The 72089-nt window shown below is 36.0% G+C and overlaps 1 long non-coding RNA gene and 1 other non-coding gene across 2 annotated transcripts; both read right to left on the bottom strand.

The window, feature by feature from the left end:
* Window positions 1-19282: 19282 nt before the first annotated feature.
* Window positions 19283-19390, bottom strand: LOC130958457 (small nucleolar RNA R71). The gene has a single exon (XR_009077577.1). It is a non-coding gene; the product is annotated as a small nucleolar RNA R71 (small nucleolar RNA).
* Window positions 19391-23994: 4604 nt separating this feature from the next.
* LOC130955216 (uncharacterized) lies at window positions 23995-24536 on the bottom strand. Its single transcript, XR_009076662.1, has 3 exons — window positions 24497-24536; window positions 24282-24309; window positions 23995-24059 (listed from the first exon to the last, which is right to left on the bottom strand). It is a non-coding gene; the product is annotated as an uncharacterized LOC130955216 (long non-coding RNA).
* Between the last annotated feature and the right edge of the window lie 47553 nt (window positions 24537-72089).

Genomic DNA, 72089 nt, shown 5'->3' on the forward strand with positions numbered 1-72089 from the left:
TATGTTTTTCTAACACATGAAAGAAGATATGACTTAACTAATAATGTTATTAAGTCTACGTCACTCATTCTGTTAACTATTAGTGTCAAATTTAACGGTAATACTATATTAAAACTATTTAAAACTTTTTGGGACAGAAATAGAACGTTTGAAACGTTAGAGACCAAACTAGGATTTGACCCAAATATTGAAAATCAAAATAGTACTTTATCCTATTTATATATTACTTAGGATTAGGATAAGAGGAATTAGAATGATGTTTAGATATTGTTCCTGCGTAATAAGTCTGGCGGTAGGTATAACTCGTTTTGTTAAGAGATTAAACTCTTCTTTGCCTGAAATGAAAAATGTCGATCTTAGATAATTTTTCAACCTATAAATAGGCATTGTAATAATAAGTGGTAGCCCCCTAAACTCAACTTATTGTATTTAAAAATTAATAGTTATATTAGAGAGAAGTGTCTAAATTAAATAAAAATAAAATAAAATAAGAATTATCTATAACAATACATAAAGCCAATACAAAAGGTTGACTATGACTTTAGTATCTAATTTTTTTGGACAATATTAATCTTAGGGTTAACTACCAAAAACGCCCCCGAATTATTCAAACGCTGACAAAAATGCACCCAAATTTTACTATCGACAAAAATACCTTTAAATAATTTAAAAATACAACAAAAATACCCAACAGTAAATATATATTTTTAAAAAATACCTTAGAGATTGAATTTTGACTCAATTTTTTGCAAGCATGATTAGAAAAATGAGATATTATTATTCTTAAAATTTGGTAATTTTTTGCTGAATATATATTTTTTTTGTGAGTTTTTAAAAGTATTATTGGTTATTAACAAAAAAATTACAAAAAAATTATATACTTAACAAAAAATCACCAAATTTTAAAGATAATAATATCTTATTATTCTAATCATGCTTCCAAAAAATCGCATCAAAATTCAATCTCTAATGTATTTTTTGAGAAATACATATTTAATGTTAGATAATCTTGCAAAAAAAACTAACATTAAATATGTATTTCTCAAAAAATACATTAGAAATTGAATTTTGATGCTATTTTTTGCAAGTATGATTAGAAAAATGAGATATTATTATTCTTAAAATTTGGTGATTTTTTGTTAAGTATATTTTTTTTGTGATTTTTTAAAAGTATTATTAGTTGTTAACAAAAAAATTATAAAAAAATAATATACTTAATGAAAAATCACCAAATTTTAAGAATAATAATATCTCAATTTTATAATTATTCTTGCAAAAAATTGCATCAAAATTCAATCTCTAAGGCATTTTTTGAAAATATATATTTACTGTTGGGTATTTTTGTTGTGTTTTTAAATTATTTAAAGGTATTTTTGTCGATAGTAAAATCCGGGTGTATTTTTGTCAGCGTTTAAATAATTCGGGGGCGTTTTTGGTGGTTATAACAAACCATTTCATAAAGCAAGCTATAAGGACAAAATAATCATAAAATTTGTTTTGAAAAATCCAATAATTTTCTACTAAAATAAAAATAGTTTTGTTACTCCTATAATTATAATAAGTTAATAACACATCTAAAAAAATGCAGACAGTTTGCAAATTGTTAATAAATAAATAAAATGGACAAAAATGAATATCAATATTTTCACATTCTTCATTATCTTCATGCTATATTGTTTAATTTTATGTTAGTTTGGTTTCTTCTTTTCTGTATTTTTCTTGCTATTTGTTCTTCTCCTTTTTTCAATACCTTCGCCTTCATCATCTTCCATAGCCTTTCAGTTGCAAATTTTGGACGATTTTACGGCAGTTATTACTTTCGCACGCATAACATCCACTTATATTTTTTTCTCTTTATTTTACTTATCTAATCTATATTGTCAGTAATTCTTCTATCGTTTTAATTTATTCTAAACTTTTTTACGTATAAAAATAACATTATGTCTCTTTTTTGTATCAATTTATTAATGTAAAAAGAAACAATTTTTTTATCTTATCAATTTGATGTAGAAAGAAAATAATTTTTTTTATTTGATATGTGTTTTTACTTTTTGATATGTCTTTACCTATTAACAGTTGAATGAAAAAAGTCCCATCAATATTGTATTAACTTATTTTTTCTTTTTAAATTGCTTTGTAATAATTTTTTTTTTATTTTCTAAAATATTGATTATGTAGAGTATTATATTTGATATTTGAGTACATAAATATTTACTTTGAAACTAAATTAAATTATTAATTTTGTCTACTACAATATTATTTGTTTTGAATATTAAGAAAGTTCGCTTAAAAACATTAATATGTTAGTTTTTTAAACTATCTAAACTATTAATTATGTAGAGCATTGAATTTGATATTTAATTATATAGAGTACTTGATTTGACATTTATTCATTTTCTAATATATATTATAAAAAAATTAATTAATTTAATATTATTCGTTTGTCACATGATTAACATATAAAAGATAAAAAAATCTACACCTACCAATGGTAGACTAAAAAATTCTCACGCATATTTTGTTAATTTCTTTTTTTTATTTGTAATCTATTTTATATTGGATAATATTATTTTTTATTGATTGAGGAGTGCTACACATACAAGTCATTTTGGCTTACAAGTCTTACAAGTTGGGCCAAATCTAACACGTGCGACATTGAACCATCTTCGCGTGTTTCATCTTTGTTTCCTTTTTCGAGTTTCTTATCAAATTTGTTCGATCTCCTTCGTGCGTTCTCTCTTTGCCTTCGATCTCCTTCTGTTTTTTTTTTCGATTTTCATGGTTTATGAAATTAAGCTTTGAAATTGTTTTGAAGATGATGGAACTTCAGAAATACATCCGAATGATTACAAAAATACACCCAAATGATTATAGAAATACATCTAAAAGATTACAGAAATACACCCAAACAGTTACAGAAATAAACCAAATGATTACAGAAATACACCCAAAGGATTACAGAAATACACCCAAAGGATTTAAAAAATACACCCAAAGAATTTAAGAAATACACCCAATATAGGAGGGAGACAGTATATTTCTTCTTGAAATCTTTTAATGTTTTGCTGGTTAAGGATGAGGCACATAACAGAGACAATCTAAAAAAAATCTAGAAGAACAGTAAAATAGTACCTTGAATAATGTTTCTTCATTTTTTCTGGTGAATTTGATGAAGCAGAAAGAGAAAACGAAAAGAGGAGAAGAAATTTCAATAAAAAAAGAAGGAGGAAGAGGTGGTGTTAATGACGACAATAACGAGAGAGAAAAATTACGAAAAAAAAGAAGAAGAGACACGGAGAAAGAAGAAGAAGAAGAAGAAGAAGAAGAAGAAGAAGAAGAAGAAGAAGAGGAAGAGGAAGAGGAAGAGGAAGAGGAAGAGAAAGCACGGAGAAAGAAGAAGAAGAAAAAGAGGCAAAAAAAACGTGAAAACGGCGTGAGTATAAATGACTTGTATGGAAAAGTGCTTGTATGTGGAGAATAATCCTTATTGATTATTAGTTCGACATATAACATAATAAATGTAGCAATATAAGAACTTTGTTAATTAACTTTTCAAATAATATGGCGAACTAAGATAAAAAATTTGTTAATTGATTTGTTAATTTATTTTTTATTTTTAATCTATTTTACATTAAATAATATTATTTTTTATTGATTATTAGATAGACATATAATATTTAAATGTGGTAAAATAAGAACTGTGTTATATATTTTTTATTGTTTCAACCTTAATGATTATTTTCTTCTCTTTATTTTTCTATCTCATGGACCACGTAACTTTAGATTTATTATTTTTCCTATATGTATATTCTATTTTTTAAACCATTTTATTTTATTAGATTTTCTAATTTATTTTATTATATTTTTTATTTTAAAAATTTTAGGATCTAAAGATCTCCCGTTTAAACGATTCCAATTATATAATCAAGAAGTAATTTAAGTGAATAGATTTGAATTTTGGTAATTTATTAAGTCTAATTATTATATAAGAAGTTAAAAATATTTTAAAATTAAAAATTTTTTACTAATAAAATTGTGTTTGTCAAAATCGTAGAGAGAGACAGAGAGAGAAAGAGAAAGTTGAAATTTTTTAACTAATTACAAAAATTTACCACCATCAAAGCTATTAAATTTGAGTATATTAAGTGAGGATTAATAAGAAGCAAACCAGAACCATAAATCTAAAAATTTTCTATCTCTCTTTATATAGTGTTTCACTTTAAGTAACTATCATGGTTCTGAAAACCGAACCGGACCGGCCGGTTCAACCGGAAAAACCGGGAACCGGTCACCTAATCAGTCCGGGTAAGGTAAGAAACCGGCTTGCAAAAAACCGGTGAAAAAACCGGTCGAACCGGCGGTTAACCGGTGAACCGGGAGAACCGTCCGGTTTTTTCACGGTTTATTGGTTTGAAAATTAAACTTCAAAACGGCGTCGTTTTGAAGAAAAAAAAAAAGAAAAGGGCTATCTTCATCACCCACGAACCCTAATCCTCCCTGAATCGCACAAGCCACAGCCTCTCACCCTCTTCAGCCTCTTCATCACCGTCTCACCCTCTCACCCTCTCACCCTCTTCAGCCACTCAGTTTCTCTCACCCTCTCACCCTCCGACAGGCCACAGCCACTCATCGCCGTCGCACCTCTCCTCCATCGCCGTCGCAGAGCTCCGGTCCTCCATCGTAGTCCCCCAGCTCGCCACCTCCACCGTCGCACCTCTCCTCCATCGCCGTCGCCCAGCTTCCCACCTCCACCGTCGTCGCCCAGCTCTCCACCTCCACTGTCGTCGCCGAGCTCTGCTCCATCACCGTCGCCCAGCTCCCCACCTCCACCGTCGTCGCCCAGCTCTCCACCTCGCCCAGCTCGCCGGTAATACTCTTCCTTCCACCTCCGTTCATGGTTCTGTTCTTGTTCCTGTTCTTCTCTATCACAGAAAACATGTTGCTCTCTATTCATGTTCGTTGGTGTATTCTGTTTATTCATGGTATTTGGTTGATCATGTTCTGATTCTGATTCTGTTCATGTTCCTGTGTATTCTGTTTACTCTGTTCATGTTCTGATTCTGTTCATGGTTTATTTCTGTATGCACAAAGTGGTGTACTCTGTTTATTCATGGTATTTGGTTGATCATGTTCTGATTCTGATTCTGTTCATGTTCCTGTGAATTCTGTTTACTCTGTTCATGTTCTGATTCTGTTCATGGTTTATTTCTGTATGCACAAAGTGGTGTACTCTGTTTATTCATGGTATTTGGTTGATCATGTTCTGATTCTGATTCTGTTCATGTTCCTGTGAATTCTGTTTACTCTGTTCATGTTCTGATTCTGTTCATGGTTTATTTCTGTATGCACAAAGTGGTGTACTCTGTTTATTCATGGTATTTGGTTGATCACCACCTTGGTGATTTGCTTATGTAGTAGGTGCTAGCCTGCTAGGTGGGTTTGAAAGAGTTTGTACTTGAAATTAGATCAGTGGTTTGGTTAATAGTGGAGGACATGGTCCTGGAATTAGAACTTACACTAATGCTGATTTCTCTCAAGGGCTTGATGAATCACAAGAAAGCCAGGAAATAAGAGACTCAGAAGCCATACTGCAGATGTTGAGGAAAACTATTTAGTTACCTCAGAGTGCTGAATTGCATTGGCACTAAAACAGGTACGAATGTCTAACTTTCTAATTGTAAAGAGTAAAACTTATCTCAGCTAATGCACATGCACCTGGTGCTTCGTTAACCATTACTGTCTAAATATTAATCAATGGCAGAAGGGAGCTTTATCAAACATAAATTGTGTCATAATTGTGCTTATAACTCAAACAAATCTACGTACGGTAATAAATCTACACTCGCCGATGATTCATAGTCCAAGTACTCTAGATTGGTAAGCCTAATCATATCCTTATGTTATTTGATCCTGTTAATGTATTAAGAGGTTAATCATATTGTCTCATCAGGTGGATTTTCTTGTCTTTGATCCTGTTAATGATAATTATGATTTTTGATGAGTTGCACCTTTGATTAGTTGAAAATTTGCTAGTAATTGTATCTTTTGAATGTAGAACACTATGGGTTTGTCATTATGTACGTTTTATTTTTTGTTTAGTTATAAACTTTGATATTTGAAGTTGTTTGTGAACCTCTAATCTTAAGTAATGGATAATTTATTATGTGAAATATTAAATTTTATTAAGTTATAAATTATTGAATTTTATTAAGTTTAATAATTTTATTTAATATTTAATTAAACCGGTTGAACCCCGGTTCAACCCCGGTCGAACCAGTGAACCATTGAACCAGTGACCTCACCGGTTTATTGACCGGTCCGGTTCTCGCAACCTTGGTAACTATTTGTTTTGGATAGTATTCAAATGACAAACAAAATAATAAAAAGATTCCCATTAGATTATGAAAATTAATCTCATCTTTATAATACAATGACATTATTTCAAAACATGTAAAATAAAATAATAAAGTACATTTTAATTAATGTGCACAATAAAATAAATGTGAAACTTATATAGTAGCAGTCAAATCAAATATAGATAGCAATGGTTGTCTTCTGTCCCAAGTTACTATATTAAATTGCAACTTACATTTATAATTATTAACTAAAAAACTTACAATTATGTATCATTTTAGTTGAAAATAATATATTTTGATATTATTCTTTTAGGGTTACTCACATCAAATTTTGATAATTGAAAAAAAATTAAACGCTTCATGTCTTACTTCTTTTAACAAAACTTCAACCACTCATAAAAGTTAACAGAATAGATGGTTATAAGAAAAAATGAGAAAGGAGAACAAGATAATATAATAATGACGATGAGACAATGACAGGTATGTGTAGAGGTGTACATGGGCCGGGCCACATCGGATTTGGCTTAACTCAGACCCGACTCGAAATATAGACCGGGCCTAATTTTTAGACCATAATCCGATTCTAGACCCGATGAAACCTATGCATCTTCGGGCCGGGTAAAAACTGGGTGAAAATCGGGTCTTTAGCGTGTAAAAATCACTTAATCTCCAACCATTATTTCACAATTCACATAGTAAAATTCACTTCAAAAAATATAACAAGAACCAACCCTTCTCTAAAATTAAAACATAACCATAATCAATACTAATTGTCTAATTAACACCAAATACTTAAATAAATACAAAAAATACAATATTATGCATTCGTCTAAAGTCTTATGCATTTTAAACATTAACTTATAATCTTATAATGGCTAATAATACAAAATATTAAGGTTTATAATATTTAAATTTCACATAAGAATAGTCATCATCTATCACTAATAACAGAAAATATTAATTGTGTTTGATGACCGGACCACCGGGTCGAGTTCGGGCGACCCGAGCTATGACTCGGACCCGACCCGAAATAATGACCGGGTCTATTTTTTAGACCCTTACCCAGCCATAGACCCGATGAAATCACATCAAATTAGCCCCTAAAGTGTTCGAGGCTGGGTCGGGCCATGTACACCCCGTATGTGTATGAAGAATAATAGTAAGAGAAAGAATAGTGTTTAATATAGTAAGATAATATAATAAAAATATAAATTAATAATTTTAAAAAAATAATGAAATTAAAAAATTTTAAAAACTAAATATAAAATTAAGAAAATATATTTTTATCAATTAAAATTATGCATGAAGATAGTGTGTTTTGAATATAAATTTTTATCTCAACTTCAAATTAAATACTATTAAAAATAAATAATTAAACTTAATAACAATGATAAATAGTTAAATTTGTAAATAATGTTTCTAAATATTATTATCATTATTTTCTGAACTATATTTTTTCTGATAATATATATACCTCTTTATTATGTGCTTTTATAATTTAATATTTAAAAAAATTATACTAATTTTAATTTTAATAAAATATGATATAAATAAGGTCACGTTAATATTAAAATAAAAAATACTTATCTAATAAATTTAAAAAGTGAATGATATATTAACAAAAAATAAAATTAATATCTTAAAAACAATAAAGAAAAGCAGCTGAATAGGCACGTTAGTGCCTATTGAGCTGCTAGTTATGAATAACGATAATCGGTGAGCCTCTAAACTTGACCTATTTATTTTTAAGAGAAACAGCTTGAGCTTTTATGAAAATCGAGTTATAACTCGGTAGGATATGAAAGAGATGCAATTTGTGTTATAATTAGGAGATATGAGAATAATGCTCACAAGATCAACTTGATAATCCTGAAAATAAAGTTAATCAAGCTTGTCATTGGGAAATGTATTGTTTATATCAGTGTATTTTTGGACAAGTTCATAGTTGATTGTTTATTGGATTGACTCCGACTTATATGTGTCGACTTGCCTTGAATGAGTCAGACTTATAAGTGTTTAGACTGACTCCAACTTATAGGTATCGGCTTGTTGGATTGATTCCAACTTATAGTTGTCAATTTGTTGTAAATGATTTTGACTTATAATTGCTGATTCGCTTGAAACAATACTGACTTATAGGTGTCAGCTTGTTTGGATTGATTCCAACTTATAACCGTCGGTTTGTTTTTGTAAGCCAACTTTAATATTGATTTGTCATAATATGTGTGGTGTGTAGGAAAAATAATAGCCGAACTGAAGGTGGGAATAATAATTAAAAATAAAGATTGATGAAATTAAAAATAATATATTATTTATTGAGGATTACCCTCTTAACATAGAAGGTATAGAATGAAAAGCCTCATTAAAATTCCTAATAGAGTTTCAATGTTATTGGCATAGTGAAATTCTTAGGCATTTGAAAGCTGATAATTTCTTTCAAAAAAGAATTGAATCTTTTTACTAACAACCTTGGGATGACTACCACCGTGGTGTTGACTTCTGAAATATGATCATCATCATTGTCACGATTATTTGGATTTTTCTGTTCTTCTTCATCATTTCGACCATTTTATTTCTAGTTTAATAACTCAGTCACCCGCTGAACTTCTGCTCTCAGTGACTCATTGATAGCCAATAATTCATCCTCAGTAGGAGGAGGAAGAGGTGGATTATTTTGCCATTCCGCCATTGATTATAACCTACAAAAGGGTAAAACATCACGTAGAGAAGATAATAGTAGGGTTAGATTTAAACTCGTGCCCCACGATGGAGACCAAATATTCCTGCATAGTAAGCCTAGCAGTAGATTTAACTCGTCTTGTTCAAGGATTAAGCTCTTTTTTGCCTGAAATGGAAGAGGTATCCGTTGGCTTCAAGAAAAATGGCGATAGAGTGCACTTGCAAAAATACTTCGACGCTCAAGTAAGTAAAAGTAAAAGATGAGTATAATGTTATTCAGAATTAATAGCGTACCTTCTTCTTTTGGGGTTTCTTCTTTTTATAGAGTTATTTTATTAAAGAACGATTATTTTGTGGACCTAGTATTGCAGAGTTGTTGGGGATGTTACCATGATTTTTTGATAACCACTGCTGAACGTTATTTGAGCTCATACTAAAAAATCCATGAAAAGAGAAAAACACATACTTTTGATTTAGTTCATTTTATTTACATAGTTCCAATTTATAAATAATGTAGGTTGTAATACCCTTACCACCAGAATGTTACTCTTCCGCCTGCACCACTCTAATAGCGAGGACATTACGACCACTTCTATATATATATATATATAAAGAGAATACAGAGAGAATGGTGTCCAAATTTTTGTATAACAATTTTAACCTTATTGAAAAATAGTGATTGACGTAACTGCATTTTAAAAACTGGAATAAAATGCAATTATTATTGACTTTCCTTCCTTCATATTGCGGTTACTTTTTTATTTTATGCACAACTCCTACTTATTGTCTCCTCTTCTTCGTTCCACTAAATATAGTACTCTCTTTTATCTTTCAGGTAATCCTATTAGCCTCATATTTACAAAGTATAATTATCAAAGTCAGATCTCTTATTGTAATTAATACATAGGTATTAATTGTGTCAATAATTACATAATTTTTTCTGTCTTTTTTTTATCTATTGGGTTATGTAAATTTTATTTTATTTTTCTAACCATGGATACAAAACCTTCTCAATATTGGAAGAGAAAGTCTATGCCTGTTATTTAAATCGTCATAAAACTTTAAAGTATATTCAATTTGAATGGTATCAACAATTTGAGAGAATGTATTTAAACTTAAATAACTATTCTTAATGAAGAGCATTGGGTATATATTTATTGAATTTTTTTAAGGAAAAAATTTTGTGTATTTATATATCATCTTTTTTTTTTGTGGTAGTCGACAGCAGTAGTACTAGTATCATCATTTTAAAGTTCATTTTATAGTTATGCTAATTCATAAAGTATCTTACAAAAATTATGTTTAACTAAATTTTTTATCTTATAATTATTTTATATTTTAGGATTTAAAATTTTGTGGTTTTATTTTTATTCAAATATTATTTTTGTATTTTATTTTAATTCTGTTAGTTTAAAAGTACTAATATCTATTTTAATTTTTTATTTTTAGAATAAATAAAAAGATGTGACTTTTTTATAAATTAGATTATTCAAAAACTACTCATTATAAAAAAAGTTAAGTTTAATTCTTGACATGTTAAATAAAAGATAGTTTAATTAGATAAACAAAATTTTAAAAAAAATAATATGAAAATATAAGAACACATATCAGATAAATTTTTTTTCTTCCTACATCAAATTGATAAAATAAAAATTTTTTTACATCCAATTGATAAAAGAAAAAAGATAGAACTATTTTTTACGTGAAAAATTAGGAATGAATTAAAAGGATAGAAGAATGATTGAAAATATAAATTAAATAAGTAAACTAAAGAGAAGAAAAAATGTAGGTGGATGAAGACAATGAAAGACGATAGAGGCGATGTAATTGAGCGTGTTGAAGAAAGGAGAAGGGCGATAATAAGAGAAACACATAAAAGTGTGCATGAAGAACAAAATTAGTAGATTTTCCAAAAAAAAACTTTAACAGAATAATTAGAGTGAAATCAAACTATTGGTGAGAGTACCAGGACAGTTTAAACAAAAGGATATAAATTAAAACTAACATAAAATTAAACAAAATATAAAGATGGCGAATAATATAAAGACATTGATAAAATAAAGGATATAAACTAAAACTAACATAGAATTAAACAAAACATGAAGGACGGTTTAAACAAAAGGATATAAACTAAAACTAACATAAAATTAAACAAAACATAAAGATGGAGAATAATATAAAGAAATTGATAAAATAAAGAATATAAACTAAAACTAACATAGAATTAAACAAAACATGAAGATGGTAAAAATATGAAGACATTGATGTTCGCTTAGTTACAGACACTCTGTATTTTTTTTATTGGGAGATGTGTTATCATAGTTATAGGAGTAATAAAACTATTTTTATTTTAGTGTGAAGTTGTTAGATTTTTCAAAATAAATTTTATGACTATTTTGTTTTTATAATTTGCTTTATGAAATGGTTTGTTAGAGGGTAAATATAGTCCAAAAAAATTAGAAACTAAAAAGTCATGATCAACTCTTTATATTGGCTTTATAGATTTTCACCTTTTGTTATATGGTACGAAGATTATATATAATATAATAAATGTTACATATTCTCATCTATAAGAACATGGAACTTAACATGACCCTTTTATGGAGTTTCTCTACCTTAATAAAAGAACTAATATCATCTACACTTAATGTTTATTTTTGTACTTAATAAAAAAAACTAATTTACACTTAATGTTTATTTAACTTTAATTTTTAATTTTCAAGATACATGAAAAGTTATAACATTTTATGCATTAGATAATTTAAAAGATACTTAAAAATTAGTTTTTTAATAACAAAATTAAATTTGTTCAAAATCGTAAGGAGAGTTAAAAAGAGAAAGAGAAAGTTGAATCTTTTTAACTTATTATAAAGAATCACCACCATCAAAGCTATTCAATTTGAGTATATTAAGTGAGGTTTAAGAAGCAAACCACAACGATAAATCTAAAAGTTTTCTGTCTCTCTTTATATAGTGTTTCACTTTAACTAACTATTTTTTATAGATAGTATTCAAATGACGAACAAAATAATAAGAAGATTCGTATTAGATTATGAAAATTAATCTCATCCTTATAATACGACGGAGTTATTTTATAACATGTAAAATGAAATAATAAAGTATAGTTTAATTGATGTGCACAATAAAATAAATATAAAGCTTATAAAATAGCAGTCAAATGTGGATAATAATGGTTGTCTTCTGTCCTAAGGTACTATATTAAACTGCAAATTAAATTTATAATTATTAGTTAAAAAATTTACAATTATGTACTATTTTTTATTATTTTGGTTGAAAATAATATATTTTGATATTGTATTTTGGGATTACTAACATCAAATTTTGATAATTTCGAAAAATTTTAAATGCTTTATGTCTTAATTCTTTTAGCAAAACTTCAACAACTCATAAAAGTTAACACAATAGATAGTTATAAATCAAAATGATAGACAAAAGTAAAAGTTGCGATGATGATACTTGATAATAATTAATAACGATCAGATGAAGAGGATGTGGAAGGAAAAGAAAAAAAATGAGAAAGGAGAACAAGGTAATATAATAGTAACGATGAGACAATGGCATGTATATGTATAAAGAATAATATATAGTAAGAAAAAGAATAGTGTTTGATATAGTGAGGCGATATAATACAAATATAAATTAATAATTTTGAAAGAATAATGCACTTAAAAATTGTTTAAAAAATTAAATATAAAATTTAAAAAATATTTTTTATCAATTGAAACTATGCATAAAGATAAAGAGTATTTTGAATATAAATTTTTATCTTTACTTTAAATTAATACTATTAAAAATAAAAAAAATAAACTTAATAACGTTTCTAAATAGTTAATTGTAAATAATGTTTCTAAATCTTTATTTTTATGTTGTTACACATAATAACAACATAATAAATTTGTTTAATATCTTATTTAATTTAAATTTATAAATTTTATACATTCTAAAAGTTAAATAATTTATAAAATTTTTATTTTTATTTTTAAATTTTTTTATTCTTAATGTTTAGATTATTTTATTAAAGAGTAAAGTATTGTTTTTGTCCCCAACATTTGGGGTAAGTCCCAAAGTTGTCCCTAATGTTTCAATCATCCTATTTAAGTCCCTAACGTTTCAAAATTGACTTAATGTTGTCCTGCTATTAGGGATTTGTTAACAGAATTGACGGCGGGACAAAATTGAGACAATTTTGAAACGTTAGGGACTTAAATAGGACGAAAACGTTGGGTCAAAAACGATATATAAAAATAAATTTTTATTTTATTTTATCTTTCAATAATATCAATTTTTTACTGTACATAGTATTTAATTATTTTTAAATTACATCTAAGTAAATTACACTTAACCATATTACTTTTATTTTAAATAAATTTATTTTTTTATAATTTTAAAGAATTTTGATACATTAGAGACAAAAGGTATAATTTATATTTTATTGTATATATATTATTTTTTCTTTTTCGCAAGTTTATATATTAGTCATTTTACAAATATTTCATGATAACTAAAAATCTTTAAGAGTAAAATTATAAAAAAAAAATTAATTTATTTAGAATGAAAGTAATATGTTTAAGTGTAATTTACTTAGATGTGATTAAAAAATAATTGAATACTATGTAAAGGAAAAAGTTGATATTATTGAAGGATAAAATTAAAATTTATTTCTATGTATCATTTTTGTCCCCAACGTTTTCGTCCTATTTAAGTCCCTAACGTTTTAAAATCGTCTCAATTTTATCCCGCCATCAATTCTGTTAATGGATCCCTAGCGGCAGGACAACATTGAGTCAAATTTAAAATATTAGGGACTTAAATAGGACGATTGAAACGTTAGGCATAACTTTGGGACTTACCCCAAACATTGGAGACAAAAATGATACTTTACTCTTTATTAAATTTATAATTTTAAAAATAAAATTATAAAAATTAATCCTTTTACAATAATAGAAAAGCGGCTTAACAGGCACGATAGTGCCTGTTGAGCTGCTAGTAAAGATAAAGAGGGAGCCTTTACCTAAAATCCTTAGAAACGTTTTTTTGGAAACTCGGAAACATTTTTCTTTTATACGTACATACATTCATACATATATTCACATCATTACAGCACTTGTATATATATAAAAATAGTATACACAAGTACTATACAAACATATCATAAAATCACAAACTCCTATCCCTCTTTACAAATGTAAATAACAATAACAAAGGCAAGAGAAAATATCTAAGATAATACAACAATAAAGCACAATCAAATGCGCAGTAATCTCTTCATAAGCTTCCTCGTACGTTTTCTGAAAAAGATAGGGCTATAGGGGGTGAGAACCTAACCACACGGTCTCACCAGAGGGATTTCAGAATTGTCATAGAAGGATATAGTATATATAAGGAAAATTCGTTTAGCAGTAGTGATCATTGCTCGTCTTATGAATTTTGTCGCTAATTTAATTATCTTTAATTCTTAATTCCATCCAAGACAAAAAATTATCAAAACTTTGATTTATGTCAACTTTAAGCCATAACCTCATCAATCTCATTTTTAAAAATCCTGTCTTCATACAACTTATCGAACAATAACAATTAATCATTCCAAATCCAATTTCACATATTATTTACAAGGATTCCAACCTCAATAAATATATCCATACATATCAATTTTCACCAAACTTACCAAGGCATATAACTTGCCCAATCACGGCCTCCAGCCAAAATTACACTACAACACTTCACCATAATCCAAACCAACAAATCACAATTACATGTAATCAAACAAACAATCAAATAATCAAACATAAAGAATAATTATGCAAGTAGTACAATTAGCAATTAACAGAATATCAATTAGGCAAACCAAGAAATTATGCAGACCCAAGCAATTTCAAACGAATGTAGTATGATGCAGGCCTATCCTACTAGGTATAAGCTCACTTGTCAGTTAAAGTGTTAGAACCTGACACATCCGGTAGCTAACCCAAATATTATCTCTCTTCTGTGCACTCCTAGGAGGCATACAATAAAGGGATGAGTGCCCTACCACCTCCTCCTAGAAGCATACACCAGGGAATAATAAATTGGGAAAAAGTGCCCTACCACCTTTCTCTGTGAGGCCGTGCCATACAGATTGAGGAATTAGTGCCTTACTACCTTACAGATAGAGAGAATGTAGGTGGGATGAGACCACCATCCCTACATCACACTGCAACCACGAACAAGCAGGATGGAACCTCTGACCTTGCCTGGTGTAGGGGCCTGATGAGCGGATAATTTGTACGCTTTTTGGCATTGTTTTTAGTATGTTTTTAGTGTGATCTAGTTAGTTTTTAGTATATTTTTATTAGTTTTTAATTAAAATTCACTTTTCTGGACTTTACTATGAGTTTGTGTGTTTTTCTGTGATTTCAGGTATTTTCTGGCTGAAATTGAGGGATCTGAGCAAAAATCTGATCCAGAGACTCAAAAGGACTGCAGATGCTGTTGGATTCTGACCTCCCTGCACTTGAAGTGGATTTTCTGGAGCTACAGAAGCCCAATTGGCGCGCTCTCAACGGCGTTGGAAAGTAGATATTCTAAGGCTTTCCAGCAATATATGATAGTCCATACTTTGCCCAAGATTTGATGGCCCAAACCGGCGTTCAAAGTCACCTCAAGAAATTCCAGCGTTAAACGCCGGAACTGGCACCTAAATGGGAGTTAAACGCCCAAACTGGCATAAAAGCTGGCGTTTAACTCCAAGAGGAGTCTCTACACGAAAATGCTTCATTGCTCAGCCCAAGCACACACCAAGTGGGCCCGGAAGTGGATTTTTATGTCATTTACTCATCTTTGTACACCTTAGGCTACTAGTTTTCTATAAGTAAGACCTTTTACTATTGTATTTGACATCTGGGTAGCTATCTTTGAGTTTTATGCTATCTTAGATCATTGGGAGGCTGGCCATTCGGCCATGCCTAGACCTTGTTCTTATGTATTTTCAACGGTGGAGTTTCTACACACCATAGATTAAGGTGTGGAGCTCTGCTGTACCTCGAGTATTAATGCAATTACTATTGTTCTTCTATTTGAATTCCGCTTGTTCTTTGTCCAAGATATCACTTGTTCTTCAACTTGATGAAGGTGATGATCCGTGACACTCATCATCATTCTCACTCATGAACAAGGTGACTGACAACCACTCTTGTTCTACAAGCATATGAGGCTTAGTGAATATCTCTTGGATTCCTGATACACGATGCATGGTTGATCGCCTGACAACCGAGTGCTCGCCTGACAAACGAGCCAGCCATTCCGTGAGATCAGAGTCTTCGTGGTATAGGCAAGAACTGATGGCGGCATTCAAGAGAATCCGAAAGGTCTAACCTTGTCTGTGGTATTCTGAGTAGGATTCAATGATTGAATGACTGTGACGTGCTTCAAACTCCTAGCAGGCGGGGCGTTAGTGACAGACGCAAAAGGATCGATGGATTTTATTCCGGCCTGACCGAGAACCGACAGCTGATTAGCCATATGCTGTGACAGAGCATGGGAACATTTTCACTGAGAGGATGGGAGGTAGCCACTGACAACGGTGAAACCCTACATGAGCTTGCCATGGAAAGGAGTAAGAAGGATTGGATGAAGACTGTAGGAAAGCAGAGAGACGGAAGGGAAGGCATCTTCATACGCTTATCTGAAGCTCTCACCAATGATATACATAAGTATCTCTATCTTTATCTTTATGCTTTATTCGTTTATCACTATACCCATTTGAGTCTGCCTGACTGAGATTTACAAGGTGACCATAGCTTGCTTCATAGCAACAATCTCCGTGGGATCGACCCTTACTCGCGTAAGGTTTATTACTTGGACGACCCAGTGCACTTGCTGGTTAGTTGTGCGAAGTTGTGTTTATGCCATGGTATTGAGCACTAAGTCTTTGGAGCCATTACCAGGGATTGTTTTGTGTAAAAGTAGTGATCACAATTTCGTGCACCAAGTTTTTGGCGCCGTTGCCGGGGATTGTTCGAGTTTTGAGCAAGCTTTTGGTCCGGTGACATCAGTGCCAAAATCCGGCAACAGCACCAAGTTTTTGGCGCCGTTGCCGGGGATTGTTTGTGTATGGACAACTGACGGTTTATCTTGTTGCTTAGATTAGGTATTTATTTTTTTCGAAATTCTTGAAGATGAATTCTAGAGTTTCATGATGATTTGTTGAAATCTGGCTGGCTGAGAAGCCATGTCTAATCTCATTGGACCGAGGTTTCAACTTATCATCACAGAAGCTTGTTGATTTTTTATCAATCTTGCTTTTGGAGCAGTGATCTGCTAAGGCTTGGCTGGCCTTTGGCCATGTCTAGTGTTTTGGACCGAAGCTTTCTTTGAAAGCTTGGCTGGCTGTAAAGCCATGTCTAATTCCTAGACCGGAGTCTTAGACTAGCATTGCACTGATTCCTGGAATTCTCATTAAGAATTTTGATATCTTTTTCCACTTAATTTTCGAAAATCACAAAAAAAAAAAATTCACAAAATCATAAAAACCAAAAATATTTGATGTTTCTTGCTTGAGTCTAGTGTCTTATCTTAAGTTTGGTGTCAATTGCATACATTCATTCATGTGTCTTAACGATCTTCAAGTAATTCTTGATGATTTCTTACTCTGATCTTTGAATTCTTTTGACTTGAGTGTTTATGTGTCTCATATAGTGTCAGTAGTATACAAACTGCTAAGTTTAGTGTCTTGCATGCATTGTTATTTGATTCTTGTTGCATTTTGATTATTAAAAATCCAAAAATATTTTTAATTTGTGTCTTTTCAAGTCAATAATACAAAGAATTGAAGATTCAGAACATACTGCAGAGGAATTATACAGAAAAAGCTGGGCGTACAAAACGCCCAGTGAAGAAGGACATACTGGCGTTTAAACGCTAGCCAGGGTACCTGGTTGGGCGTTTAACGCCCAAAAAGGGTGCATTTTGGGCGTTAAACGCCAGAATGGATACCATTCTGGGCGTTTAACGCCAGGATGGCACAAGGGGGAAGATTTTGTTTTTCAAATCAATTTTTTTTCAAGTTTTCAAAGTTTTTCAAAATCAAATCTTTTTCAATTCATATCTTTTCAATCAAATGTTTTCAAAATCAATTTCTTTCTTTTTTTCAAAGATACTTACTAACAATTAATGATTTGATTGAACATCTCAAATTTGTTGCCTTTTCTGTTGAGAAAGGTTTAATGTTTGAATCATATCTTTTCTTGTTAGGCAAGTCATTAATTTTTAAATTCAAATCTTTTTAAAATTGTTTTCAAAACATATCTTTTAAAATTGTTTTCAAATCAAATCTTTTCAATCATATCTTTTAATCACATCTTTTTCAAAATAAGTTTTCAATCAAATCTTTTTAACTTCTAATTTCAAAATCTTTTTCAAAAATCACTTGATTTCTTTTCCACTTTGAATTTTCGAAAATTATCAATCAATTTTTCAAAATGTTTTTGACATCTTTTTAATTAATTTTCGAAAATTCTCTTCCCTTCCTCCCACATCCTTTTATTTATGGAGTACTACTCCTTCTTAATGCACAATTCGAACTCTATCTAATCAAGTTCGAATTCTTCTACCTTCTTCTTCTATTTTTCTTTTCCTCTGACACCTCAAGGAATCTCTATAACTGTGACATAGAGGATTCCACATTTTCTTGTTCTCTTCTCTTTCATATGAGCAGGAGCAGAGACAAAGGCATTCTTGTTGAAGCTGACCCTGAACCTGAAAGGACCCTGAAGCGAAAGCTAAGAGAAGCTAAGGCACAACTCTCTGTAGAGGACCTAACCGAATTCTTCAAAGAAGAAGAACCCATGGCAGCCGAAAACAACAACAATGACAACAATGCAAGGAAGGTGCTGGGTGACTTTACTGCACCTACTCCCAATTTCTATGGGAGAAGCATCTCTATCCCTACCATTGGAGCAAACAACTTTGAGCTTAAGCCTCAGTTAGTTTCTCTAATGCAACAGAATTGCAAGTTCCATGGACTTCCAATGGAAGATCCTCATCAGTTTTTAGCTGAGTTCTTGCAAATCTGTGACACAGTCAAGACTAATGGGGTTGACCCTGAGGTCTACAGACTGATGCTATTCCCTTTTGCTGTAAGAGACAGAGCTAGAATATGGTTGGACTCACAACCTAAAGATAGCCTGGACTCTTGGGAAAAGCTAGTCAATGCCTTCTTGGCAAAGTTCTTTCCACCTCAAAAATGGAGTAAGCTTAGAGTGGAAGTCCAAACCTTCAGACAGAAGGATGGAGAATCCCTCTATGAAGCTTGGGAAAGATACAAACAATTAATCAGAAAATGTCCCTCAGACATGCTTTCTGAATGGAGCATCATAGGTATTTTCTATGATGGTCTCTCTGAACTATCCAAGATGTCTTTGGATAGCTCTGCTGGAGGATCTCTTCATCTGAAGAAGACGCCTACAGAGGCTCAGGAACTAATTGAGATGGTTGCAAATAACCAATTCATGTACACTTCTGAAAGAAATCCTGTGAACAATGGGACAAGTCAGAAGAAAGGAGTTCTTGAGATTGATGCTCTGAATGCCATTTTGGCTCAGAACAAGATATTAACTCAACAAGTTAATTTGATTTCTCAAAGTCTGTCTGGAATGCAAAATGCACCTGGCAGTACTAAGGATGCTTCATCTGAGGAAGAAGCTTATGATCCTGAGAACCCTTCAATGGAAGAGGTGAATTACCTAGGAGAACCCTATGGAAACACCTATAATTCTTCATGGAGAAATCACCCAAATTTCTCATGGAAGAATCAAGAGAAACCTCAACAAGGTTTCAACAACAACAATGGTGGAAGAAACAGGTTTAGCAATGGCAAGCCTTTTCCATCATCTTCTCAGCAACAGACAGAGAATTCTAAGCAGAACCCCTCTGACTTAGCAACCATGGTCTCTGATCTAATCAAAACCACTCAAAGTTTCATGACTGAAACAAGGTCCTCCATTAAGAATTTTGGAGGCACAAGTGGGACAGCTGAGCAAGAAAGTTACTGAACTCCCTCCTAGTACTCTCCCAAGTAATACAGAAGAAAATCCAAAAGGAGAGTGCAAAGCCATAACCATGGCCGAATTTGGAGAGGAGGGAGAGGAATTGAACGCCACTGAGGAAGGCCTCAATGGGCGTGCACTGACCTCCAATGAGTTCCCTAGTGAGGAACCATGGGAATCTGAGGCTCAAAATGAGACCATAGAGATTCCATTGGACTTACTTCTGCCCTTCATGAGCTCTGATGAGTATTCTTCCTCTGAAGAGGATGAGTATGTCACTGAAGAGCAAGTTGCTAAATACCTTGGAGCAATCATGAAGCTAAATGACAAGTTATTTGGAAATGAGACTTGGGAAGATGAACCTCCTTTGCTCACCAAAGAACTGGATGACTTGTCTAGGCAGAAATTACCTCAAAAGAGACAAGATCCTGGGAAGTTTTCAATACCTTGTACCATAGGCACCATGACCTTCAAGAAGGCTCTGTGTGACTTAGGGTCAAGTGTGAACCTCATGCCTCTCTCTGTAATGGAGAAGCTAGGGATCTTTGAGGTACAAGCTGCAAGAATCTCACTAGAGATGGCAGACAACTCAAGAAAACAAGCTCATGGACTTGTAGAGAATGTTTTGGTAAAAGTTGAAGACCATTACATCCCTACTGATTTCATAGTCCTAGAGACTGAGAAGTGCATGGATGAATCTATCATCCTTGGCAGACCCTTCCTAGCCACAACAAAGGCTGTGATTGATGTTGATGGAGGTGAACTAATCATTCAAGTGAATGAAGAATCCTTTGTGTTTAAGGCTCAAGGATATCCCTCTGTCACCATGGAGAGGAAGCATGAAGAGCTTCTCTCAAATCAGAGTCAAACAGAGCCCCCACAGTCAAACTCTAAGTTTGGTGTTGGGAGGCCACAACCAAACTCTAAGTTTGGTGTTGAACCCCCACATTCAAACTCTAAGTTTGGTGTTGGGAGGTTCCAACATTGCTCTGAGTATCTGTGAGGCTCCATAAGATCCCTCTGTCAAGCTACTGACATTAAAGAAGCGCTTGTTGGGAGGCAACCCAATGATTATATTTTATATATTTCTCTTTGTTATTTTATGTTTTTTGTAGGTTGATGATCATAAGAAGTCACAAAATTCATTGAAAAAGCAAAAACAGAATGAAAAACAGGTAGAAAAACAGCACACCCTGGAGGAAGAATTCACTGGCGTTTAAACGCCAGTGAGGCTAGCAGTTGGGCGTTTAACGCCCAGTCTGGCACCATTCTGGGCGTTTAACGCCAGAAAGGGGCACCAGACTGGCGTTAAACGCCAGAAAAGGGCAAGAACCTGGCGTTAAACGCCAGGAATGGGCACCAGCCCGGCGTTTAACGCCAGAAATGGCTCAAAACGTGATTTTGAGCAATATTTGGTGCAGGGATGACCTTTCCTTGACACCACAGGATCTGTGGACCCCACGGGATCCCCACCTACCCCACCACCACTCTCTCTCTTCTTCCCCCATTCACCAATCACCTCAATACCTCTTCCCCAAAAACCCCTCACCTATCAAATCCCATCTTTCTCTTCACCACTCACATCCTTCATAAAACCCCACCAACCTCACCCTTCAAATTCAAACCACTTTCCCTCCCAAACCCACCCATAATGGCCGAACCCCATCTCCCCTCTCCTATATAAACCCTTCTTCACCCCTTCATGTTCACACAACCTAAACACCACTTCTCCCCCTCTTTGGCCGAACACATAAGCCATCTCCTTCTTCCTCATTTCTTCTTCTTCTACTCTCTTCTTTCTTCTTTTGCTCGAGGACGAGCAAACCTTTTAAGTTTGGTGTGGTAAAAGCGTTGCTTTTTCGTTTTTCCATAACCATTTATGGCATCCAAGGCCGGAGAAACCTCTAGAAAGAGGAAAGGGAAGGCAAAAGCTTCCACTTCCGAGTTATGGGAGATGGATAGATTCATCTCAAGGGTACATTAAGACCACTTCTATGAAGTTGTGGCCTTGAAGAAGGTGATCCCCGAGGTCCCCTTTTCACTCAAAAAGGGTGAATATCCGGAGATCCGCCATGAGATCCGAAGAAGAGGTTGGGAAGTGCTTACCAACCCCATTCAACAAGTCGGAATCTTGATGGTTTAAGAGTTCTATGCCAATGCATGGATCACCAAGAACCATGATCAAAGTGTGAACCTGGATCCAAAGAATTATCTTACAATGGTTCGGGGGAAATACTTGGATTTTAGTCCGGAAAATGTAAGGTTAGCATTCAACTTGCCCATGATGCAAGGAGATGAACATCCTTACACTAGAAGGGTCAACTTTGATCAAAGGTTGGACCAAGTCCTCACAGTCATATGTGAAGAGGGCGCACAATGAAAGAGAGATTCAAGAGGCAAGCCGGTTCAATTGAGAAGGCATGACCTCAAGCCCATGGCTAGAGGATGGTTGGAGTTTATCCAACGCTCAATCATTCCCACTAGCAACCGGTCCGAAGTTACTCTAGACCGGGCCATCATGATTCATAGCATCATGATTGGAGAAGAAGTGAAAGTTCATGAGGTTATAGCCCAAGAACTCTATAAAGTGGCGGACAAGTCTTCCACCTTGGCAAGGCTAGCCTTTCCTCATCTCATTTGTCACCTCTGTTATTCAGTTAGAGTTGACATAGAAGGAGATATCCCCATTGATGAGGACAAGCCCATCACCAAGAAAAGGATGGAGCAAACAAGAGACCCCTCTCATCATGAGATCCCTGAGATACCTCAAGCGATGCACTTTCCTCCACAAAACTATTGGGAGTAACTGAACACCTCCCTAGGAGAATTGAGTTCCAACATGGGACAACTAAGGGTGGAGCACCAAGAGCATTCCATCCTCCTCCATAAAATTAGAGAAGATCAAAGAATCATGAGAGAGGAGCAACAAAGACAAGGAAGAGACATTGAGGAGCTCAAGCACTCCATAAGACCTTCAAGAGGAAGAACAAGCCGCCATCACTAAGGTGGACCCGTTCTTTAATCTCCTTGTTCTTTAATTTTCTGTTTTTCGAATTTTAGTGCTTTATATTATCCATGTTTGTGTCTTATGATCATTAGTGTCTTAGTGTCTATGCCTTAAAGTTATGAATGTCCTATGAATCCATCACCTTTTCTTAGAGATTGTTCTTAATTGAAAAAGAAAAGAATTGCATGAATTTTGAATTTTATAACAGTTTAATTATCTTGATGTGGTGGCAACACTTTTGTTCTCTGAATGTATGCTTGAACAGTGCATATGTCTTTTGAATTTGTGGTTCATGGATGTTGGCTCTTGAAAGAATGATGAAAAAGGAGACATGTTACTGAGGATCTGAAAAATCATAAAAATGATTCTTGAAGCAAGAAAAAGCAGTGAATACAAAAAAAAAAAGAGAGAAGAGGCGAAAAAAAAAACCGAAAAAAAGAAAGAAAAAAAAAAGAAAGAAAAAGAAAGAAATAAAGTTGTGATCCAAGGCAATAAGAGTTAAGGGTGTTCGCGGTGCGGTTTGGTTCGGTTTTTGAGAGAAAAACCATCCGATCCAATCATTTTATTAAACTGCGGTTCGGTTTGGTTCGGTTTTTTTATTTAAGCCATCCGAACCAAACCAAACCAATTAAAATCGGTTTGGTTTGGTTCGGTTTGTTCGGTTTTTTCAGTCAATTCAAAAAAAATATTACCATACCATTTCACAAAGTCATAACATTGAAATCGACAAATACAAATACACAATAGCTAACAAAGTCTTTGATCCAATGAAATTTAAGACAAAAGGAATTCAAATATAATAATTAAAGAAAATGGGACACAAATTGTAGGGACCTTGCTAAATTCTATGGTGACTTGGGAAAAGATGATGCAATAGACCTACTTCTTGCAATTGAAAGAAAGGGAAGATTTTGCTAAACGCTGCTTCTCGGCGGAGGTGGTTTTTACACTGACGGTGGTTGGGCTGTTGTCCATCTGAAAGAATGAAGTCTATCAGATATAAAACACTCAGCAAGAAAATCTCATACATGGCAAGGTACCAACTGCAAGCTACTAAAGCTATAAAGGAACAATAACTTGCATTTTTTACCCCATAATTCTGATTTTGTGAGCCAAGACAACTATCTTCCAAACAAAGAAATAAGATAGGAAATGAAAGGAATAAGAATTTAATTAGAATAGAAAGAAAGCACTCACCATGAATGAAAGAAGCCCTGTGAGTATGCTGCATTGGTAAATTAAAAAGTTCAATATAGACCATTAGAAAGCTGTATAGAAAAGTAACCAACATCTACAACTACTCTCAGATACAGGTTACTTGTGTAAAAGCATATAACCACAATCCAAAAGTTAAATGAATAGATTAGAAAACAAATCACATAATGAAATATCATAACTAAAATCAATCTGACCTTGAAACAGACCACATAGGATTCCAACTTTCAGGATGAACTGCAGGAGCAGGAGCAGCAAAACACAGAAATATTAAATAAAAATCAGTATCTCATAATATTGACTGACTTGTACTATACCAGATAAAAGAACTTACAATCACTGAACCAGCAATAAAACAACAACCAGCAACAGTGAAATCAATGATTAGTGAAATCAGAAGAAATTTCAAGCAAATTCAAGCAAGCTTATAAAACTAAACTAGAATAAACAAACCTCATCAAATCAGGAAGCTAATACTATTTAAAAGGTAAAAAAAATTAGCCAAACAAAACAAGGCATGTCACAGCATCACAAATTCACAATCCAAGAGAGACACAAACAAAGACAAACATAGCTAAAACCAGAATAAAAAAAAACATAATTATACAATTCACAGATTCACAAATTACACAGGACTTCCTGAAATTTTTAATTTTTTTGCCTCAAAAGTAACCCCAAGTTACATTTCATAAGATTAATACAATAGAAAGAAAGTACAATGAAAGATTAACTGAATTATTTGAACTAATGCCTCAGGTCAAATTATCAAATTACCAAAATCACAGGCATAAGTGCATAACCATCAAAGCTATGAAATTTTTTATTATACAATCTACACAAAATACAGTGATTAAATATGGCATAATCCCACGCATAATTAGCATCGACATATAATAAACAACCAATTGAACAATTATTTTATCAGAAAAAATTATTGAAAGCCGAATTACATTATTTCTTCAACGCAACACGAATCAAATCGTCAAAATTCTGTGTGATAAACCCTAGGATTTGATATTAGAAGAGAATGCTGAAAGGGAAAAAGAAAGAAAACTAGGAGGAACGTTACCTGGTTGAAAATTAGGGTTTATGAAGGGTGAATTGAATGAAATCAAATGTTGGCGACTCCTCTCAAGTTCTGGAAGAAACGAAGAATGCTGTTCGTAGAGGACGACGCAGCTCCTGGTGCGTGGAGGAGACGGCGGCTGCGGGGTGTGGAGGACGACGAGGAAGGGAGGGAGAGATCAGACAGAGCCCCGCCGAGGAGAGGGAAGCACGATGAGGAAGGTCAGAAGAGAAAGGACCACGCCGAGAACCGAGAAGAGGGAAGCATGACGACTGACGAGGAAGGGCCGCCGAGAGGGTGCCGTTTGGGGAGGACGACGGCTCTATGGAGGGTGGGAGGAGGAGTTTTTGGCGCTGTGGGGTGGTTGAGGACTCAAGGGGAGACGGAGAGTGGAGAGAGTTGGGGAGTGGGGACTAAGGTTGCTGAGTGTGGGAGACTGGGAGTGGCGGCTACTTGGGGAGTTGGGGTTGGGGGTTTGATTTTTAGGGTTTTTTTAAGTAACCGGTTTGGTTCGGTTCGGTTAGGGTTTTCATTATTAAAACCGAAAACCGAACCGAACCGCTAAAAAACAGCAAAATATCATTTTTTGGTTTTTTTTTTATTTTCGGTTTGTTCGGTTTTCAGTTTGTTTGGTTCGGTTAGTCGGTTTTGTTCGGTTTAGATCGGTTTTGAACACCCCTAATAAGAGTGTGCTTAAGAACCCTGGACACCTCTAATTGGGGACTTTAGCAAAGCTGAGTCACAATCTGAAAAGGTTCACCCAATTATGTGTCTGTGGCATGTATGTATCCGGTGGTAATACTGGAAGACAGAGTGCTTTGGGCCACAGCCAAGACTCAATAAGTAGCTGTGTTCAAGAATCATCATACTTAACTAGGAGAATCAATAACACTATCTGGATTCTGAGTTCCTAAAGAAGCCAATCATTCTGAATTCCAAAGGATAAAGTGAGATGCCAAAACTGTTTAGAGGCAAAAAGCTAAAAGCCCCGCTCATCTAATTAATACTGATCTTCATAGATGTTTTTGGAGTTCATTGCATATTCTCTTTTTTTTATCCTATTTGATCTTCAGTTGCTTGGGGACAAGCAACAATTTAAGTTTGGTGTTGTGATGAGCGGATAATTTGTACGCTTTTTGGCATTGTTTTTAGTATGTTTTTAGTGTGATCTAGTTAGTTTTTAGTATATTTTTATTAGTTTTTAATTAAAATTCACTTTTCTGGACTTTACTATGAGTTTGTGTGTTTTTCTGTGATTTCAGGTATTTTCTGGCTGAAATTGAGGGATCTGAGCAAAAATCTGATCCAGAGACTCAAAAGGACTGCAGATGCTGTTGGATTCTGACCTCCCTGCACTCAAAGTGGATTTTCTGGAGATACAGAAGCCCAATTGGTGCGCTCTCAACGGCGTTGGAAAGTAGACATCCTGGGCTTTCCAGCAATATATGATAATCCATACTTTGCCCAAGATTTGATGGCTCAAACCGGCGTTCAAACTCACCTCAAGAAATTCCAGCGTTAAACGCCGGAACTGGCACCTAAATGGGAGTTAAACGCCCAAACTGGCATAAAAGCTGGCGTTTAACTCCAAGAGGAGTCTCTACACGAAAATGCTTCATTGCTCAGCCCAAGCACACACCAAGTGGGCCCGGAAGTGGATTTTTATGTCATTTACTCATCTTTGTACACCTTAGGCTACTAGTTTTCTATAAGTAGGACCTTTTACTATTGTATTTGACATCTGGGTAGCTATCTTTGAGTTTTATGCTATCTTAGATCATTGGGAGGCTGGCCATTCGGCCATGCCTAGACCTTGTTCTTATGTATTTTCAACGGTGGAGTTTCTACACACCATAGATTAAGGTGTGGAGCTCTGCTGTACCTCGAGTATTAATGCAATTACTATTGTTCTTCTATTCAATTCCGCTTATTCTTTGTCCAAGATATCACTTGTTCTTCAACTTGATGAAGGTGATGATCCGTGACACTCATCATCATTCTCACTCATGAACAAGGTGACTGACAACCACTCTTGTTCTACAAGCATATGAGGCTTAGTGAATATCTCTTGGATTCCTGATACACGATGCATGGTTGATCGCCTGACAACCGAGTGCTCGCCTGACAAACGAGCCAGCCATTCCGTGAGATCAGAGTCTTCGTGGTATAGGCAAGAACTGATGGCGGCATTCAAGAGAATCCGGAAGGTCTAACCTTGTCTGTGGTATTCTGAGTAGGATTCAATGATTGAATGACTGTGACGTGCTTCAAACTCCTAGCAGGCGGGGCGTTAGTGACAGACGCAAAAGGATCGATGGATTTTATTCCGGCCTGACCGAGAACCGACAGCTGATTAGCCATATGCTGTGACAGAGCATGGGAACATTTTCACTGAGAGGATGGGAGGTAGCCACTGACAACGGTGAAACCCTACATGAGCTTGCCATGGAAAGGAGTAAGAAGGATTGGATGAAGACTGTAGGAAAGCAGAGAGACGGAAGGGAAGGCATCTTCATACGCTTATCTGAAGCTCTCACCAATGATATACATAAGTATCTCTATCTTTATCTTTATGCTTTATTCGTTTATCACTATACCCATTTGAGTCTGCTTGACTGAGATTTACAAGGTGACCATAGCTTGCTTCATAGCAACAATCTCCGTGGGATCGACCCTTACTCGCGTAAGGTTTATTACTTGGACGATCCAGTGCACTTGCTGGTTAGTTGTGCGAAGTTGTGTTTATGCCATGGTATTGAGCACCAAGTCTTTGGAGCCATTACCGGGGATTGTTTTGTGTAAAAGTAGTGATCACAATTTCGTGCACCAGGGCCAAGCAAATACGCAAGCAGGACGAAACCTACGACCTTGCCGCACAAGCAAAAAAAACTTCCGTCCTTGCCAAAGTAGTCATTCAAACCACAATATGTTTCATTGACTTTAGTCAATTTTACTATCTCGTGAGTGGGACCACGCCATCGTCCTCACCGTGGGCGGGATAAACCTCCGTCCCTCCAACATCAATCATAATCTCATTTCAACCATAATCACAATCAAACATAATCAAGATCATAATCAAAATCACAATTATATATAATCGAACCTCGTCATAATCATCATTCATTCTTTTCACCTTTATCACAAGGATAATTATCTTCAAACCGTGAGTGGGATAAAACCACCATCCTCACCACAGTTGAAAATTGAACCGAAGAGAATCTTCAATCTTCTATCCAATTCTCCGATGCGACAAGAGTGCGAATCTTCAACCTCAAACTTGTCCACCGCAACAAGAGAGGGAATCCTCAACCTCAACTTGTTTACCGTAACATTGAGCAATGTCTCATATCACTGTTAAAAATCAATTTCACATATATCCCTACCATAACATCAAAATATTTCTTTTAATGAAATTCTAAATGAGGAATTACTCAATTCAATCTGTTATATTCACTCCAGTAGAATCAAAGATTTAAAAATGGTTCTCAGGCTCCATACAGAGGTTACAGAAGTTTACAAACTCGTCAGAGAGGCTTAACAGTTCAAAACAACATTCAAACATTCACATTACTCAAAGCCTTTTCTTTAACCAAACTTATGAAATCTCCCCACGAGTCAAAATCTTAATTGAACATAATCATTATTCTTAAAAAAATATTTTAAATCCGCTAAAATGCCCCAAAAATATAATGCCTTCTATGATTATCCAAACTCAAATAAGTTAGTTCTTCAGTTCACTTCTATTACTTTAGATTTCTCCAAAACTTCACAAAAATAGTCCTTTAATCAAAATTAATCAAACAAAACTCTTTATCGTTTAATCAAGTACCCAAAACTAATTTTAACTTCATTTTTTTAGTTTAAAACTTTTCCAAAAAGACTCCAAAATTATTCATTTCACCAATCAAATTCAAATGCTTTGAATTCACTAAAAACTTCTCAAAACATAATTCTTAAATCCAAAATTTCCTAATAAGACTTCAAAACAAAGTCTCTAAATAGCACCGATTTTCATTATTATTATTATTATTCAATTTTCACTAAAGTTCTTATAAAAATTTCGGCAGCATCTCCCCTAAAACTCGGATTTTTTCCTTCAAGGGATCCTTCCAAACTAACATCTCTCAACCCTTTTTCAACATACCATTCAACATAATCAACTAAATTATGATTCCTATCAATTATCAACATAATAAAAAAACTAATCATAATCACAGCAACAGACATAATGACATCAAATCAAGAACCATTCATAGCCGCAAATCAATCCGTTCTCAATAATATCAAACAAAAGATTTTCAATAATCATCTCATCATAATTCAATTTATCATTCAACACTACCAACTCAACATAATCGATTAAAAATAAGATTTGCCAGCCTTTTCAATCAATCTGTAAATTAATCACAGTTTATAACCACAGACAATTCAACTTTACCAATTAATCGCAAAATACAGCCACATTAAATTTAAATATTTAATCACACACATTTACTCAGCACCACCCAATTTAAGCCATAAGGCTCACACAATCACAGAAATAAATTTTTCACATCAATATTGATTTATAACAATTCCTTGATATAAAGTATGTTTTAAGAAAAATCCTATCTCGGTGGAGGTGGTATGGTGGTGGCTCTATATGTGGTTCATATGGCTCATATGGTTGTTGGTAGGATAGATATGGATTAGGGTCATATGAAGGTGGTTGGTAAGAAGGGGCTTGTGAGTATGGTTGAGAGTTATGTTGAGGATATGGTTCATAGCCATATGGTGGTGGTTCTTGAAAGTCACAAGGTGATTCACCATAGCCATTGGATTGATATGCATCATAGAATGGCTCTTCTTCATAGTGCATTGGTGGGGGTTGTTGCCATGAGGATTGATCATATGCATATGGCTCCTCCCACCTTTGAGTGTCCCATCCTTGATACACATTTTCATTGAAGCTCTCATTTCTTACAACATAATTAGAACCAAACTCATAGCCAAAGTGAGAATTCATAATGGAAAAACAAAATAAAACTAACAAAAACTAGAAAATAAAGCAAAAGCAAGATATTCACACTATTCACATATATACAACAACCAATAACACAACACCATTGCAAGTCTCCGGCAACGGCGCCATTTTGATGATTGGATTTTTGACGGTTTAGAATTCACAAATGAATTCTCGTTGCAAGTATAGTTTCTAAACCAATCACTAATCCTTTCATACAAAAAGTTGTTTGTCACTAGTACAAACTCCTAAAATTTATAAACTGAAGTATTGGACCTCGGGTCGTTCTCCCTAGGAATTGTAATGAAGTGTCTTGTTATTGGTTGTGAGTTATATTTGGGGTTTTTAAGATTTTGGACAAGAAATATAAATGGCAAAGAAAATAAACTAACAACTAACAAAGCTCTTGGCAAGATATGAGAACTAGAAGTCCTATCCTAGTTATCCTCCTCAATTGTGATGACAAATTGTCCATTGCTCCCACTTAGTTAACCTCTAACCATGGAGGAAAGTCAAGTGGATGAATCAATTTGATTCCTCAAGTCCTAATCAACTCCTAAAGGAAAGACTAGCTTTAGAGGCATTCAAATCAATTTGCAACTTCTAATTATCAATCAACAAAGGGATTAGATAACTCAAGAGTCACTAATTACTCTACCTAGGCCAAGAGGAACAAAATCTACACTAAAATCTAACCAAGCATTTCATCAAACACTTAGAAGGCATGAGAGGAAAGCATAGTGAATTGATAACAAGAATAGAATCTAACAACAATTATTGAAATGAATTAATCAACAACAATCAAGGAAATCACAATTATCATGAATTACCTCAAATTGCATTATTGAAAGAAAACAAAGGAACAACAATCTATCCAAAACAAAGTGAAAATTACAATTATTAAAGCACATAACTAGAAAGAGGAAGAGGAGAAGATTAAGACTTGATAAAGGAGAAGTGAATTAAAGCATGAATTAAACCTAGATCTAAGAAGAGAGATTAACCTAAACCTAATCCTAATTCTAGAGAGAAGTGAGAGCTTCTCTCTCTAAAACTACTCTTAACTAAAACTAATTATGCTATGATAGATTCAATTGTCTTCCCCCCTTCAATCCTTGATCCTTTTATTTCTTTCTATCAGCAATTGGCGCCAAAATGGGTTCAGAAACCCTTCCAAATCGCCAGGCACGTGTTGCTTTAATGAAGTCATGTGCAGGTTGCGACGCGTGCGTGCACGGTACGCGTGCGCGTCCCTGGTCGATTCTGCGATGTGCACGCGAGCGCCTTGTGCGTGTGTGCGTGCATGGCTGATTTCACTTCTTTAACTTTTTATGCTTCTCTCCACTTGTATGCTTCCTTCCTTGCTCCCTTTGATCCATGCCTAGCCTATTTCAATCCTGGAATTACTAGTAAACACATCAAGGCATCTTATGGAATCAAAGAGGAGTTAGAATTTATCAAAATAAGGCTTAAAAAGCATGTTTTTACACTTAAGCACAAATACGGGAGAGATTACAAAACCATGCTAATTCATAGGCTAAATATGACGAAAAGTTGATAAAATGCTCTAAATTCAATACAAGATAAACCCTAAAAATGGGGTTTATCACTGATCACCAGGGTTAGTGCTCATCCAGTCTGATTGAAGGTGAAGCTCCTGCAGTCCATTCCCCTTGATGATCCTACTCAAAATGCCACAGACAAAGTCAAATCATCTAGATTAGAGAATGTTGCGCCTTTGGTTCTAGCCTTTACCACAAAGACCCTAATCTCCCCATACATCGGCTGAACTGGTGTCTCGAGAAGTCCCCAACGAAGTCGTGGATTAGCCATCTAATAGATGTATAATCAAGCTAGGTTCATTATTGTCCGATGAAAAACTCACTCTGAACCCATGTAGAATGAGATAACCTTATGCCGGTTCAATGCATTCATAAGGATGAAGAACGAAGTTACATCTTAGAATAGATAATCAAACATAGATTGAAGATTGAACAGTAATACTTTATTAATCCATAAAACTTAGCAGAGCTCCTCCCCTCAACCTAGGAGGTTTAGAGACTCATACTGATAGAAAATATAATAAAAACATGTAAAGTGTCAAAAGTCTCTGAAAAGTGTAAAAGTTCTCAAATAAATACTAGACTAATGACTAAGGATTACATAAGAAGGGTAAAATAGTCTTTTAGTGTAAAAATCTACTTCCGGAACCCACTTAGTGAGTGTTTGGGCTGAGAAAAAGAGTAAGCCACGTGCTAAGAGGGCTCTGGGGCGTTTAACACTGGCTAGGGGCAGCTTCTTGGGCATTGGATGCTGGTCACTCCTCCCTTGGGCGTTGGATGCCAGAATAGGGAAGATAGCTGGCGTTGAACGCTAGTTTTGGGCCTTCAATTCTGAAGCAAAGCATAAACTATTATACATTGCTAGAAAGCCTTGGATCTTAGATTTCCATAGCAGTTAAGAAAGATCCATTTGAACTTTTGTAGCTCCAGAAAAGCTCTTTCGAGTGCAAGGAGGTCAGATCTTGACAACATCTGCAGTGCTTTCTCTGCCTCTGAATCAGACTTTTGCTCCAGCTCCTCAATTTCAGCCAGAAAATATCTGAAATTGTATATAAACACACAAACTCAAAGTAGAATTCAAAAATATGAATTTTGCACTAAAACCTATAAAAACTTAATAAAACTTAAACAAAACATACTAAACACTATATGAAAATAATGGCAAAAAGCGTATAAAATATCCGCACATCATAACACCAAACTTAAACTGTTGCTTATCCCTAAGCAACCAAAAACAAAGTAGGATATAAAGAAGAGTAAGATACAATAAATCTCAGAGTTTCGAATGAAGCTCAGTTTCAATTAGATGAGCAGGACTCAGTAGCTTTTTGCTTCTGAATAGTTTTGCCATCTCACTATCCATTGAAACTCATAAGTGTTGGCATCCTTAGGAACTTAGAATCTAGATGATATTATTGACTGTCCTAGTTTAGTTCTTTTTTATTATTGAACATAGCTTTTTAGAGTCTTGGCCGTGACCCTAAGCACTTTGTTTTCCAATATTACCACCGGATACATAAATGCCATAGACACTTAACTGGGTGAACGCTTTCGGATTGTGATTCAGCTTTGCTAGAATCCCCAGATAGAGGTGTCCAGAGTTCTTAAGCACACTCTTTTTGCGTTGGATCACGACTTTAACTGCTCAGTCTCAAGCTTTTTCCTTGACACCTTTACACCACAAGCATATAGTTAGGGACACTGTTCATTTGGAGTGCTGAGGCCAAGATTTTGTTTCTTTTAGGCCTTCCTAACCATTGATGCTCAAAGCCTTGGATCCTTTTACCTTTGCCTTTTAGTTTAAAGGGTTATTGGCTTTTTGCTCTTGCCTTTTGGGTTAAAGAGCTATTGGCTTTTTATCCTTTTTTTTCGCAAGCATATATATATATATATATATATATATATATATATATATATATATAATATTCTTTTATTGCTTTTTTGCTGCTTTTTCTTGCTTCAAGAATCAATTTTTTTTGAATTTTTCAGATTATCAATAATACTTATCCTTTTTCATTATTCTTTCAAGAGCTAACATTCTTAATTTCAATTTCAAATATGCACTGTTCATTCATACATTCAGAAATCAAAAGCAATGCCACCATATCAAGATAATTGAATTATTCTTAAGATAAACTCAAAATTCAGGCAACTTAATTTTCTTTTTTTAAATGAAATTTTCTTTTAAGTAAGGTGAGAGATATATGGAATATTTTATAACTTTAAGACATAAATAGAAATGATCATGCAATAAGAACACGAGAACAGACAATAAAACATAACAGAAAATAGAAAAATAACATAAGAAAAGGAGATTAAGAAAATAAATCCACCTTAGTGATGGCGGCTACTCCTCCTCCTTGAGTATCCAATGTAGTGCTTGATCTCTTTAATATCATGCCCTTGTCTCTGTTGTTCTTCTCTCATAGCCCTTTGATCTTCTCTTATTTCATTGAAGATGGTAGAATTCTCTTGATGCTCCATTCTCAATTGCTCCATATTAGTGTTTGATTCTCCAAGAGAATTATGCAATTGGTCCCAATAGCCTTGAGGAGGAAATTGTATCCCTTGAGATATCTCAGGGATTTCCTGCTGAGGCAGTTGCACAGGCTCATGTACATGCTCTCTAGTTTGCTCCATCCTTTTCCAAGTGATGGGCTTGTCCTCCTCAACATAGATGTCTCCTTCTATGACAATTTCAGTTGAATTGCATCGGTGCATATGAGGTAAGGGAATACCAACCTTGCTTTGGTGGAAGGCTTTTCAGCTATCTTGTACAATTCTTGAGGTATCACCTCATGTACTTCCACCACACTCCCAATCATGATGCACTGGATCATGATGGCTCGGTCTATGATAACTTATGACCGATTACTAGTAGGGATGATAGAGCGTTGGATGAATTTCAACCATCCTCTAGCTAAGGGATTGAGGTCAAGCCTTCTTAGTTGAATGGGCTTGCCTTGGGAATCCCTTTTCCACTATGCTCCTTCCACACAGATGTCTAAGAGCACTTGATCCAGTCATTGATCAAAGTTGACTCTTCTAGTGTAAGGATGTGGGTCTCCTTGCATCAAAGGCAAGTTGAACGCCAACCTCACACTTTCCGGACTAAAGTCCAAGATTCTCCCTCGGACCATGGTGCTCTAATTCTTGGGATTAGGGTTCAGACTAATGTCATTATTTTTCGTGACCCATGCATTAGCGTAGAACTCTTGCACTATTAACATCCTAACCTCTTAGATGGGATTAGTTAGGACTTCCCAACCTCTTCTCTGGATCTCCAGATTTTTGGGTACTCATTCTTCTTAAGCCTAAAAGGGACCTCAAGGATCACCTTCTTCTCTGCTACTACTTCATAGAAGTAGTCTTGGTGGGCTTTGGTGATGAATCTCTCCATATTTCAAGATTCAGCGGTGGCGGCTACGGCCTTTCCTTTCTTCTTTCTAGAGGGTTCTCCAACCTTGGGTGCTAAAAGTGGTAATGGAAAGCAAAAAGAAATGCTTTTTCCACACCAAATTTAAAAGCTTTGCTCGTCCTCGAGCAAAAATAAATAAAAGAGAAGAATGGAGTAGAAGAAAAAGAAGAAAATAGATGGAGATGGAGGGAGAGAAGGAATTCGGCCAAGGGGGCTTTAGAGTGTATGAAGGGTTAATAAGAGGGGGTACTTATAGGAGTGGGCTAGGTTAGGGTTCGGTCATGGGTGGGGTAAATAGGAGAAAAATTTGATTTTGAAGTGGGTAGTGGTTGCTGAGAGTTATGATGGTTCTGAGGAAGTGATATGGATGTGATTGGGGTAGGGTTTATAGGGAAAAGTGTATGAAAGAGTGTGAAAAAGAAGAGGGAATAAGTGAGGTAGGTAAAGATGCTGTGGGACCCACTGGTCCTGGAAGGCTAGGGAATTCAGATTTCCTACCCTTCTTCATGGGTGTTGAACGCCCAACACTATGCTCTTGGATGGTGTTCAATGCCAACTATGCTGCCAATTGGGGCGTTGAACGCCCAGGTTATGCCCGTGGCTGGCGATCAATGCCAGCAAGTCTGTCAATTTGGGCGTTGAACGCCTAGCCAGTGCTCCCTGGCTGGCGTTCAACGCCAGCAAGACATTCTATCCATAGTGTTCTGTTTTTATTGCTAAATCTGTCTATCTCTGTTCCCACTACTGAACATGATCATGAACCTAAAACAAATTTAAGGAATTAAAAAGAAATAGAAATAACTAAATAGGGTTGGGTTGCCTACCAACAAGCGCTTCTTTAACGTCACTAGCTTGACGGTTAGCTCCTTACGGAGAATGATATGGGCTCAAAATTTCGCCCCTTACAGTGAACTTTCTTTCTGTCTTCTCATGAATGTGCTCCACATGCTCTAGAGACAGGATACGACTCACACAATATGGTATGACAGGCTTCTGGGTGAAGACAACTATCATGCCAGGTGAGAAGCCTTCAGTGGGAACTTTCTTAGTACATTTGCTCACAGTGCTTGTTGATGGCTGCCCAACACCAAACTTAGAATTGATGTTTGGGGGCTCAGTAAAGCTCTGCACTAAAAGAGATGGTTGGAACACTAAGGTAGCATTTGTTTGCAGAGACTAGAACTGAGACTAAGAGACAGAAACTCAGTATTATGTTTGTTGAGCTATAGACTGGTACTTAAATTTCTGTCTTCGTCTTCAAAATTTCAGTATTTCAATACCTCTAAAAAGTAGGGACACTAGACATAGAAAAATTTAAAGACGGGGACAGAAATTTTAATTATAATTTGTACCTAAATTACCCCCATCTAAATTTTATAATTTCAAAATTACCCTTAATGTAAATCCAGGGTTTCTTGATCAACCCTCGTGAGTCATCTTCTCATTCTTCTTCGAAACAGCCACTGCAGCCGCGTAAGCTTTCTTCTTCAAGAACAGCCACCGCGTCGTCGCTGGCCTCACCACCGCTAGGTAAGTGATTTGCTGCTTGCGAGTTCATCTTTGTATCCCCCATCTTCTCATCTCCTCTTTTTCTCCTTCACAGGAAAATCGAAAAACGAAGTTGCCGCCTCTCTCCGATTGCTGTCCACCTCAACCATCAACTCCTCCTCCGAACTGCTCTGACCCAGGTTAGTTTTATACAAATGTTTAATTTACTGATTCCTTTCATCTTTTTCTTCTTGCCCTAATCTTTATTTTGGATTTGTTCGTGACCTAGCATTGGAACTTTTCTCTTTTTGTGATAATCAATTTGATCTGTGGATTTAACCATTATTTTTGTAATGCTTAAATAAAATTTGTTTGTATTTGAAAGGTGTATTTGTACTCAAAACCTCTTTGCTTGATTTGTAATTATTTTTGTTAATGGTGTGAAGTAGTAGCATTGAAGTTAAAGAAGTTCTTTGCCTGGTGTGAATTTGTTCGTGATTTAACATAACCCATTTATTTCAGCTTTATAATTAATGAGTTTATGATGTTTACTTCATTTTAAGTGCCACTAATTGGATCATTACTCAATTCATTAGCCTAACTACATCTATTTGTTGATTTCATTCTGGATTATACTATTTTTCCCATTTTTTCATGTCTGCGACTACTATTGTTCCATGTCTGCACAGAGCTCTCATTAGCCTAACTCAATTGGACCTTATACTGTATGATTGAATATGTAGTACAAACTTGCAAGCAAACTTTAATTAATTACCTTGGTTTATTCTATTACACTGCACTTGTAAAAATTTTCATGGATAAAGCTGATTCGTTTCTAGACCTTATTAAGGTTTCTCATAGTTTGTGAATCATAGTCTGATAAAGCGATTATTGCTTTTTTATGTAAAAATGGTCTAACTAAATTCATGTATATATATTTTTATAAAACATAAGTTGTACTTGATAGAGTGCTTAATCAGGTTTAGAGAAGAGGGAAAATCAGTATAACTGAGTGTGATTCATATCCTAGACATAAGATTTGCAGTGTTTATTTTGAATGTGTAACTCTGGATACAGTCACCTAAAAATAGGAAAACGTTCTTTTACAACAAGCTTGTTTTTAAAGCAAGGGGGGAAAATGTATATTTAGTATTTCCTTAAAATCTTTTATGCGAGTGTTTACTACCAAGACATAAGGATAAAATGTTATTTGCTAATCTAGAAGTGTGTATAAGGTTGTAAATTGTAATTGTCCCCGAGTAAGAATATGTACTAGTTAATATATGCTTTACGCATGCAAGTGTGGACCCACTTATACTTGAGAACAGAATTTGCTATGAAGGTAGAGTAAGAAGAAGGATTTTGCATTTAGCAATGCAAGTTTGGTATTTTACCTTTTCACAATTAACATATAAACCAAGATTCCCAGTTCATGGGTAATATTTGCTATATGGCAATTGAAGTTTCTAATCATATAAACAGTAGGAGAATCATAGTCTCACAAAATTTGAATATATTCTTAAAAAATAAACTTGTTTTTCCATTATTTGGAAAAGAGTGTATATTAATCGTCTTTCATATATGTATGAATTTCACATTGAAATATTTAATCTATCTCTTTTTCTCTTAAAATAGTGGAAACAAATTTATCATTTTAAAGAGTAAGATTATTTTATGACATGATTAGGAATTTAAAATATATGAAAATGCTAGAAAATGAAATAGGATATAGTAGTTTGCGTAGAGGATCAAATGCTTTAAAGTTGGGAAAGGAATTAAACGAAGATACTAAAACCCCATTGCAAATAGAGTTAAAGAACCCAAATTGTTTATGTGCTTCATGTTCTTCTCAATTTAAACCCAAATTATTTATGTACTTCTCATCTCCTCTTTTTTCTCCTTTTTTTTTGCCTTTTGAAAGAGTTTAATGTGCTTAAAGTACCTAACAAAGTCACTTCTAGTATATGAAATGAGAGAGAAAAATCAATATTATCATTTTTGTTATGTTTCTATTTTATTTCCTATTTGGAGAAGTAAATAGAGTTACATGTCTTTTGATTCCAGTTTCTTATTATTGTTTTTGGTTCTAAGAAGATATAGCAGATTTTGTATAAAGAAGTGTCAGATTTATTTGTTTGTTTATGCATTTTTATTTCGCGAGTTATGTTCCGTGGATTTTGTTGGTTTTTCTGTCTTCACTTCGATTTGGTTATTTGTTCTGATGTATAGATGCGTATATGTTTTCATGCCATATTTCTTTAATTTCGTTTGTGATGTGCTTCTTATGAATTGGTTTTGGTCATGCTTGGTTATTTAGGTTTTGCATTCTTATACATCTTTTGATTCTGAATTCTAGGTTGCTCTATTTACCTAATTTATATCTGTTTGATGTGAGAATGTGTAAATTGTTTTGTGAAATCTATGATTGTTGTCGCTATAACCAGCGCACTCACTGTAATTTCTGAAATCGTATTGAAGAGAAATTTGTTAGTTTAGTATGGTAATATTAAATTCTGGCAGATGATTTGTTCTATTTCTTCATTCCTAATGTTTGTAACTTGAATGATATCTGGTTGCTGAAGCTGTATTTGTATCATATGTAGAGTTGAAAATCTAATGGACTTATGTACTCAAATTCTGATTAAGGAGGAAAAAATGCAGTTAATTCTTTTGAATTTTAGCTCCTATGCACTTTGCACCACTAAAATTTCAAAATCTGTGATTTTTGACACCTTGAGGTTGTCAAATAGTGCATAAAAAGCCTTTTTATTAATAAACTTCACAAGCCAAAGTTCAAAGGGGTTAATTGTATATTTGTTATATCACATTTTTCTATTGACGCATTAATAGTTGAAATGAAGATTATGGCAGCAGCCCTTTCGTTAATTCAAGCCTTTTGTAGAAATTATTAATTAGTTAAGGAGTATAATTTTTTAATTAATTAAAACATGCTCGGTTGATCTCATTCTTATCTTCCACTCCAAATCTAACACAAATCAAACAATTTTTATATACATACTCTCTGCAAACAAATGCTATATTATATCATACTCTCTTTATATACATACTCTGTTATGATAAACTTCAATATATATGATTAGATCTAGATCGTGTTAACTATCTTTTGGTTTCAGTTTCTTGATCCTATTTTTGGTCCTAAGATATAGTAGATTTTGCATCTAGTATTGTTAGATTTCTTTAAATGTTTATGTATTTTTTTATGTAATGATTTTGCTAGGAAGAAATGGAGTGGTCAGAAATTATTAAGTGATGCGTGTCTTTTTATGAAGAGATGAGATCTAACCATGAAGACTTGATGTTGTTCTTTGTGCTTACGCTATTTGTTTACTTTAGGGATATAACTAGTTGCCAATTATCGTTAGGAGGAAGAATGAATAGTAGAATTAGACGTGAGGCTTTAGAGCGTATCGTTGGTGAGGGTGATAGGAATTGTATCTGGGAGTTGAGAATGAACGCAAATGCCTTTGCTAATTTGTGTGAGTTGCTCCAAGTTCAAGGAGGACTAACCGAGGATGGTCATGTAAGCCTGCCGGAGCAGGTTACGACTTTCTTAATTATCTTAGCGCATCACAAAAAAAATCGTAGTCTGCAGGTGGTGGACGAAATTGTGAGCACTATGTTCTTCTATCTTTTGAGCTTTAGTATGAATATACCCTTAGGGCACTGTTTATTTTCTTTAATTGAATTCACAACTCCGTTCAACTAACCAGCAAGTGTACTGGGTCGTCCAAGTAATAACCTTACGTGAGTAAGGGTCGAATCCACAGAGATTGTTGGTATGAAGCAAGCTATGGTCACCTTGCAAATCTCAGTTAGGCAGATTAAAAAGATAATTGTGATTATTGGATTGTAAATAAAAAGGAATAATAAAAGGGATAGAAATACTTATGCAGATTCATTGGTGGGAATTTCAGATAAGCGGAATGGAGATGCTGTAGAGCTCTCGGACGCCTGCTCTCCCACTGCTTCTACTCAGTCCTTCTTACTCCTTTCCATGGCAAGCTTTGTTTAGGGGTTCACCATCAGCTGTGGCTACTTTCAATCCTCTCGGGGAAATATCCTATGCGGCTGTCACTCACACAGCTAACCAGTCTGGAGGCATCACCCATGGCTGATGGCTACATCCCATCCTCGCAGTGAAAGCTAATGCTCACGCACTCTGTCACAGTACGGCCAATCACCGGTTGGTTCCCTCCCCTACTGGAATAGAATCCCTCTTTTGCGTCTGTCACTAACGCCCAGCAGGTTACAGGTTTGAAGCACGTCACAGTCATTCATTACCGGAATCCTACTCGGAATACCACAGACAAGGTGAGACTTTCCGGATTCCCAGGATCCTACTCGGAACACCACAGACAAGGTTGGACTTTCCGGATCCTCATAAATGCCGCCATCTATCTAGCTTATACCACGAAGATTCTGTTGGGGAATCTAAGAGATACACATTCAAGCCTTGTTGCATGTAGAACGGAAGTGGTTGTCAATCACGCGCGTTCATCAGTGAGAATAGTGATGAGGGTTATCTAACTCATCACATTCATCATGTTCTTGGGTACGAATGAATATCTTGGAATAAGAATAAGATAGAGATTTGAATAAAAGAAAATAGAACTTCATTAATCTTTGAGGTACAGCAGAGCTCCACACCCTTAATCTATGGTGTGCAGAAACTCCACCGTTGAAAATACATAAGTGAAAGAGGTCCAGGCATGGCCGAATGGCCAGCCCCCTAAAACGTGATCACAGGATTCAAAATACAATCCAGGATGTCTAATACAATAGATAGATGTCCTATATACTACTAGCTACTAGGGTTTACATGAGTAAGTAATTGATGCAAAAATTCACTTCCGGGGCCCACTTGGTGTGTGCTTGGGCTGAGCTTGATCAATACACGAGCTAAGGCTTCTCTTGGAGTTGAATTTCGAGTTATGATGTGTTTTGGGCGTTCAACTCCGGATCATGACGTTTTTCTGGCGTTTAACTCCAGAAAGGAGCGTGTACTTGGCGTTCAACGCCAAGTTGCGTCGTCATTCTTCGAATAAAGTATGGACTATTATATATTGCTGGAAAGCCCTGGATGTCTACTTTCCAACGCCGTTGAGAGCGCGCCATTTGGAGGTCTGTAGCTCCAGAAAATCCATTTCGAGTGCAGGGAGGTCAGATTCCAACAGCATCAGCAGTCCTTTTGTCAGCCTTTTTCAGAGTTTTGCTCAAATCCCTCAATTTCAGTCAGAATTTACCTGAAATCACAGAAAAACACACAAACTCATAGTAAAGTCCAGAAATGTGAATTTAACATAAAAACTAAGGAAAACATCCCTAAAAGTAGCTCAAACTTACTAAAAACTATATAAAAACAATGCCAAAATGCGTATAAATTATCCGCTCATCACAACACCAAACTTAAATTGTTGCTTGTCCCCAAGCAACTGAAAATCAAATAGGATAAAAAGAAGAGAATATACTATAAGGTCCAAAATATCAATGAATATTAATTTAATTACATGAGCGGGACTTGTAGCTTTTTGCTTCTGAACAGTTTTGGCACCTCACTTTTTCCTTTGAAGTTCAGAGTGATTGGCATCTTTAGGAACTTAGAATTTCAGATATTGTTATTGACTTTCCTAGTTAAGCATGTTGATTCTTGAACACAGCTACTTATGAGTCTTGGCTGTGGCTCTAAGCATTTTGTCTTCCAGTATTACCACCGGATACACAAATGCCACAGACACATAACTGGGTGAACCTTTTCAGATTGTGACTCAGCTTTGCTAAAGTCCCCAGTTAGTGGTGTCCAGAGCTCTTAAGCACACTCTTTAGCTTTAGATCACGACTTTAACCATTCAGTCTCAAGTTTTTCACTTGGACCTTCATGACACAAGCACATGGTTAGGGACAGCTTGATTTAGCCGCTTAGGCCTGGATGTAATTTCCTTGGGCCCTCCTATCCATTGATGCTCAAAGCCTTGGATCCTTGCTTTAAAATTTTCGCTATTTTTTTTTTCACTGCTTTTTCTTGCTTCAAGAATCAATTTCATGATGTTTTTCAGATCATCAATAACATTTCTCTTTGTTCATCATTCTTTCAAGAGCCAACAATTTTAACACTCATAAACAACAAGATCCAAAGACATATGCACTGTTCAAGCATTCATTCAGAAAACAAAAGCATTGTCACCACATCAATATAATTAAACTAAATTCAATAATAATTTCGAAAATTATGTACTTCTTGTTCTTTTGAATTAAAACATTTTTCTTTTAAGAGAGGTGAAGGACTAATGGATTTTATTCATAGCTTTAAGGCATGGTTACATACTAATGATCATGAAGACACAAAACATAGATAAACACAATAATTAAAAACCGAAAACAGAAAGAAATAAAGGACAAGGAATGAATCCACCTTTAGTGGCGTCTTCTTCTTGAAGGACCAATGATGTTCTTCAATTCTTCTATGTCCCTTCCTTGTCTTTGTTGCTCCTCCCTCATTGCTCTTTGATCTTCTCTTATTTCTTGGAGAGTGAGGGCGTGTTCATGGTGTTCCACCCTTAGTTGTTCCACATTATGGCTCAAATCCTCTAAAGAGGTACTGAGTTGCTCCCAATAGTTGTTGGGAGGAAAGTGCATTCCATGAGGCATTTGTTGATGATGAACTTCCTCATGTTCTCCTTGGGGGCCGTGAGGAACTTCCCTTGTTTGCTCCATCCTTTTCTTGGTGATGGGCTTGTCTTCTTCAATGGAGACATCTCCATCTATGATAACTCCGGCTGAATAACATAGATGGCATATGAGGTGGGGGAAGGCTAGCCGTGCCATGTATGAAGGCTTGTCAGCTATTTTGTAGAGTTCATTGGATATGACTTCATGAACTTCTACTTCCTCTCCAATCATGATGCTATGAATCATGATGGCCCGATCCACAGTAACTTCAGATCGGTTGCTTGTAGGGATGATGGATCTTTGGATGAACTCCAACCATCCTCTAGCTACAGGCTTGAGGTCCAGTCTTCTTAGTTGGACCGGTTTGCCTTTGGAGTCTACTCTCCATTGGGCGCCTTCCACACAAATGTCCATTAGGACTTGGTCCAACCTTTGATTAAAGTTGACCCTTCTAGTGTAGGGGTGTTCATCACCTTGCATCATAGGTAAATGAAACGCCAACCTCACATTTTTCGGACTAAAATCCAAGTATTTCCCCCTAACCATTGTGAGATAATTCTTTGGATTCGGGTTCATACTTTGATCATGGTTTCTAGTGATCCATGCATTGGCATAGAACTCTTGAATCATTAAAATTCCAACTTGTTGTATAGGGTTGGCTATGACTTCCCAACCTCTTCTTTGAATTTCATGTCGGATTTCCGGATACTCATTCTTCTTGAGTTTGAAAGGGACCTCATGGATCACTTTCTTCTTTGCCACAACATCATAGAAGTGGTCTTGGTGGCTCTTGGAGATGAATCTCTCCTCCTCCCATGACTCGGAAGTGGAAGCTCTTGCCTTCCCTTTTCCTTTTCTTGAGGAAACTCCGGTCTTGGGTGCCATTGATGGTGAATGAAAAATAAAAAAGCTTAGGCTTTTTACCACACCAAACTTAAAATTTGCTCGTCCTCGAGCAAGAAAGAAAAGAATAGTAGAAGAAGAAGAAGAGAATATGTGAGTGAGGGGGAGAAGTAGTTTCGGCTATATGGGAGAAGAAGGTGTTTGTGTTGTGTGAAAATGATGAAGAATGGAAGGGTATTTATAGGGAGGGGGGAGGGTATAGGTTCGGCCAATTTGGGTGGGAATGGGTGGGAAATTGAATTTGAATGTAATGGAGGTAGGTGGGGTTTATGGGGAAGAGGGGTTGATGTGAATGGTGAATGGGGTAATTGGGAAGAGGAATTGAGGTGATAGGTGAAGGTTTTTGGGAAGTGTGACATTGAGAATGAGATTTGGATTAGGAGAGTGTGATTAGGATTAAAAGAAAAGGTAGGTGGGGATCCTGTGGGGTCCACAGATCCTGAGGTGAGGATCCTGTGGGGTCCACAGATCCTGAGGTGAAAACAAATACCATTCCTTCACCATATAGGCATGTAACATGCCTTCATGCATCATCCTGGCGTTCAAACGCCCATTGGTGCATGTTCTGGGCGTTAAACGCCCATGTAATGCATGTTTCTGGCGTTGAACGCCAGTTTCATGCTTGTTTCTGGCGTTCAGCGCCAGATTGTCCTCTCTGTGCACCATCCTGGCGTTTAACGCCAGGTTGTTGCTTGTTTTGGGCGTTCAGCACCAGAATGGAGCTCTGTTCTGGCGTTGAATGCCAGATAGATGCACCTTACTGGCGTTGAACGCCAGTCTGCGCTGCCTCCAGGGTGAAAAATTTTTTTCTTCTGTTTTTGACTCTGTTTTTAATTTTTTTGATTTTTTCGTGACTCCTCATGATCATGTACCTAATTAAACACAAAAATAACAACGAAACAAAATAAAATAAAATTAGATAAATAAAATTGGGTTGCCTCCCAACAAGCGCTTCTTTAATGTCAATAGCTTGACAGTGGCTCTCATGGAGCCACAAGGTGATCAGGTCAATTTAAGTGTGGTATTCCCAACACCAAACTTAGAGTTTGGATATGGGGTCTTGACACCAAACTTAGAGTTTGGTTGTGGCCTTACAACACCAAACTTAGAGTTTGACTGTGGAGGCTCTTCTTCTTGACTCTGAATTGAGAGAAGCTCTTCATGCTTACTCTCTTTTGTCACAGAGTGATGGCCATGTGCTTTAAACACAAGGTAGTCCCCATTCAATTGAAGGACTAACTCACCTCTGTTGACATCTATCACAGCTCCTGCTGTGGCTAGGAAAGGTCTTCCTAGGATGATGCATTCATCATCTTCCTTCCTAGTGTCTAGGATTATGAAATCAGTAGGGATGTAAAGGCCTTCAACCTTTACTAGCACGTCCTCTACTATTCCATAAGCTTGTCTCATTGACTTGTCTGCCAATTGTAATGAGAACAAGGCTGGTTGTACCTCAATGACCCCCAGCTTCTCCATTACAGAGAGTGGCATCAGATTTATCCCTGACCCAAGGTCACATAGAGCTTTTTCAAAGCTCATGGTGCCAATGGTGCAAGGTATTAAGAACTTGCCAGGATCTTGTCTCTTTTGAGGTAGAGTTCTCTGAATCCAAGTATCTAGTTCACTAATGAGCAAGGGAGGTTCTCTTTCCCAAGTCTCATTACCGAACAGCTTGGCATTCAGCTTCATGATAGCTCCTAAATATAGAGCAGCTTGCTCTCCAATCACATCTTCATCCTCTTCAGAGGAAGAATAGTCCTCAGAGCTCATGAATGGCAGAAGGAGGTTCAATGGAATCTCTATGATCTCTGTATGAGCCTCAGATTCCTTTTGATCCTTAACAGGAGACTCCTTCTTGGTTGAGGAACGTCCCAGGAGGTTTTTCTCACTAGGATTTTCGTCCTCCTCCTCCCTTGTGCATTCGGCCGCTTTGACTATGTCAATGGCCTTGCACTCTCCTTTTGGATTTTCTTCTGTATTGCTTGGGAGAGTACTGGGAGGAGTTTTAATGACTTTCTTACTCAGCTGGCCCACTTGTGCTTCCAGATTTCTAATGGAAGATCTGGTTTCATTCATAAAACTGAAAGTGGCCTTTGACAGATCAGAGACTATATTGGCTAAATTAGAATTGTTTTGTTCAGAGTTCTCTGTCTGTTGCTGAGAAGATGATGGATATGGCTTACTATTGTTCAGCCTATTGTGTCCACCATTGTTAAAACCTTGTTGAGGTTTTTGTTGATCCTTCCAGGAGAAATTTGGATGATTTCTCCATGATGAGTTATAGGTGTTTCCATAAGGTTCATCTAAGTAATTAACCTCTGCCATGGCAGGGTTTTCAGGATCATAAGCTTCTTCAGAAGCTGCCTCTCTAGTACTGTTGGATGCATGTTGCAATCCATTCAGATTTTGAGAGATCATGTTGACCTGTTGAGTCAACACTTTGTTCTGAGCCAATATGGCATTCAGAGCATCAATTTCAAGAACTCCTTTCTTTTGAGGTACCCCATTGTTCACGGAATTCCTCTCAGAAGTATACATGAACTGGTTGTTTGCAACCATGTCAATGAGTTCTTGAGCCTCTTCAGGCGTTTTCTTCAGGTGAATAGATCCACCTGCAGAATGATCCAATGACATTTTCGAAAATTCAGAGAGACCATAATAGAATATATCTAATATGGTCCATTCTGAAAACATGTCAGATGGACATCTTTTAGTCAGCTGCTTGTATCTTTCCCAAGCTTCATAGAGGGATTCACCATCTTTTTGTTTGAAGGTTTGAACATCCACTCTCAGCTTGCTCAGCTTTTGAGGAGGAAAGAACTTATCTAAGAATGCAGTGACAAGCTTATCCCATGAGTCCAGGCTATCCTTGGGTTGAGAATCCAACCACACTCTAGCTCTGTCTCTTACAGCAAAAGGGAAAAGCATGAGTCTGTAGACTTCAGGATCAACTCCATTCGTCTTTACAGTCTCACAGATCTGCAAGAACTCAGTTAAAAACTGATAAGGATCTTCAGATGGAAGTCCATAAAACTTGCAGTTTTGTTGCATTAAAGCAACTAGTTGAGGCTTAAGCTCAAAGTTATTGGCTCCAATGGCAGGAATGGAGATGCTTCTTCCATCAAACTTGGACATTGGTTTTGTGAAGTCACCAAGCATTCTCCTTGTATTATTATTATTATTTTCGGCCATCTCCTTCTCTTGTTCGAAAATTTCTGAAAGGTTGTTTCTGGATTGTTGTAATTTAGCTTCTCTTAATTTTCTCTTCAGAGTCCTTTCAGGTTCTGGATCAATTTCAACAAGAGTGCCTTTATCCTTGTTCCTGCTCATATGAAAGAGAAGAAAACAAGAAAAGAAGAAGGAATCCTCTATGTCACAGTATAGAGATTCCTTTATGTTAGTAGAAAAAGAAAGGGGTATAAAAAAGAAAAGGGAGATTCGGATTTGTGGATGAAGAGAGGTGAGGAGAAGTGTTAGTAATTAAATAATTAAATAGAAGAAGAAAAGAGAAGAGAGAATTCGAAAATAAGTTTGAAAAGGAATTAGTAATTTTCGAAAATTAGAGATAAAATGTAATTAAAATTAAACATGAAACAATTAATTAATTAAAAAGAATTTTTGAAAAAGAGAGAGATATTTTCGAAAATTAGAGAGGGAAAAGTAGTTAGGTGGTTTTGAAAAAGATAAGAAATAAACAAAAAGTTAGTTAGTTAGTTGAAAAAGATTTGAAATCAAAATTTTGAAAAAGATAAGAAGATAGTAAGTTAGATAAGATATTTTTGAAATCAAATTTTGAAAAGGATAAAATTTTTGAAAAAGATACAATAAAAGATAAAAAGATTTAATTCAAAAATTTTGAAATTATTTACTTCACTAACAAGAAACTACAAGATAAGATTCTAGAACTTTAAAGATTGAACCTTTCTTAACAAGAAAGTAACAAACTTCAAATTTTTGAACCAATCACATTAATTATTAGTGAATTTTCGAAAATTACATATAAAGATAAGAAAAAGATTTTGAAAATAATTTGAAAAAGATTTTTGAAATTTTTCGAAAAATAGAAAAAAAATGAAAAAGATATGATTTTTGAAAAAGATTTTGAAAAGATAAGATTTTTAAAATTGAAATTTTGACTTGACTTGTAAGAAACAACTAATTTTGAAAATTTTAGGCCAAGTCAACCCAAAATTTCGAAATTTTGGAGGGAAATAAGGAAAAGATATTTTTTTTATTTTTGAATTTTTAATTATGAGAGAGAAAAACAACAAAAATATTCAATGCATGAAATTTTTAGATCAAAACAATGAATGCATGCAAGAATGCTATGAATGTCAAGATGAACACCAAGAACACTTTGAAGATCATGATGAACATCAAGAACATATTTTTGAAAAATTTTTGATGCAAAGAAAATATGCAAGACACCAAACTTAGAAATCTTTAATGCATGGAAAATATGAATGCAAAAATGCACATGAAAAACAAGAAACAATACAAAACAAGAAATCATCAAGATCAAACAAGAGGACTTATCAAGAACAACTTGAAGATCATGAAGAACACTATGAATGCATGGATTTTCGAAAAAATGCAAGAAAAATTTTAAAAGCATGCAATTGACACCAAACTTAAAAATTGACTCAAGACTCAAACAAGAAACACAAAATATTTTTGATTTTTATGATTTTCTAATTTTTTTGGATTTTTATTAATTAATTTTTCGAAAAAAATAGTTTGGAAAACGAAAAATAAAAAGAAAAATTTTTGAAAAAGATTTTTGGAAAGAAAATTACCTAATCTGAGCAACAAGATGAACCGTCAGTTGTCCATACTCGAACAATCCCCGGCAACGGCGCCAAAAACTTGGTGGACGAAATTGTGAGCACTATGTTCTTCTATCTTTTGAGCTTTAGTATGAATATACCCTTAGGGCACTGTTTATTTTCTTTAATTGAATTCACAACTCCGTTCAACTAACCAGCAAGTGTACTGGGTCGTCCAAGTAATAACCTTACGTGAGTAAGGGTCGAATCCACAGAGATTGTTGGTATGAAGCAAGCTATGGTCACCTTGCAAATCTCAGTTAGGCAGATTAAAAAGGTAATTGTGATTATTGGATTGTAAATAAAAAGGAATAATAAAAGGGATAGAAATACTTATGCAGATTCATTGGTGGGAATTTCAGATAAGCGAAATGGAGATGCTGTAGAGCTCTCGGACGCCTGCTCTCCCACTGCTTCTACTCAGTCCTTCTTACTCCTTTCCATGGCAAGCTTTGTTTAGGGGTTCACCATCAGCTGTGGCTACTTTCAATCCTCTCGGGGAAATATCCTATGCGGCTGTCACTCGCACAGCTAACCAGTCTGGAGGCATCACCCATGGCTGATGGCTACATCCCATCCTCGCAGTGAAAGCTAATGCTCACGCACTCTATCACAGTACGGCCAATCACCGGTTGGTTCCCTCCCCTACTGGAATAGAATCCCTCTTTTGCGTCTGTCACTAACGCCCAGCAGGTTACAGGTTTGAAGCACGTCACAGTCATTCATTACCGGAATCCTACTCGGAATACCACAGACAAGGTGAGACTTTCCGGATTCCCAGGATCCTACTCGGAACACCACAGACAAGGTTGGACTTTCCGGATCCTCATAAATGCCGCCATCTATCTAGCTTATACCACGAAGATTCTGTTGGGGAATCTAAGAGATACACATTCAAGCCTTGTTGCATGTAGAACGGAAGTGGTTGTCAATCACGCGCGTTCATCAGTGAGAATAGTGATGAGGGTTATCTAACTCATCACATTCATCATGTTCTTGGGTACGAATGAATATCTTGGAATAAGAATAAGATAGAGATTTGAATAAAGAAAATAGAACTTCATTAATCTTTGAGGTACAGCAGAGCTCCACACCCTTAATCTATGGTGTGCAGAAACTCCACCGTTGAAAATACATAAGTGAAAGAGGTCCAGGCATGGCCGAATGGCCAGCCCCCTAAAACGTGATCACAGGATTCAAAATACAATCCAGGATGTCTAATACAATAGATAGATGTCCTATATATACTAGACTAGCTACTAGGGTTTACATGAGTAAGTAATTGATGCATAAATTCACTTCCGGGGCCCACTTGGTGTGTGCTTGGGCTGAGCTTGATCAATACACGAGCTAAGGCTTCTCTTGGAGTTGAATTTCGAGTTATGATGTGTTTTGGGCGTTCAACTCCGGATCATGACGTTTTTCTGGCGTTTAACTCCAGAAAGGAGCGTGTACTTGGCGTTCAACGCCAAGTTGCGTCGTCATTCTTCGAATAAAGTATGGACTATTATATATTGCTGGAAAGCCCTGGATGTCTACTTTCCAACGCCGTTGAGAGCGCGCCATTTGGAGGTCTGTAGCTCCAGAAAATCCATTTCGAGTGCAGGGAGGTCAGATTCCAACAGCATCAGCAGTCCTTTTGTCAGCCTTTTTCAGAGTTTTGCTCAAATCCCTCAATTTCAGTCAGAATTTACCTGAAATCACAGAAAAACACACAAACTCATAGTAAAGTCCAGAAATGTGAATTTAACATAAAAACTAAGGAAAACATCCCTAAAAGTAGCTCAAACTTACTAAAAACTATATAAAAACAATGCCAAAAAGCGTATAAATTATCCGCTCATTAGCAGGTTAGATTTTGTAGGTCCGGCGAGACAGTTAGTAAGTATTTTAATAAAATTTTGAAAGCTGTGATACGGATTCAAAGCATTTTGTTTTCCAAGGCAACACTAGTTGAAGAGAATTGTCTTGACCCCACATGGAGAAAGTTTAAGGTAGAGCTTATTCGATGTTGTGTATGTTTAGGTATTTTCTAAAGGATTCTATATCTGAGTATCATAACTTTCTATGGATGATAGGGTTGCTTGGGAGCATTAGATGGCACTTATATAGAGGTGACAATCCTCGAATCGAAGAAGGTAAGATACCGAACAAGAAAGGATAAAATCTACACCAATGTCTTAGGTGTGTGTAACCGGGAGATGGGTTTTGTCTATGTACTCAGTGGATGAGAGGGATCGGCGTCTGATTAACGGGTACTTCGAGATGCAATAACTCGTCATAATAGTCTTAAGATACCCCATGGTAATTATGCCATCTTTGGAGTTAAGCTCATACAATTACCTTGAGTTCACGATAGCCAACGTCTTACCTTATTTACATTACTTGTCTATAGGTAATTACTATTTAGTTGATGCTGGTTACACAAATGGTCTGGGGTTTCTCGCACCGTATAGAGGCACTCGATATCATGTAAGAGAGTGGGCCCAAGGAGCACGTGCACCGCGCAATTACCAAGAATATTTTAATAGGGTTCATTCTTCTGCAAGGAATATCATTGAGCAATGCTTTGGTTTGCTGAAAAAGAGGTGGTCCATCTTAAGAAGCACTAGCTTTTACCCTCTAAAGACACAATCTCAGATAGTTATTGCCTGTTGTTTGCTGCAAAATTTCATTCGAAAGAGTATGGAGATGGATCCAGAGGAGGAAGGTAGCATATTGGATCAATTTATGCCTGATGGAGATGAAGAACATGATGGAATGATTGATGTGGTTGAAAACACGAATGAGTAGACTCACTGGCGTAACAACATAGCAACTGAGATGTATGAAGAGTGGCGTACAAGTCGTATGGAGTAGTAAGAGTAATGTAAAACAAACCTTGTAAGGGATTGAGTATTGTTGTAATGGCCACATTTTAATTTGTATGACTTGTTGAGACGGGAAAAATAGTAATATCACATCTTCATTTGTAATGGCAACTTCTTGTTTGTGATATTGTTTGCTGTTTTCTTATCTATGTAATGCCAACTACCTATTCTAGTATTTTTACTATTTTGTTATTTTTTGCTGTTTCATTTGTAATGACAATGACCTGTTTTATTATTTTCATTATTTGTGTAATTTTTTACCGTCTCATTCGTAATGGCAACTACCTCTTTCATGTTAAGTAATTTTAGTTTACATAATTTATCCACAGTTTTGATTATCTTAATTTTGGTAGGTGAATATGGAGAACAAGTGTATTTGGAGTGATGAAGAGACTAACGCTTTTGTTGGCTTTATGGAGGAGTTTGTCGTAGACGGTCAGAGGGCTGATTGTGGGCAGTTTAAACCTGGAACATTTGAGAAACTGGTTCTGAAGATGCTGGAGGCCTTCCCCGGTTGTACACTGACCGCGAAGCACTGCAAGAATAAGCACAAGCGATTGAAGGAGAAGTATCAGTACGCCACTGACATGCTTGGTTGTAGCAGATTCGGCTGGAACCATGAGAAATAATGTGTGGAGGTTGACAGCAAAGATGTCCTTGATGCATGGTTGAAGGCGAGTGTGATTCATATCTTTATTTAGTCTGAGCCACTTTGTACTTCTTGAACAAGTCTAGTTAAATAATGCTGTAATAATTCAATCTATGATCAAGCTTTATGCTAGTATTCTTATGGTATAGAGAACTTTAGACTTGGCTTATTTTGTTAACATTGATAATACATCATTTGTGATTTCCACCATTCAGTTTGAGTGTGTTCAAATATGTGTTAGTCTAATATTGAATTTCTATATATATTTAATGGGAATATCATTTATATTTGTAGTTTGAATAATACAATTTCACAAACTCTAATTATAATAAGATTTGGAGTCAATGGATCGAATTGACTGAGGAATGATTTGGCGTGAAAACATAGGCAGAATTATTTCACTTTTGCATAATCTACTCATGTAGTAGTTAAAATTTGCTGCAGTCTATGACTTGAATGAGATCGTTGGTAATTTGTTATTTCACTATTTATTTGGACACTTGTTGGTCAGGATCATAAGCTTCTACTTCAGAGGAAGCTTCTTGAGTGCTGCCAGCTGCAGCTTGCATTCCAGTCAAATGCTGAGAGATTAGATTGACCTGCTGGGTCAAGATCTTGTTCTGACCCAATATGGCATTCAGAGTGTCAACTTCAAGAACTCCTTTCTTCTGAGGGACCCCATTGTTCACAGAATTTCTCTTAGAGGTGTACATAAATGGGTTGTTTGTAACCATCTCAATGAGTTCTCTTGCCTCTTCAGGCATTTTCTTCAAGTGGAGTGATCTACCAATAGAGCTGTCTAATGATATTTTGGACATCTCAAAAAGACCATCATAGAAGATGCCTAGGATGGACCATTCTGAGAGTATGTCAGAAGAACGTCTCCTGATCAGTTGGTTGTATCTTTCCCAAGCTTCATAGAGGAATTCACCCTCTTTCTGTCTGAAGGTTTGAACTTCAACTCTGATTTTGCTAATCTTCTAAGAAGGAAAGAATTTGACCAAGAAAACATTGACCAATTTTTCCCAAGAGTCTAGGCTTTCTTTAGGTTGAGAGTTCAACCATATCCTAGCTCTATCTCTAATTGCAAAGGGAAAGAGCATACATCTGTAGACCTCAGGATCCACTCTATTAGTCTTAACAATGTCACCAGATTTGCAAGAATTCAGATAGAAACTGATGTGGATCTTCCAGTGGAAGTCCATAGAATTTGCAATTCTGTTGCATTAGAGATACTAACTGAGGCTTAAGCTCAAAATTGTTTACTCTAATGGCAGGTATGGAAATACTTATTCTATAGAAATCATAGGTTGGTATGGTGTAGTCACCAAGAACCTTTCTTGCATCTCCTCCATTATTAGCATTGTCTGCCATGTCTTCAACTTCTTGTTCAAAATTTTTTGAGAGGTTTCTTTCAGAGTGTTGTGCTTTAACTTTATTATAAATGCCTCCTTAAAGTCCTCTCAGGTTCAGGGTCAAGATTAAAGAGAGGTTTTTTTATCTCTGTTCTTGCTCATAAACAAGAAAAAGAAAACAAGAAAGGAGAAGAATGGGAGCTCTATGTTCAAGAATAGACGACTCTCTGTGAGATGTGAAGAAGAAAGAAGAATGATGATAGAGAGAAGAGAGAAAGAATTTGGCTATGAAGAGTAGAAGAATTCGAAAATGAAAAAGTAAAAAGAGAAAATATTTTTTTTATTTTAATTATTAATTAAATTCGAAAGTAAAAACTAATTAACTAAAAAGGTTTAAAAATTAAATAATGAATTTTCAAAAAAGAAGAGAGAGAAAGAGAGAAGATATTTTCGAAAATTAGAAGAGAGAAGAATTAGTTAGAAAGGTTTGAAAAAGAAGAAAGAGAAAACAAGTAACTAATTAAGAAAGATTTGAAAACAAGATAAGATAGAAGATTAGAAAAGATTTGAATTTAAAATTTAAAATTAGAAAAGATAAGATAGAAATTGAAAAGATTTGAAAGAGATTTGATTTTGAAAATTGAAATTGGAAAAGATAAGATAAGAATTTGAAAAAGATTTGAAAGAGATAAGATTTGAAATTTAACTTTTGAAAAAGATTTGATTTTGAAATTTGAAATTTGAAATTTGAAATTTTAAATTTTAAATTTTGAAATTTAATTTTAAAAATTAAATTTGAAATAAGATAAGACAAGATTTTTTAATTTTAAAGAAAGATAGAAAGATAAGATAGTAATTTAAAAAAGATATGATTTTTGAAAAGATTTGAATTTTGAAATTTAAACTAAGATAAGATAAGATAATGATTTTGAAATTAAAATTTGAAAAATTTGTTGTAACTTTTGAAAATTAAAATAAAAAGATAGAAAAGATATTTTTTATTTTTTTTAATTAATGAAGAAAGAGAAAAACAACCAAAAGACACCAAACTTAAAATTTTTAGATTTAAAGACACTAGAATTCAAAAATTTCAAAGAAAAACACCTAAAGACACCAAACTTAAAAATGTTAAAGATCAAAACAAAAAGAAAAAACAAGAACAATTTGAAAATTAAGAAGAACACCAAGAACAAGACTCAAAGAATTAAAAGAAAACAAGAACATGCAAAGGACACCAAACTTAAAAATTTTGAAAACCAAAGACACTAATTTCGAAAATTTTAAAGAAAAAGACTCAAAGACACCAAACTTAAGAATTGACACAAGACTCAAACAAAAGACACTATTGTTGAAAATTTTTAGAAAAAAAGACTCAAGAAATTCAAAAATTCAATAAGAACAAGAATACAAGACTCAAAGAAAAGATAAAGATTAATAAAGAAAAGAAAAGGTTTTTGCATTTTTTTATTTTGATTTTTTTGAGAAAAAGAAATTAAAAGACTCAAACAAAATTAAGAACAATGCCTAATCTAAGCAATAAGAAAATCCGTTAGTTTGTTCAAACTCGAACAATCTCCGGCAACGGCGCCAAAAGTTTGGTGCGCGAAATTACACTTCGCACAACTAAACCAGCAAGTGTACTGGGTCATCCAAGTAATACCTGAGTGAGTCAGGGTCGATCCCACAAGGATTGTGATTTGAAGCAAACTATGATTATCTTGTAGATCTTAGTCAGGCGGATAGAAAAGTTTGTTGGTTGTTTAGAACACATAAAAGTAAAATAAAGATAACGTTACTTAGTTGATGGTGAATGAAATGATAAGAAGATGGTTAAGTTCTCTTCTAACTGTGAATGATTTCTTTTATGGCAGGCTATCTGTGATCAATGCCTTTCTTGAGAGGTCGCCGATTCTCCTCCAAAGCTGGTCACCAGGGTTAGTGCGCATCCAATCAGATTGAGGTGAAGCTTCTGTAGTCTATTCCCCTTGATAATCCTACTCAAAACGCCACAGACAATGTCGAATCTTTCGAATCAGAGAATGTTGCGCCTTTGGTTTTAGCCTTTACCAGAAAGGCCCTAATGTCCCCAAACCTCAGCTGAACTGGTGTCTCGAGAAGTCCCCAAGGAAGTTGTGGATTAGCCGTCTAAGAGATGTATAATCAAGCTAGTGGTTCATCATTGTCCGATGAAAGACTCACTCTGAACCCATGTAGAATGAGATAACCTTGTGCCGGTTCAACGCATTCATAAGAATGAAGAACGAAGATACATCTTAGAATAGAGAATGAAACACGGATTGAAGATAGAACAAAAATACTTTATTAATCCATAAAACTCAGCAGAGCTCCTCCCCTCAACTAAGGAGGTTTAGAAACTCATGCTGATAGAAAATACAATGAAAACGTGTAAAGTGTCAAAAGTCTCTAAAAAGTGTAAAAGTTCTCAAATAAATACTAGACTAATGACTAAGGATTACATAAGAAGGGTAAAACAGTCTTTTAATGCAAAAATCTACTTCCGGAGCCCACTTGGTGAGTGTTTGGGCTAAGCAAAAGAGTAAGCCATGTGCTAGGAGGGCTCTAGGGCATTGAACATTGGCTAGCGGCACCTTGTTGGGCGTTGGACGCTGGTCACTCCTCCCTTGGGCGTTGGATGGCAGAATAGGGCAGATGGCTGGCACTGAATGTTAGCTTTCCATAGCCATTAAGAACATTCCATTTGGACTTTTGTAGCTCCAGAAAAGCTCTTTCGAGTGCAAGGAGGTCAGATCCTGACAGCATCTGCAGTGCTTTCTCTGCCTCTGAATCAGACTTTTACTCTAGTTCCTCAATTTCAGCCAAAAAATACCTGAAATTGCATAAAAACACACAAACTCAAAGTAGAATCCAAAAATGTATATTTTGCACTAAAACCTATGAAAACTTAATAAAAGTGAAACAAAACATACTAAAAACTATATGAAAATGATGGCAAAAAGCATATAAAATATCCGCTCATCAATGACTTTCCACAGTAGCGACAGCCACAAACGCAGCATGCATAACAGAAACTCAACCCTGAGACATTATCGTCGCAAAATCCTCAACAAAAATATAACATAACATCAAATATAAGGGTTCGGAACAAGAACAACTTACTGTACTAAAAAGGAATGAAGGAATGGAGCAACAACAACTCCAATGGCCCTCACTGACAAGAACAGAATCGGTAGTAGCTTCAAAGGGGCTGAGATAGCAAACTCTAATAGAATAGAGGCAAAATTTGAGGAGTAGTAGTGGCGATGGTGGCTCTGGTTGCAAGGACACGACACTGGTTCACCTCCAGCAATGGTGAGCTCTACTGACGACAATGGCAACGGGAGCAGCAGTGACAGAAGTATCCAGCAACTCCTGCGGTGGCACAACAGCACGACAGTGGCACAACAGCTCGACGATGGTGACGCGGGCTTCCACGATGGCAATGAAGGAACGACGATGAAATCTTGGTGGCACCGGCGAAACGCGACGGCGGCAAAAGTGGCCTCCTTCTCTACTCGATGGCATCCTTCAATGACGGCGACGATGAAAACCCCTTCCAGCGGGAGCTCCTCCATCCGCGTCTCCCTCTCTCTTCCTCCTCTGACTCTCACTTGCTCTCTTTTCCTATGGTTCTTCGACAACGTGGAAATGGTGGCTCCTAGTCCCGTCGACGCTATCTCCTTCCTCTCCTCCCTCTCTTCTCTTATTCTCTTTTCCTCAGCGTGTGTGCGTGTTTCATTAGTGAAGAGGGTGTAAAAGGTGCGGCAGCTGTATGCGGGTGTGAGGTGTGTGTGTTGTGTTAGGATTAGGATAAAATTAGGGTTTTTAGAATTAGGTAAAAAGAGTAGTGTAGCGTAGTAATTGCAAACCAAATATAGTTCAATATAATTACTTTTGAGAATATTATTTATTTTTCAACGTACAAATTATTTTCAAATAAATACTCTAATTCAAAAATTAGAGATAATCAAATAAATTTTCTTTTACTCATAAAATAAAATTCAAAATCTCTATTCAATTTAAACCATATAAAATTCTCATTATTTTTCAATTGCTAAAATTTTAAACTGTAAATAAGAAAATATCCAATTATTATGAAATTTATATAAATCCTAATTAATTTTTAAATTCAAAGCCTCGTAACTTTGATTTTATTAATTTTTGGTAATTAATTTTCTAAGAATAAAACCATAAATAAGTATAATAATTCACAAATAATTCATTATTTATTTTCTAAAAATCCGAAGTCTTACATAGGTCAAGTAATTAGTAACGAATCAGTTACCATTATCATTATTTTACTTTGGGTAAAGTATTTTTTTATCCCTAATATTTTCGAAATTGTTCATACATACCCATAATGTTTAATTCGATTCAATTTTATCCTTAACGTTTGAAATAAATTTTAATTTTATCCTTACTATTAAATTTTAAATAGCTAATTATTAGTCAATATTTTTGTTCTAATTTTACCCTTAAACCTTTCTTGCTATATCTTTCACTCATCCTTTTCCTCAGCATCTCAAATCTAGAAACCCTTATTTTACTTTTCTATGCGTATCTTCTCCATTATATCTCCATTGCCCCTCCTCCCTCCTTCTCCATCTTTTCTTACTATACTTCAATATTCCTTAAAGAAGATATCTTTGAATAATTAGGTCTAAGGGAAAGTATACTGAACAAAGATGACTTCACCTCTTCAAACCTTAAAGGAGCTATCAAAGCTTCACATGCTTCATGAGGGAGAAAAGGCAATGGGTACTCACCCATGCTATCTAGCCTACATTTTTTTGTGGAACAAAAAAGATTTTGAAAGAACACCATTGCTTCTTTTTGAAGGATATTCGTCTCCATTACCCATGTTCTATCATTGATAAATAGGCCATGAATCTTGTTGTATTTTTTTCTCACAAGTGTTTGTGTGTGAAAAAATTGTTTTTATCACCTAAAAGAATCCATTTTTCTCTTGATTTCTAAGCTCATTACATCTCTTCTTGGAGTAGAATAACATTATATTCATCGAGACACTCTTTTTACTTTGCTCTCAGAAATAGACTATCTAAATACTCAAGCTATTTTTAAATGTCATCAATACTCTTTTCCAAATTTTGCTTTCTCACAAAGATATTGTCGAAGGTCTCTCTATTGAATTCTAAAGAACTCTTTTGCACTTCAACTAAACAATCAGTTATTTGAGGTGTTTTCTTACTCCACGTCTGTTGCACCACTGTCTTGTAACTAGGATAAGTATTCCAGGCTGTTGAAATTTGAAAGGTCTATTTCCTTTTGGTTGTACCAAACCAAAGCATCTAATAAAAATGGGACAGTAATCTGAATAAAGTCTAGATAAAATTTTCAAATAAGTTTCTGGAAAGGAGTACCTCCATGAAACGTCTGAAATTATCAAGTTTTTTGGCAATATTGCAGCATTTATGAGTTTTTCTATACCAAGTAAAACCTCTACATGTACAAGGCAAGTTAAGAAGACCACAAGCATCTAAAGTATTAGCAAAGACACTAAAATGGGTTTCATAAAAAATTCTGCCTATTACTTCTTCTGGATGCAAAATTTCATTAAAATCTCCTATCAAAATCCAAGGACATTGACGACCAGAAGTTAGAGAAAGAAGATGCTCTTAAAGCAGAGTAAGATGGGAATATTGTGAACTCCCGTACACCGCGCTGCACAACCATTTTTTTACCACCCATATGAACTTCAACAGTTAGACATTGATGAAAGAAATTCCCCCTTTATAGCCACAAGTCTCGTCAATACCCACATCATGAAATTTCTATTTCTCCCATAAGGACTTTAAATTAGAAAAGGGGACATGAGTCTCAACTAAAATAACAAACGACGGATGATATCTCTTAACTAGTTCTTTACAGTGAATCCTAGCCATTTTATTAGAGGCTGCTGGTGCACGAATTTGTAATCCGCACAACTAACCAGCAAGTGCACTGGGTCGTCCAAGTAATACCTTACGTGAGTAAGGGTCGATCCCACGGAGATTATTGGTTTGAAGCAAGCTATATTTATTTTATTAATCTTAGTCAGGAGGTCAATAGGATTATAAGTGAAATTACTAGATTTGATTATAAAAATAAGAGAGAATAACAGCGTTACTTGTTGTGCAGTAATGAGAAATATGTTGGAGTTTTGGAGATGCTTTGTCCTTTGAACTTCAACTCTTCCTTAAAATCCTTCAACACACGAAAAGTCCCTTCCATGGCAAGCTCTATGTAGGGTGTCACCGTTGTCAATGGCTACCTCCCATCCTCTCAGTGAAAACGTTCCTATGCTCTGTCACAGCACGGCTAATCATCTGTCGGTTCTCAATCGGGTTGGAATAGAATCCTTGATTCTTTTGCGTCTGTCACTAACGCCCGCCTTCAGGAGTTTGAAGTTCGTCACAGTCATTCAATCCCAGAATCCTACTCGGAATACCACAGACAAGGTTTCCGGATTCTCATGAATGCCGCCATCAATCCGGCTTATACCACGAAGATTCTGCGTAATGAATCTAAGAGATACTCATTCAATCTGATGTAGAACGGAGGTGGTTGTCAGGCACACGTTCATGGATTGGGGAAGGTGATGAGTGTCACGGATCATCACCTTCTCCATAGTTAAGCGCGAATGAACATCTTAGATAAGAACAAGCGTGTTTGAATGGAAAATAAAGGAATTGTATTAATTCATTGAGACGCTGCAGAGCTCCTCACCCCAACAATGGGTTTAGAGACTCATGCCGTCAAAAGTATGTAATTCAGATCTGAAAATGTCATGAGGTGCAGAATAATTCTCTAAAAGTTGTTTAAATAGTAAACTAGTAACCTAGGTTTACAGAATATGAGCAAACTAAGATAATTGGTGCAGAAATCCACTTCTGGGGCCCACTTGGCATGTGCTGAGGCTGAGACTAAAGCTATCCACGAGCTGAGGCTTCTCTTGGAGTTGAACTCCGAGTTATGACGTGTTTTGGGCGTTCAACTCCGGATCATGACGTTTTTCTGGCGTTTAACTCCAGACAGCAGCATGTACTTGGCGTTCAACGCCAAGTTACGTCGTCTATCTTCGCGCAAAGTATGGACTATTATATATTGCTGGAAAGCCCTGAATGTCTACTTTTCAACGCCGTTGAGAGCGCGCCAATTGGACTCCTGTAACTCCAGAAAATCCATTTCGAGTGCAGGGAGGTCAGGATCCAACAGCATCAGCAGTCCTTTTTCAGCCTAAGTCAGATTTCTGCTCAGCTTCCTCAATTTCAGCCAGAAAATACCTGAAATCACAGAAAAATACACACACTCATAGTAAAGTCCAGAAATATGATTTTTGCTAGAAAACTAATAAAATTCTATTAAAAACTAATTAAAACATACTAAAATCTACATGAAATTACCCCCAAAAAGCGTATACAATATCCGCTCATCACAACACCAAACTTAAACTGTTGCTTGTCCTCAAGCAACTAGATAAATAAAATAGGTTTTATCAGAAATTAAGAAGTAATAATATTTTAGAGTTTTAAATGGAGCTCAGATTCTTATTAGATGAGCGGGGCTTGTAGCTTTTTGTTTCTGAATAGTTTTGGCATCTCCCTTTATCCCTTGAATTTCAGAATAATTGGCATCCATAGGAACTCAGAATTCAGATAGTATTATTGATGCTCCTAGTGTAGTATGTTGATTCTTGAACGCAGTTATTTTATGAGTCTTGGCCGTGGCCCTAAGCACTTTGTTTTCCAGTATTACCACCAGATACACAAATGCCACAGACACATAACTGGGTGAACCTTTTCAGATTGTGACTTAGCTTTGCTAAAGTCCCCAGTTAGTGGTGTCCAGAGCTCTTAAGCACACTCTTTTGCCTTGGATCACAACTTTAACCACTCAGTCTCAAGCTTTTTACTTGGACCTTCATGACACAAGCACATGGTTAGGGACAGCTTGATTTAGCCGCTTAGGCCTGGATTTTATTTCCTTGGGCCCTCCTATCCATTGATGCTCAAAGCCTTGGATCCTTTTTACCCTTGCCTTTTGGTTTTAAGGGCTCGTGGCTTTTTCTATTGCTCCTTCTTTTTTTTTTTTGACTGCTTTTTCTTGCTTCAAGAATCAATTTCATGATTTTTCAGATCATCAATAATATTTTTCGTGTTCCTCATTCTTTCAGGAGCCAATATTCATCAAATTCAAAGTACAAGTTTTGCACTGTTCAAGCATTCATTCAGAGAACAAAAAGTATTGCCACCACACATAATTAATTATGATTTTTATTATTAAGAACTCGAAAAATATAGATTACTTCTTTATTCTAAAAAAATTCTACTACTTTATTTATGCCTGATGATGATGAGAAAAATAAATTATAGCTTAATTGGAAATAAAATCAAATAGACATACTAATTACTACTACTAAATATCTCCTAAGGTAAATTTCTATAATACTACTATCACTAAGTTAAAGCAGAAAAATTGGAACTCAGCAACCTGTTGTTTTTGAGGAGTATGTCCCTCTAATCTGTGGGGTGCTTTTCAAGGATTAATTTTTGGCGCTTTAGCTCCCTTAGATCACGCCCCTGCTCTTCCTGTTCCTTAAGCAGTTTGCAAAGTATGCTACTTTGATTGTTCTGTTCTTCCTTTATTTGGTCCATAGCTTCTTGCAATTTGGAAATAGAAGCCTCAAGATGTTCCCAATATTCGAATTGAGGCAGTTCTGGGAGGGCTTCCTGTGCTCTCCTCTTGGCAGAATCATCTTGTTGCTGTTGTCTGACCATTGATATTCCAGTGATTGGCCTCTCAATTGAAATATACTCTGTTATTCCCATCTTCACTCCGGCATCTTTGCAGAGCATAGAAATTAAGCTTGGATAGGCCAATTTGGCGTCCTTGGAATTCCTGTTTGCTATTTTATATAGCTCACATGAGATCAGTTGATGGACTTCTACCTCTTTTCCTAACATGATGCAGTGAATCATGACAGCTCTTTTGATGGTTACTTCAGAACGGTTGCTGGTGGGCAATATGGAACGCCCAATGAAATCTAGCCAGCCTCTGGCTACTGGTTTTAGATCTTCTCTTTTGAGTTGAATTGGGGTGCCAGTGGTGCTGGTAGTCCACCTGGCTTCAGGGATGCATATGTCCGCTAGAATCTTGTCTAGACCTTTGTTTACCCTCATCATTCTCCTGTTAAAGGAGTCTGGGTCATCTTTGAGTTGAGGAATCTTAAATATTTCCCTGATCTTGTCAGGATGAGTATGAACAATCTTTCCTCTGACTAAGGTCCGATGGTCATAGAGAGCAGCTCCAATTATTCTCTGCCTGTCTGTCTGCCATAAATTAGCATAGAACTCCTGAACCATGTTTCTTCCCACTTTCGTTTCAGGATTGGTCAGAATTTCCCAATTCCTGGTTCGAATTTGCTCTTGAATCTCTTGATATTCATCTTCTTTCAGATCAAATTTGACTTCCGGGATCACTGATCTGTGACTCATTATTTTGTAATAATGATCTGAATGTTCTTTAGTTAAGAACTTCCCTTGATTCCAAAGGGGCTTTGGAGCACTCTCTTTCTTGCCCCTTGGGGTGGGTTGCTTTCCTCTAGGGGCCATGAATTTAATGAGTATGTTTTTGTGATCACGGATAACCACACCAAACTTAGAGCTTTGCTTGTCCTCAAGCAAAAGAGAAGAAAGAAGAGGGATAGGAAGAGAGCAAGTGTGGCAAGGTGATGAAGAGTGGGACGCCGAACACAATATATGGGGAGGGGGTGGGAAATTTCGAAAATAAGAAAAAGGATAGTTAGAAGATATGATTTATAAAAGATAGATATGATAAGAAAAAGATATAGTTTAAAAAGAGAAAGATATGAATAATAATTTAAAAAGATAGATTTGAATTTTAAATTTTGAAAGAGATATTTTTAAAGAGGTAATTGAGTTTTGCAAACAAATTTTTAAAAGAGTTTGATTGGATTGAAAAATTTTTCTTTATGAATTAAGATACATTTGATATTTTTGAAAAAGGGATTTTAGAAATTAGGATTTTTAGAACACTAATTTGAATTGAGGGATGATAATTTAAAATATGTTTATGCAAGAAATCATGAATTGGAACATAAAAATTAAGAAATTTGTAAAGAGAAACGAAATTTACCTCCTCCCCACCATCCTGGCGTTAAACGCCCAACTGCTGCATGGTTTGGGCCTTTAACGCCCAAATGTTGCTTCTCCTGGGCGTTCAACGCCTAGCTGATGCATCTTTCTGGCGTTGAACGCCAGGAAGTCCTTTGTTACTGGGCGTTTTTCTAAACGCCCAGGATGCTGTCAATGTGGCGTTAAACGCCCAGAAGGTGCTTCTTTCTGGCGTTTAACGCCCAGAAGATGCTCCTTTCTGGCGTTTAACGCCCAGAAGGCTACCCTTACTGGCGTTGAACGCCCAGTGGGTGCTTCTTTTGGGCGTTCAACGCCCAAATTGTTTCTTACTGGCTTTTTCACGCCAGTGAGTTTCCAATTTCCCTTATAACTCTGTGAATCCAACCAATTGCTATGTTACCTTGAAGATACCTTGACATATACCTGTAGAAATCAATTAATTAATCAATACGAATAAAATTAAATTTTGTGATTGGCTGGGTTGCCTCCCAGCAAGCGCTTCTTTAATGTCATTAGCTGGACTATTACTGAGTTTTAATCAAGTTTCAGTTTTGAGCATTCTTGCTCAAAATTGCCTTCAAGATAATGTTTGACTCTTTGTCCATTAACAATGAACTTTTTGTTAGAGTCATTATCCTGAAGCTCTATGTATCCATATGGTGATACGTTTGTAATAACATATGGACCTCTCCACCGGGATTTTAATTTCCCGGGGAATAATTTGAGCCTAGAATTAAATAGCAGAACTTTCTGCCCTGGCTCAAAGACTCTGGATGACAATTTTTTATCATGCCATCTTTTCGCTTTCTCTTTGTAAATCTTTGCATTTTCGAAAGCATTGAGTCTAAATTCCTCCAGCTCATTTAACTGGAGCAATCGTTTTTCTCCGGCTAACTTGGCATCAAGGTTTAGGAATCTGGTTGCCCAATAGGCCTTGTGTTCCAGTTCCACTGGCAAGTGACATGCCTTTCCATACACAAGCTGGTATGGAGAGGTCCCTATAGGGGTCTTGAATGCTGTTCTGTATGCCCACAGAGCATCATCCAAGCTTCTTGCCCAATCCCTTCTACGGTTAATTACAGTCCGTTCCAGGATTCTTTTGAGCTCTCTATTTGAGACTTCAGCTTGCCCATTAGTTTGTGGATGATATGGAGTAGCTACCCTGTGGCTAACTCCATAACGAACCAGAGCAGCATAAAGCTGTTTATTGCAGAAATGAGTGCCCCCATCACTAATTAACACTCTAGGGAAACCAAATCTGCTGAAGATGTGTTTCTGGAGGAATTTTAACACTGTTTTAGTGTCATTGGTGGGTGTTGCAATAGCCTCCACCCATTTGGATACATAATCCACTGCCACCAGAATATAAGTGTTTGAGTATGATGGTGGGAAGGGTCCCATGAAGTCAATGCCCCATACATCAAACAACTCAATCTCCAAGATCCCTTGCTGAGGCATGGCGTAACTGTGAGGTAGATTGCCAGATCTTTGGCAACTGTCACAATTAAGTACATACACTCGGGAGTCTTTATAGAGAGTAGGCCAGTAGAAGCCACTTTGGAGGACTCTTGTGGCTGTTCGCTCACTTCCAAAATGTCCTCCATACTGTGATCCATGGCAGTGCCATAGGATCTTCTGTGCTTCTTCCTTAGGTACACATCTACGGATTACTCCGTCTGCACATCTCTTAAAGAGATATGGCTCATCCCAAAGATAGTACTTTGCATCTGTGATCAGCTTCTTTATTTGCTGTCTACTGTACTCTTTGGGTATAAATCTTACTGCCTTGTAGTTTGCAATGTCTACAAACCATGGCACTTCCTGGATGGCAAAGAGTTGCTCATCCGGAAAGGTTTCAGAGATCTCAGTGAGAGGGAGGGACGCCCCTTCCACTGGTTCTATTCGGGACAGGTGATCTGCTACTTGATTCTCTGTTCCTTTTCTGTCTCTTATTTCTATATCAAACTCTTGCAGAAGCAGCACCCATCTTATAAGTCTGGGTTTTGAATCCTGCTTTGTGAGTAGATATTTAAGAGCAGCATGGTCTGTATACACAATCACTTTTGATCCTACTAAATAGGATCTAAATTTATCAATAGCGTAAACTACTGCAAGTAGTTCTTTTTCTGTGGTTGTGTAATTCTTCTGTGCGTCATTTAAAACACGGCTGGCATAGTAAATGACGTGCAGAAGCTTGTCATGCCTTTGTCCCAACACTGCACCAATGGCATGGTCACTGGCATCACACATTAATTCAAATGGTAATGTCCAGTCTGGTGCAGAGATGATTGGTGATGTAACCAATTTAGCTTTCAGAGTCTCAAATGCTTGCAGACACTCTTTATCAAAGATAAATGGCGTGTCAGCAGCTAGCAGGTTGCTCAGAGGTTTGGCAATTTTTGAAAAATCCTTTATAAACCTCCTGTAGAATCCTGCATGCCCCAGAAAGCTTCTAATTGCCTTAACATTGGCAGGTGGTGGTAATTTTTCAATTACCTCTACTTTAGCTTGATCCACCTCTATCCCCTTATTCGAGATTTTGTGCCCATGGACAATTCCTTCAGTCACCATAAAGTGACACTTTTCCCAGTTTAGAACCAGGTTAGTCTCTTGGCATCTCTTTAGAACAAGTGCTAAATGGTTAAGGCAGGAGCTGAATGAGTCTCCAAACACTGAAAAGTCATCCATGAAGACTTCCAGAAATTTTTCCACCATATCAGAGAAAATTGAGAGCATGCACCTCTGAAAGGTTGCAGGTGCATTGCACAGGCCAAATGGCATCCTTCTGTATGCAAATACTCCAGATGGGCATGTGAACGCCGTTTTCTCCTGATCCTGGGGATCTACTGCAATTTGATTATAACCTGAATATCCATCCAGGAAGCAGTAGTATTCATGACCTGCTAGTCTTTCTAGCATCTGGTCTATGAATGGTAAAGGAAAATGATCCTTTCTGGTGGCTGTATTGAGCCTTCTGTAATCAATACACATACGCCACCCAGTAACTGTTCTTGTAGGAACCAGTTCATTTTTTTCATTATGAACCACTGTCATGCCACCTTTCTTAGGGACGACTTGAACAGGGCTCACCCAGGGGCTGTCAGAAATAGGATAAATAATCCCGGCCTCTAGTAATTTAGTAACCTCTTTCTGCACTACTTCCTTCATGGCTGGGTTCAGCCGCCTTTGTGGTTGAACCACTGGCTTGGCGTCACCCTCCAGTAAGATTTTGTGCATGCATCTAGCTGGGCTAATGCCCTTGAGATCACTGATGGACCACCCAAGAGCTGTCTTGTATGTCCTTAGCACTTGAATTAGTGCTTCCTCTTCCTGTGGCTCTAAGGTAGAGCTTATGATTACAGGAAAGGTATCACCTTCTCCCAAAAATGCATATTTCAGGGATGGTGGTAATGGTTTGAGCTCGGGTTTAGGAGGTTTCTCCTCTTCCTGAGGGACTTTCAGAGGTTCTACTATTCTCTCTGATTCTTCCAGGTCAGGCTGAACATCTTTAAATATGTCCTCTAGTTCTGATTCGAGACTCTCAGCCATATTGACCTCTCTTACCAGAGAGTCAATAATATCAACACTCATGCAGTCATTTGGGGTGTCTGGATGTTGCATGGCTTTGACAACATTCAACTTGAACTCCTCCTCATTGACTCTCAAGGTTACTTCCCCTTTTTGGACATCAATGAGGGTTCGGCCAGTTGCTAGGAAAGGTCTTCCCAGAATGAGAGTTGCACTCTTGTGCTCCTCCATTTCCAGTACCACAAAGTCAGTAGGAAAGGCGAATAGCCCAACCTTGACAATCATGTCCTCAATCACGCCTGATGGGTATTTAATGGAGCCATCAGCAAGTTGAAGGCATATCCTGGTTGGTTTGATTTCTTCAGTTAAACCAAGCTTTCTGATAGTAGATGCAGGTATTAGATTGATACTTGCCCCAAGATCACATAAAGCTTGCTTGGTGCAAGTGCCCTCTAATGTGCATGGTATCATAAAGCTCCCAGGGTTTTTAAGCTTCTCAGGTAAGCTTTTCAGAATGACTGCACTGCATTCTTCAGTGAGGTAAACTTTTTCAGTTTCCCTCCAATCCTTCTTATGACTTAAGATCTCTTTCATGAACTTAGCATAAGAGGGTATTTGCTCAAGTGCTTCTGCAAACGGAATCTTTATTTCAAGAGTTCTGAGATAGTCTGCAAAGCGGGCAAATTGCTTATCCTGTTCTGCTTGGCGGAGTTTTTGAGGATAGGGCATTTTGGCTTTGTATTCCTCAACCTTAGTTGCTGCAGGTTTATTACCTACAGAAGTGGGTTGGGAAGCCTTTTTAGAAGGATTGTTATCAGCACTTGTATGTGACTGATTCCCCACTGGTAATTGAATGCCAGTGGTGAGAGCTGGAGTGGCGTTAGACGCCACTTCCTTGTTTGTTACTGGCGTTTGAACGCCAGAACCATGTTCTCTTTGGGCGTTCAACGCCGGATTCATGCTTGTTTCTGGCGTTGAACGCCAGGAATGAGCATGGTCTGGGCGTTCAGCGCCAGCTTTATTCCTCTTTGGGCTTTGACTGTCCTCAGAGGGATTTTGAGTATCCACTTGTTCATTTCTTGGTTTTCTGCTGCTTTGAAGTGAGGTATTTAATGTTTTCCCACTTCTTAATTGAATTGCTTGACATTCTTCTGTTATTTGTTTTGACAGTTGCTTTTCTGTCTGCTTTAATTGTACTTCCATGTTCCTGTTAGTCATTCTTGTTTCCTGTAATATTTCCTTGAATTCGGCTAGCTGCTGAGTTAGAAAATCTAATTGCTGATTGAATTCATTAGCCTGATCCACTGGACTGAGTTCTGCAGTTATTGTCTTAGCTTCTTCTTTCATGGAAGATTCACTGCTTAGGTACAGATGTTGATTTCTGGCAACTGTATCAATAAGCTCTTGAGCCTCTTCAATTGTTTTTCTCATATGTATAGATCCACCAGCTGAGTGGTCTAGAGAAATCTGAGCTTTTTCTGTAAGCCCATAGTAGAAAATGTCTAATTGCACCCATTCTGAAAATATTTCGGAGGGGCATTTTCTTAGCATCTCTCTGTATCTCTCCCAGGCATTATAAAGAGATTCATTATCCCCTTGTTTGAAGCCTTGGATGCTTAGCCTTAGCTGTGTCATCCGTTTTGGAGGGAAATAGTGATTCAGGAATTTTTCTGACAGCTGCTTCCATGTTTTTATGCTGTTCTTAGGCTGGTTATTTAACCACCTCTTAGCTTGATCTCTTACAGCAAATAGAAACAGTAATAATCTGTAGACATCCTGATCCACTTCCTTATCATGTACTGTGTCAGCAATTTGCAAGAATTGTGCCAAAAACTCTGTAGGTTCTTCATGTGGAAGACCAGAATACTGACAGTTTTGCTGCACCATGATAATGAGCTGAGGATTCAACTCAAAGCTACTAACTCCAATGGAGGGTATACAGATACTACTCCCATATGAAGCAGTAGTGGGGTTAGCATATGACCCCAGAGTCCTCTTGGACTGTTCATTCCCACTTAGTTCCATGTTGGAATAAAAGAGATGGTATATATGTTGATATTATTTATTTTATAAAAATTAATTTTTTTATAAAATAAAAAAACGAAATAAATAAAAGAAAGTGGAATTATTTTGAAATTGAAAATTGAATTTTTTTATATAAAATTTTCAAAAAATGTAGTTCAAAATTAGTTAGAAAATAATTTTTTTTTTTGAATTTTGAATTTTATGATGAAAGAGAAAAACACACAAAAGACATAAGACTTAAAATTTTTAGATCTAATGCTCCTTATTTTCGAAAATTTTTGGAGGGAAAACACCAAGGAACACCAAACTTAAAAATTTTAAGATCAAGACATAAGAAAAACTCAAGAACACTTTGAAGATTCACAAGAACACCAAGAACACAAGAAAGAACACCAAACTTAAAATTTTTAGAAAACTTTAGCAAAATTTTCAAAAATTATGAAAGATTAACAAGAAAACACCAAACTTAAAGTTTGGCACAAGATTAAATTAAGAAAAATTATTTTTGAAAAAGGTTCCAAAGCGTATACCCAATTATCAAGAATATAACCCAATACTCTAGCCAATTGGGAATAAATATAACACTTGTTCTAAATATTCCAATTAATGCTTTAAAAAGAACACAAGTGAAACAAGAAAAGACACAAAGCAAGAAAAACTCAAGATCAAACAAGAAAAATAAGCAAGAACAACTTGAAGATCAATGAAGAACAAAGAACACAAGTCGAAAATTTTAAAGAAAAATATGAGATATGCAATTGACACCAAACTTAGAACAAGACACTAAACTCACAAAAATTAGCAATTAATTAAAAGAAAAACAATAAATTTTGAAAAGAAATTTTTTGAAAAGAAACTATCCTATCAAGATTTAATGACTCTATAACAATAAAAATAAAAATAAATTATTCCTAATCTAAGAAATAAAATAAACTTTTAGTTGTTCAAACTCGAATAATCCCCAGCAACGGCGCCAAAAACTTGGTGCACGAATTTGTAATCCGCACAACTAACCAGCAAGTGCACTGGGTCGTCCAAGTAATACCTTACGTGAGTAAGGGTCGATCCCACGGAGATTATTGGTTTGAAGCAAGCTATATTTATTTTATTAATCTTAGTCAGGAGGCCAATAGGATTATAAGTGAAATTACTAGATTTGATTATAAAAATAAGAGAGAATAACAACGTTACTTGTTGTGCAGTAATGAGAAATATGTTGGAGTTTTGGAGATGCTTTGTCCTTTGAACTTCAACTCTTCCTTAAAATCCTTCAACACACGAAAAGTCCCTTCCATGGCAAGCTCTATGTAGGGTGTCACCGTTGTCAATGGCTACCTCCCATCCTCTCAGTGAAAACGTTCCTATGCTCTGTCACAGCACGGCTAATCATCTGTCGGTTCTCAATCGGGTTGGAATAGAATCCCTTGATTCTTTTGCGTCTGTCACTAACGCCCAGCCTTCAGGAGTTTGAAGCTCGTCACAGTCATTCAATCCCAGAATCCTACTCGGAATACCACAGACAAGGTTTAGACTTTCCGGATTCTCATGAATGCCGCCATCAATCCGGCTTATACCACGAAGATTCTGCGTAATGAATCTAAGAGATACTCATTCAATCTGATGTAGAACGGAGGTGGTTGTCAGGAACACGTTCATGGATTGGGGAAGGTGATGAGTGTCACGGATCATCACCTTCTCCATAGTTAAGCGCGAATGAACATCTTAGATAAGAACAAGCGTGTTTGAATGGAAAATAAAGGAATTGTATTAATTCATTGAGACGCTGCAGAGCTCCTCACCCCCAACAATGGAGTTTAGAGACTCATGCCGTCAAAAGTATGTAATTCAGATCTGAAAATGTCATGAGGTGCAGAATAATTCTCTAAAAGTTGTTTAAATAGTAAACTAGTAACCTAGGTTTACAGAATATGAGCAAACTAAGATAATTGGTGCAGAAATCCACTTCTGGGGCCCACTTGGCGTGTGCTGGGGCTGAGACTAAAGCTATCCACGAGCTGAGGCTTCTCTTGGAGTTGAACTCCGAGTTATGACGTGTTTTGGGCGTTCAACTCCGGATCATGACGTTTTTCTGGCGTTTAACTCCAGACAGCAGCATGTACTTGGCCTTCAACGCCAAGTTACGTCGTCTATCTTCACGCAAAGTATGGACTATTATATATTGCTGGAAAGCCCTGGATGTCTACTTTCCAAAGCCGTTGAGAGCGCGCCAATTGGACTT

The sequence above is a fragment of the Arachis stenosperma genome, chromosome 10 (genome assembly GCF_014773155.1).
Source record: "Arachis stenosperma cultivar V10309 chromosome 10, arast.V10309.gnm1.PFL2, whole genome shotgun sequence".
In the NCBI taxonomy this organism is placed as follows: Eukaryota; Viridiplantae; Streptophyta; class Magnoliopsida; order Fabales; family Fabaceae; genus Arachis; species Arachis stenosperma.